Raw genomic sequence first — 70,750 nt, 5'->3', positions numbered from 1 at the left:
CTAGAATCAATGGAAACATGTCCTGGGGTGAGGATTGAAAAACAAGAAGTAAAGATGAGCTTTGTGCTGAGGGTCCCCCATCTTCTCAGACTGCTGGCTCTTGAATAAACCTGCTTTGCTCCATCACACCCTGTCCCTTGAGTACTGGCTCGTGAGCGGCAGGGAGCTGAGCTGGGTTGGTGTTCCAGGACATTGGTCTGTCCCCATGTGCAGCATCTGTGCCTGGAGGTCTGTTCACAAAGGGACGTCTCCTTTGCATTGGGAAGTCTTTCCATGTCATTGGCTCAATGTCCATTGCGGTCAGATAGACGGAAAAAAATCCACTGATTTAATCATCTTTAATGTGCAGCCAGTGGCATGGAGGGCATTCACATTGTTGCAGCCTTCACCACTGTCCATCTCCAGAACTTTCCATCTTCCAAAGAGCAACTCTGTGCTTATTAAACACTCACTCCCCCTCCCCCGGCCCCTGGCCACCACCATTGCAAGTTCTGTCTCTGAATTTGATGACTGCAAGAACGTCTTCTGCGTGGAATCCTACGGCATTTGTGCTTCTGTGCCGGCTTACTGCACTGCGCCTGGTTCCTCCTGGCGGATCCGTGTTGTAGCACGGGTCACAATTTCCCTCTTTTCTGAGGCTGAATCACATTTTAAGGCTGAATAGGGAGGCACCGTCACACGGGACTCATGAGCTCAGTCACGGGTCACTTAGCTGACAAGACAGCAGGTGTTTCACCTGTCAGCACTCCAATGCGCAGCTTCCACGCATGGGGTCCCTTCTCCTCCAGCACCTGCTCCATCGAGTCACCCTGACAGGGTCCCTCCTGGGCCCTGCTGCTGCCCAGGTCACAGTAACCCCTTCCGACTGGCTCAGAAACTGCTGTTTGTGAGGGGCCTTGTCAGCACAGGGTCCCCACGTGGCCCACGGGGTTGCTTGGTCCCTCTCCCTTCCCTGTGACTTGCTCTCTCTGTTCCCTCGTGCTGTGGGACGGCCGCGGGACCAGGTCACCTGTCCCAGAGAACGTCTCCCGTTCTGGGTTGGACCGATTGCGTCCCTGAGCTGTAGTTTTACTGGTTCCTCTATCTTCTGTATTTCCTGTGAAGTGTTAGACCTAGAGACTCGATGAGTTTCAGGTTCAGCCAGACATTGGGCCAGACTCTTTCCTGGGTGGTCCTTGGTGCATCCCAGTACATCCCACAGGGGATGCACCCTGAGTGGGGACAAGCCTGACCTCAGAGCTGAGCTGGGGCCAGCCCCACCCTCTATTATCCAATCCTCCCTTCTCCCTGCCCACTTCCCCACCCCCGCCTTTTCACAGAAGGGAGGTTTGCTTTGTATTTGTTAATCCTCAACAAAGGCTATTTTCTTTAGAGAGAGTGTAAAGGGGTAAAAGAGAGAGAGAAAGAGAGAGAGAGAGAGAGAGAGACAGAAGGAAACAGAGAGAGACAGAGAGAGAGAGGAGAGACAGATTGAGAGAGACACATCAATTGGTTGCCTCCCCAACCCACCCAGACCTGGGCCAGCTAACCCAGAAACGTGTTGTTCTTGGCTGGGAATTGAATCCGTGACCCTTTGGTGTGAGGGCTCATGCTCACGAAGGGTGTTCAAGCAACCACTGAGCACTGTTTGGGGTCTGTGATGTCACTCAGGGGTTTTCTAGTCCCACCTTCCCTGTTTCCTCCATCAGCTGGGATGTTCTAGAAGGAAGGTGTGTCCTTCATCAGCTATTATTTATGGGGTGGGGACATCTAGAGGTTGAGAGGGTGCCTGCCCTTGCCTCACAAGACAGAGTGGTCCCAGGATAGCTTAGCTTTTTAATTTTTCCCAATTAAAATTATGTTATTAAAATTGTTTTCAGTTACAGTTTACATCCCATATTATTCTGTATTTGTGTCAGGTGTACAGCACAGTCGTTAGACCAGCCTACCCTTTACCCTGTGTCCCCGATATTTCCAGCCCCACCTGGCACTGTCCTTAGGACCCGTAGCTTTCCCAGGGCAGAGAAAGGCCATGGAGACCTCATGGGGTAGCTCAGTCACAGAGGCTGCACGAGGGCAGGTGAAGTGCCACCACCTGAACCCGCATTTCCTCTCTGCCTTCTGCCCCAACAGGGGCTGCTGTGTCTAAACTGACGAGGAGGGCGGGGTGAGGGCAAACATTTGTATGACCATGGAAGTTCATTCGTGCTTATGACCTAGCGATGCAGAGGGGGTGCTGGGGGGCTGTGGTGGGCCGCCAGCTGTGGGCGTGGATGGGAAGGAGGCTGCCTGCAGGCTGGTTGGTGCAGGAGGTGGGCCATGAGGGGCGGTGCAGCAGGTGTGCTCTGAGGCATGGGGAACAGGTGGTGTGAGTGTGGGAGGGTCCACAGTCGTCCTGCGGGAGCCCAGACCTTAGGCCTGGAGAGGGAAATGGAAGAGGAGTGGCTTTCTTTATGTGTTTATGTTATTTTATTACTTTTTTAAAATATATTTTTCAGAGATGAAGGTAGAGATAGAAACATCAATGATGAGAGATTCATTGATCTGCTGCCTTCCTCCATGCCCACTCTGGGAATCGAGCCTGCCATCCGGGTGTGCCCTGACAGAATGGAACCAGGACCTCCAGGTTCATAGATGAACGATGGGCGTCAGTGATGCTTCACTGCACTCAGACTCTCGGGATCACTCACGTGTTGGTTTGGAAATGAAATGAGGAGGGCGTGACGTGGCCCCATCCCTGCTCACCACCTTTGTCCTGAGATTGCAGGCTGAGCAGCCTGACCTGTCTGGCTTCTAACCTGGCTTTCCTAAGCTCTTCAGAAAGGAGACACAGGGTTCCTGAACGAGCCATGCTTTAAAAAAGAATTTCTTGTGGGGAAACAACGCTCACAAGAGATCCCTGTGGTTTATCACCTCGGGGTCAAAGGGTGGCAGCACTTGGCCCGCCCTCTGTAGCAGTAGCCATCGTGTGTCAGGAAGGGTGGGCACGGGTTGAAGTAGCAGTGCCCCTTCTTTTTGATGCACATGTGTTCTGGGCTTTGGAGGTCCTCCTCCAAGATGAGGCCAGCACCTGTGAGGAGGCAAAGAAGACACGTCAGGCTCCTGGGTCTGACGTGACTGCAGGACACTTGGTGACACAGGACACACTGCGTTCACAGAGCACTGCAGATGGGCCCTCCCAGGAACTGCACCCCCACTGACCTCTAGGGCTGCTCATGAAAAGGCCTGTGCCCTCCGTCTGAGGTCTATTCCAGCGGCCAGAGGTCTGTGTCCTCTGCCTGAGGTCTGTGCCCTCTAAGGCCAAACCAAAGCTGAGGATGAGCAGCAGGGCTGTAAGTGGGGTTTCCTTCTACCCAGAGAGCTGTGCAGAGCTCCCAGTTCATCCCCAAATAAGGTTCCTCCTCTTCACCCTGTCACCAGAACACACGTGCTCTGTTGCACAAATACCCGGGTCTGTTTAAGAAATAATCCGCACCGAGCAGGTTCCAACCACACACATTAAAACCTCCGCATTAGAAAACTTTCGTACCCACTTTCCAGATGGGCACCCTGAGGGGTAACTGGAGTCAAGTCGTCCTATCTGTCTGCCAAAATGGCCTGGACGGGGCACAATGTCTCCAGCTCTACTCACAGCTCCCTTCACCTGGTCCCGGCCCCGGGCACAGTGCCCACTGGTCCCCAGCTCACCTGGGCCCACCTGGGCGAAGAGCAGGCAGAGAGGCAGCAGCAGGATGTGGAAGAGCCTCATGCTGGCTGCCAGGCTGGGCGAGGGCAGGAGGAGGAGGAGGCTTGTAGGCGGATCCACAGGCTTCCAGAGGCCAATGTGCCTCCCTATTTATAGGGGAGAGGGTTGTGCAACCTCAGGGACAGATCTGTGGGGCGTGACTCAGTCAGGGAAATGCTCACAAGCAGCCCCTCCTGTGGTTCACCTTATCTGTGCATCAGCTGGACACACTCCCCGTCCAGCTGAGGGGTGAGCTCTGGCCTGGAGCCGGAGCTGTATCCTCCACTGCTCTTTCTCCCCCCCACCTCGCCCTGCCCAGCTGGGAGTTCTGACGGGGTTCTGGAGAAGTTCTGGAGAAGGGGCTCATGCCCAAGCCCCTGGGTGGGAATGGCTCAGCGGGTCCTCTGACAGCAGCGACCAGCAAGCCAGCTAGTGCTTAGCCGGCCTCGGAGTGCCCTCCTCCCGGGAAAAGCCAAGTGGCTGTTTCAGGAACTTTCTCCTCGATTGGTCAACACCAGCCTTTCTTTCTTTCTTTTCTTGTTAAAAAATATGTTGTTATGAATTTCAGAGAGGAAAGGAAAGGGAGAGAGAGAGAAACATCAATGATGAGAGAGAATCCTTGATGAGCTGCCTCCTGCACACTCCACACGGGGGATTGAGCCTGCCACCCAGGCCTGTGCACTCACCTGGAATCAAACCTCGACCTCCTGGTTCATAGGTCGACGCTCTACCACGGAGCCACTCTGACTGGGCCCACAGGCTGCTTCTTGCCTGCATGTCACACAGACACCTGTAGAGTTTGCGCAGTTGTTGTCTGTCTGTCCCACGAGGTCAATCTCATCTAATGGCACTTATGTTCTGGGAGGCAAGGAACCTTCGATTTATCCGAGGTGAATCAGAAAGACACAGCCACTAACATACGTGGAATTCACCAGGCAGGGCTGGTGGGAATAGGGAGGGCAGTGAGACGTGTCCCCTGCCTGGCTCAGCCCAGACCACAGCCACGTCCCTGAGGGTGGGGACACCCAGAGGCTCACCTGGAGGCAGAGAGGTCTCCTCCGTCTCCCCAGGGTTATGGCCTCCACGTCACTACCACCTCCCCAACCTCACACGGGCTCCCCACAAGTGAAGGGCACAGGCGTGTGGTGTAGGGGCCACGGACAGCCACCCCCTCCTGCTCACGGGGTCCCCACTGGGAGGCTCCCTACATACTCAATAGGCATCTTGGGACGAAGGGGTCAACGGAGGAGGAGCCGGCGATACTCAGACATTCCCAAGACACTAGCTCCTTAAAGACTACGCTTTCCAGCAACTCAGAGGTGTGTCTGGCTATTTAAGAGCCACGTGGGGCATGTTCGTTAAAACAGAAACGCTCCCCGTGAACCCCGTCTGCCCCGAGTCTGGCAGCTCCTCTGTCTCACTCTGTGTGACCTGGTGGGTTGATTGGTGACACCTGGTTGTTGACCTCACTCAGCAGAGGGAACCCGGTGCACGCACCTCCTGGTCTCATATCCCCCTGGGGCCAGGCTTGTTCCTGCCATGGCACCTGCAGGTTTTGCTCTCAGGGCTGACCACCCGCACAGCGCAGCCCGGCCCCCACTCGGCTCTGGGACGTGTGCTGAGTGAGTCAGAGGAACACCTCCATGTGCATTAGGCTCCCGGGGGTCGCTCTGATGAGGGCAAGCCCCCACCACGCCCATGGCCCCGCGGACTGTGCGGTGACGATTGAGGTTTGCTTTCTGCCTGCACTGCACTGCGCCCTGACTTCCTCTCCTTCCCCCAGTATCTGTCTGTGAGTCTCCAAACCAGTGCTCCAGTCCTTCTCCCTTCCTTAGGTCCGGGTCACTGAGAACTGAACCTGCCCTCTCCCCAAAGTCATGCAAATGGAAGAGGGACAAGTTGATACCACGTCAGAGACTTCACCACAGCCCATCCACGGACCGTCTTCACGCGGCAGAGAAACCAGAGATGCCCCTACAGCCCAGGAGAGCACATTGGGGTCACTGCCTAACTCCACCCCGTCTGGGGGTACCCCCAGCCAGCGTCTGGAAACCTCCTCTACTAGACCCTGGGGTGACAGGCTCCTCCATCTCCACCATCATTCTCTTTGGTTTCCATAGCAACGCCTCTCACTGAATGCCAGCCTGCTTGCTCCCAGGTCTCCCCTGGCAGCACCTGCATCCCCAACTCCCGAACTGAGAGCTGAGGTCTAAGTGGACAGGAGTGAGACTGCTTCTGACACGGATGCAGAGCATTCACACCTCAGCTGGCCCCGTCCGAAGACTTCCGCCCAAAGGCCCCCAAAATACTGAGCTGGTTCCAGGACCCGTGGGTAGCGAGCATGTCTCCAGCCCATGTCTCCCCTCGGAGGGACACCCTGGGCCCAGGGAAGGCGTTGACACTCCGCCAACCGGAGACTTTAAAATGTTTGGTTGAGTCTGTGATGTTTTTGAAAGAAACTTCCTGGTCAAAGGGGAGATGTGGAAGGAGTGAAGATAGAGAATGTACAAACTGGGCACAGGAACCAGTTGCTAAAATTATTGATGCTATGAAGGTCGCGGCAGGAGGCCATGGTTCTGCGCTTCCTGTAACCAGCCTGGGAGCATGGAGGCTTGAACTTTACAGCCCTGCGTCACCGCCTGATTCCCATCAGTTCCCGCACCTGCACCCCATCTGCAGATGGCCCTCTGATTACCCCCGAAGGACTCACCTGTCCAGACTGCCTGGCGCCCATTTTGCAGGTCATCGAGCATGACCGGACCTCCTGGCACCCACCTTCCAGCCCAGCACCCCTCACCTGGACTCCTCTCAGGATCACTCCACAGTCCCAGGTGTGAACAGTGCTGAGGACGGAATCCCTGCCTCAGAGCCAAAGGTGTTAAGTCTCCTCATCAGCCCCAGAACCCGGCTCTGGACACATCAATCACCTCAACTGATGAACCCACACAGATGTGGGCTGGCCGGGAAGGTGGGCTTGGCCTGCCTGCAGGTAGCGAGACCAGTTGTAGGAGGGGGTGACCCAGGAAGGGGTGCATCCAGTCTGACCAGTTTTTTCTTGAAACACGGACTCTGAGAACTAAGAGAAAGCTGGAGGGCTGCCTGGAGGAAGGCCTGGCCACCTCAGCTGCCCTAAATCAGGATAAAACTGCTTAGACTGGCTCCTGGTGGGGGTGGGAGTCCCTCCAGGCCCTGCTGACCAGTGTCCTCATTGAGACTGGAGATTGTCTGCAGGAAGAGATGGACTACAGAACTTATATGCATACTAGGGAGCCAGTGAATGAAATTCATGCACCTTGAAAGCATTGTGGGCTAGGAGGTTGTGGTGGGCACAGAGCCGCGTCTCGGCCCATTCTCCGTGCCCCTGCCTGGCACCTCCTACTGGGGCCTCTGGTCCCCTGTCTACTGGAAGCCCGGCTCCTGCCCCCACCACTCCCACAAGCTGACGACACCGAACTCACTCACACTCGCTAATGGCACACAGCCATAGGGGCCGGCGCCTGCAGTGGGTGGGAGTGTGGCTGGCGCTATCAGTGGGTGGGAGTGGTGGCTGCTGCCCCGATAGCCCTCAGGAGCAGGGGGAGGGGGAGAAGCCATGATGGGCAATAGGGGCTGGCTGCTGCCACTTGCACTTGCTGACGGCACCAAGCAATCAGGGCTCGTGCCAGGAGTTGCAGTGGGTGTGAGCGGCGGCTCCAGGTATCTGCAGGTGTGAGCAGGGCTGGTGCCACAGCAGGTGTGAGCAGGGCCGGTGCCACAGCAGGTGTGAGCAGGTCCCGTACCACAGCAGGTGTGAGCAGGTCCCGTACCACAGCAGGTGTGAGCAGGGCCGGTGCCACAGCAGGTGTGAGCAGGGCCGGTGCCACAGGAGGTGTGAGCAGGTCCCGTACCACAGCAGGTGTGATCAGGTCCGGCACCTGCAGTGGTGTGAGCAGGGCTGGTGCCACAGCAGGTGTGAGCAGGGCCAGTGCCACAGCAGGTGTGAGCAGGTCCGGCACCTGCAGTGGTGTGAGCAGGTCCCGTACCACAGGAGGTGTGACTGCAGAGCAGGATGCGGTGAGCGGGAGCACGGAATTTTCTTTATCCACCAGAAGCTCACCCCGATGACAGCGACCAGCGCCCGCTTTGTTTGGCGCCCCCGCTCACCTGCTCCACTATTCCACCTCAGTCGATGCCCGCCATGTTCTCCTCGCGCCCCCTGGTGATCAGCACATGTCATAGCGACTGGTTGTGCGGTTGTTCTGCCCTTTGGTGTATTTGCATATTAGGGTTTTAAATAGAGAGACTAGAGGCCCGGTGCATGGAAATTCATGCACTGGAGGGTGGTCCCTCAGCCAGGCCTGCCCCTCTCACAGTCTGGGAGCCCTCAGGGGTGGGAGGCTACCCTGTGATCAGGGGAAGGCGTCACCCCCATCACACCTCTGCTGCTGCCACTGCAAGCCTCGGCCGGCCCTGGTTACCTGAGCCTCGGGTGGCCCTCGGCTGCTGAGCAGCTGCCATCTGTGGTTTGCCTGTGCCTTGGGCCAGCCCTGGGCGGCTGTGGGGATGAGAGGACTGTGCACCTCCATCGTGTGGCTGTGGGCACCACCATCTTTGAGGGTGTGGCAATCAATTAGCATATTCTCTCCTTATTGGCTGTGGGCACCACCATCTTTGAGAGTGGGACAGCCAATTAGCATACTCCCTCCTTATTGGCTGTGGGCACCACCATCTTTGAGGGCAGGGCAACCAATTAGCATAATTCCTCATTATTGGCTGTTGGCGCCGCCATCTTTGTGATGGCTTGACGGTCAAGGAGTATGTTCCCACTTTATTAGATAGGATAATTTATACTTTTATAGCATTTTGTAGTATTATTATTAATGATCAATAAGATTCTCTGCCACTTCAAATGAAGCATGCACTGGCAACTCCAAGAACTATGTACCGTGTGTGAGGGCTGGGAGCACGTGGCAGGGGTGCATGGTGGCCACTCAAGGGACGTGTTAGACAGACAGATGGCAGAGCCTCCCCCTTGGCAGCTCCCATCAGGGCTATTCTGAGGAGGTGAGTGCCCAGGGGGTCCTGATGGGCTGCCCACATAGGAAACAGGTCCTTAAGAACAAAGCAAACCAAGAGACTCTTCGAGAACACCAAGGTCATGACAGAGAGGCTTGGGAGAAAGTCCTCTAAGGACTAGAGAGAAATTGGGAACAGTCATGGACCTGTTTGGATTTGGGAGATTTTAAAAAGTTCTGAAGACACTGGGGGATAATTTGTGAATGTGAACTTGAATGCACAATATTATTGGGTCTGTGTTCCATGAGTATTGTCCTTGGGGTGAGGGACTGTTGTGGATCCCGGTGGTGGTGGGTGCCCAGTTCTCCGCAGGTGCTCACCGGAACAGAGCTCTACACCAACAAGTTAATTTTACTGTGTGATAGTGTTTAAATAAAATGTAGAATTAGAAGAAACAAAAATAAAAACCAAGAAATGTCCCCTGTTCTAGTACGAGAGAGGAACGGGGTGGCAGATAGCCCGTGACTTGTCTGCGGTCCCACAGGGCCAGGGGCAGGTGAGTCAGCCTTGGCCTCTGCCCCTTCCCAGGCCTTCCTACCAGACCCCCCTCCCCCGCAGCCCCTCCAGCTCCAGCCCCTGCTTTCCCAGAGCAGGTGACTGCCAGCCTCCAGCCTCCCTTGTGGGGGCAGTGGGAGGAGCGGGGAGGTTCCAGCAGGAACTGGTTGGGGCTTGCTGATGGAATGGCCCTCAGGGACTGGTTTTTCTTCTTTAGGGTCCGCCACCTGTGGCTGCACACCCAGAAGGAGCAGGTACATGACTCATCGCCTTGAGTTTCTGGCAGGCTTCCAGCTGCCTTGTTTCCAACAGGGCTCACACTAAAATTCACCCCCCAGGCAACTACCGGGCAGGTGCGCACTACTCCTTTGCGCGGAAAGCAGGCCCCTGAGTCCAGGGCCTCAGAGAGCCCGTGAGGCTTGGGTCTGAGGTTCTGGGAAACGAAGGCCAAGCTCTGGGCAGCACCGCAGCCCCTGGGCCAACGGGAGCGGTCGGATCCCGGTGCTGGGAGATTGGGGACGCAGTCAGTGAGACCTGTTGTCCCCTTCGCCTTTTGCCTGTGACTCCCAATCAATCCCTTCGCTCTGTGATTTAGTGTCGGCGCCTGATGTTCCTGTCAAACGTGTGACTGTGTGGGGCTGGGCTGTCTGTCTCCTTTCCTCCCTCCCAGGAGCCCTGCGTTACACAGCAGCTTGTGGCCGAGGCCTGACCCTGACCATGGACCCTCTGGGCTGCTGGTGGGGTGGGATCGGGCCAGGGTCCTGCCCACATCCTGTTGGCACTTGGTAGAGGCCCCGAGTTACCTGGAGATGCAGGAACTCTCCGGGGTAATTGCCGAGGCCCCTCCAGCTCAGATATCACGAGGCCCCAATCCTGAGTGGCAGTTCTGGGCACACCTGTGAGACCTCGCTTTTCAGCCAGGTGCCCAGACTCCCCAGCTGGCTCTGCCCTGAGTCCCTCGTGGCAGAGCCCGGCTTGCAGCTGCCTCAGGCGAGGAAGTCGGTCATGACTCTCCATGTTCCCTTTCCTGAGCGGTCACATCCCAGGGAGGAGCCCTGTCCGAACTCCAGGTCTGGGAAAGCAATCAGAGGCTTGTTGCAGGCTGGGGAGGTGGGCAGAATACGTGCACCCGCTCACATCTTCATCTTCGCATCTAGGAGACCTGCCCTAAGAGTAGAAAGAGGGTGAGAATGGATAGCCGCGAGGGCTGTCAGTCAAGAGAAATTGCCCTGAATGTGGAATGACCACCGACCTGGTTTCTGCCAAGTGCACTGCAATGCTATTCAGCCTTCGGAGAGGGAAATTGTGACCGGCAACAGCTCGGATCCGCCAGGAGGAACCATGGGGAGCGAAATAAGCCGGCACAGAAGCACAAATGCCGTAGGATTCCACACAGATGACGTCCTTGCAGTCATCAAATTCAGAGACAGAAAGTGCAGTGATGGTGGCCAGGGGCAGGAGGAGGTGGGGGGAGTGAGTGTTAAACAAGCACGATATTTGTTTTTCAATCCTCACCCCAGGACATGTTTCCATTGATTCTAGAGAGAGAGAGAAACATCCATCAGCCACCTCCCATATGCACCCCAACCAGGAATGGAAACTGCTACTCAGGTGTGTGCCCGGCCTGGGAATCAGACCAGAACCTTAGGAGCACAGGACCAGGCTCCAAGCAGCTGAGCCACCGGCCAGGGCACAAGGACCATCCTCACATGCGAGGGCAGCAGGGGTGTACGGGCGGGAAGAGGAAGGCAGAACTGGGGGAAGCGCAGGGTGCTGTGTGCCAGTCAGCACCGGCTGCTCCGGTAAACACCGGGGACCCGGTCCAGGAGGCTCTGGCTTTCCTGCAAGGTGGCCAACTCCCCTGGAGCCGAAACGCCTGCAGGCTGAGTCGGCTTCCTTTGAGGTTGGCTCCTGCAGTCCTTTAGGCCAGTGATTGTCAACCTTTTCATCTCATGGCACACACATGAACCACTCAGCCTCTGCATGTTTTAAGAATTCATGCAACCACACCAGTTGAAAATCATTGCTTGAAGCCAGCAGGCTGTTTATCTGTATCTACATATGAATTAGCAAGACATTCTTTTTTTCATATATATATTTATTGATTTCAGAGAGGAAGGGAGAGGGGGAGAGAGAGATAGAAACATCAATGTTGAGAGAGAATCATTGATCTGTTGCCTGTTGCACGCCCCCCACTGGGGATTGAGCCTACAACCCAGGCTTTTCCCTGAGCGGGAATGGAACCCTGACCTCCTGTTTCATAGGTCAAAGCTCAACCACTGAGCCATGGCGTTCGGGCTACCAGTGATTCTGTATGGAAACAAAGGTAAGGAATGCAGGGTGGTTACAACGGCCGATAGAAAACCAACAGTCAGCAGTCCCTACGCCTGTGGGGAAGTGGAGTCCAGGGGCTGGATTTCCGTGGGTCAGGGGCTGTGTCGTCCTGGTTGTTTACAGCACATGGTTGTTGTTGTGAATAAAGCCAGCAGCAGGCAAGGCTTAAGAGGTGCTCTGGCTCAGTTGGCTTCTGCCTGTGGGTGTCTCCTGGGCTGAGGTCATGCAGGACTGTGGTCACGGCGCCCCCTGGCGGTCACCATGCCCCGAGGACTCTGGGTTCCAGTAGGGATCTACCCCTCTGGCCCATTTAGTATTTCCTGCCAATGGATGTGTCACCCAGGAAAGCGACCCCAACCATGCCCTCGGGTGTGAAAAGAACGACAATGAGAGCAGTGGGAATGGCCACCACCGGACATTCCTCCCCGCTGTTGATTCCTTTCTAGACATGAACGTATTCAACCCTCCAATCTGCTGGGGTTGTGACCCCTGACCTTTCCCACGTAGCAGGAGGGCAATTAAATGTCATGTCCGGGTCGACCCTTCCACGGGGAGGCACCAAGGTGCAGTCCACTCTGTCTGACTGGGGGGCGCGCACCTCCTGGGGCCTCTCCCCGATCTGGGGACTGGATGCATGCCCAGGGATGAGACCCCTCGGTCCCGGTCTGGGGGGGTGCCATTCCACCTGTGCCCGTCTTTCCCCTCCATCCTGGCACAGAGGGGCCAGACCCAACCTACAGAGCTGTTAATGTAGAGAACATTCAAACCTGGGAAGAATTCTTTGTGAGTTTATTTGAGCCAAACTGTGGACAGTTGCCGGGAAGCAGAGTCTCAACGGATCGGGACAAAGCTCCAGAGAATGGCGGTTTCTCACCTTGTTTCACACATCACAGTCAAAGGAGGGGACGTGGGTGGGTTCCAGGAGCTCCATTGGTGATGGACTAGAGAGGCGGGAGGAAGCAAACTGGGGACCCCCTGGGATTGGGTAAAAAGTAAAAGGATAGACACATACTTAGGTGGGTGCAGGGCAGTTAACAGTTCCCAGTTCCCATGATAACAATTACAATGAAGGAATTTATGGTCTCCATCCTGGCGCCCAGGCACATTGCTTGTGCTCTGACAGGTCTGGGAAAAGGGAAGTTACAAGTTACCCACATCCCACAGGTGCGTTATCTTAGATGCAAAAAGACAGCAGGCTCAGTAAAGATGGAAGTTGATCTTGTCAGGGAACATACTGGCCTAGGACGTGCCTCCCCACCATAAACTGCTTTTTAATTAAAGTTTTTCATTTCAGACCGTCCTGTGGGGTCACTTTAGGTCTCTGAGTTTGCAAGGTCGCCACGCAGGCCTCCCCTGAGCTGCTCAGGGCAGCATGTGGCCCTTTTCCGTCCACAGACCCAAGGCGGGCTCTGGGAACAGTGCTGACCTGGGCCTGGACCTGGCCCGACCCCGGGGAAAGGAACGTGTCACTTGAAGGAGCAGGTGGGGCCCGAGGCAGTGCTGCCCACCAAGCCTCTCCCCCCGGGACTCCGCTCCATAAACACCGACACCAACAGCTCCTGCCTCCGGGCAGCACGGCCACGCGGCCTGTGTGACCTGCAGCCCAGCCTCCGAGGACATGACCTCGACAGGCAGTCACCAAGGTCCAGTGCGAGTGAGAGAAGAGGGAAACGGGTGGGAGTCGCCCTGTCTTTCTGGGGCATGTCGGCCTCCACACGACACAGGAGCGAAGCGTCACGTAGACGAACGATGGGCCGGTGGACAGAGCTACGAGGTGTCGGCTGCCTGCCCCTCGGCCCCTGTGGCCCCCGAGTGAAGGCGGTCACAGGAGGTCCTTTCAGGCGCGGCTTCTCTGCACCACACGTGTGAGCGTGTGCACCTGGAACATGGTAGCAGGGGAGACACGTGCCAGCGGGGCGTGGACATTGCCCAGCACGTGTTCAGGCGCCCCCCTCGGCCACTCCCCACTTCCCACAGGACGTCAGACCCTCTCCACTGTCCTCAAGCCCTCCTGCTGCCTTCTCGGTCACGGTCAGGGAAGGGCCTCCTCTCATAGCTGACGGGACCGGGACAGCAAGTGCGCAGTCCATCCCGGCCAGTGTGGCTCCGTGGTTGAGCGTCGACCTGTGAACCAGGAGGTCACAGTTCAATTCCCGGTCAGGGCACATGCCCGGATTGTGGGCTGGATCTCCAGGGTGGGGTGTGCAAGAGGCCGACGATCAATGATTCTGTCTCATCATTGATGTTTCTATCTCTCTCTCCCTTTCCTTTCCTCTCTGAAATAAATAAAAATATATCTTAAAACAAGAAAAGAAAGAAAGAAAGGCTGGTGTTGGCCCATCGAGGAGAAAGTTCCTGCGGAAGCGAGGGAGGGAGAGCAGCCTTCCCTGATGGAACTGCTTCCACAGCTTCCAGGAAACAGCCGCTCGGCTTTCCTGGGTGGAAGGCACTCTGAGGCCGGCTTGCTGGCAGCTGGCTTGCTGGTCGCTGCTGCCCGAGGCCCCTTGTTACGGGCATCTGCGCCATTCCCACCCAGGGGCCTGGGCATGAGCCCCTTCTCCAGAACTTCTCCAGAACCCCATCAGAACTCCCAGCCTGCTGGGGTGCGTGGGGGGTCGGGGGGGATAAAGCAGCGGAATTGCCAGCTCAGGGCTCCAGGCCAGAGCTCACCCCCCAGCTGGACGTGAGTGTGTCCACCAGACAAACAGACGCAGGTGAACACAGGAGGGGCTGCTTATGAGCATTTCCTGACAGAGTCACGCCCTGCAGATCCGTCCCTGAGGTTGCACAACCCTCTCCCCTATAAATAGGGAGGCCCATTGGCCTCTGGAAGCCTGTGGCTCCACCTGCAAGCCTCCTCCTCCTCCTGCCCTCGCCCAGCCTGGCAGCCAGCATGAGGCTCTTCCACATCCTGCTGCTGCCTCTCTGCCTGCTCTTCGCCCAGGTGGGCCCAGGTGAGCTGGGGACCAGTGGGCACTGTGCCCGGGGCCGGGACCAGGTGAAGGGAGCTGTGAGGAGAGCTGGAGACACTGTGCCAGCATCCTGGAGGCCCAGGGCTGATGGCTGGCTGTGGGCTGCCCTGGGGTCTGCTTACCACTCCTGACCTCCTGCAGGGAGCCTGGGGGGAGCACAACCAGGCGATTGCCCGTGCCTGGGCCTGGCTGCAGAATGAGGGCTCATGCCCAGCTCCCTGCCCGACCACTAGGGCTCCGTGCCCTCTGCCTTGGCAGCTGCCAGTGCCTCCCAGCCCCAACAGGTCTTGGGCATCTAGAAAGGACCCTCTCTGGGGTCACTGACTCCACCTGCAGACGGCCCCTCGCCCAGGGAGGCCGAGGTCCTGTGCTGCTGCCAGAGGCGCAGGCTGCCAACCCAGGTCTCCCTGGTCACCGGGTGGGGCCTCCAGGTGCCCTGGTGTAAGCAGGTGCTGCCTGCCCTGCCCACAGGCAGCTCACGGCCCGTGACTCACCTGTGCTGGCAGTCAGGGCCCATGGCGGCCGAGACCTGCCCTCCATAGGCCTTCCCGCTCTGCCAGCTGGGAAACCTCCCCAGGAGATGCCAGCTCCTCTGGGTTAAAGCAGCCAGACCCTGAGTCTACAAGGCAGGACCTCTGGGAGGCATCCGGGAACACGTTTCACCCCGGCCTGTCCCTCACTCACTCGGGGCCTGGAGCAAGGCGCACTCTCTGAGGCTGGTCTCCTCCTCTGCGAAATGAGGGGGCAGGGGCCCTGAGGTACCCAGCTCTGAAATGCTCAGAAAGATCAATCCTGCTTCTCCAGGCCATCATTTCGTCAGACTCATGTGACCACTCTCCTCCGGTTACGTCTCGGTGTGCCCGTCTGGAAAGTGGGCAGAACGTTTTCTAACGCAGAGGTTTCAATGTTGCTCGCTGGAGACCTCGGAGAGGTGGCACACCCATTTAGGGGCTTGTGTTTTCTCAAAAGAACATTCTCTCCTGTTCTGCCAGGGTGGGCCCTGTATGAGCGTGCGTGCTGTGTTGTGAGACCCTGATTCCGTGAGTGTGTGTGTGTGTGTGTGTGTGAGTGTGTGTGTGTGAGTGTGTGTGTGTGAGAGTGTGTGTATGTGTGTGTGTGAGTGTGTATGAGTGTGTGTTAGTGTGTGTGTGTGTTAGTGTGTTTGTGTGAGTGTGTGTGTGATTGTGTGTGTGTGTGAGTGTATTTGTGTGTGTGTGAGAGTGTGTGAGTGTATGTGTGTGTGTGTGAGTGTGTGTGTGAGTGTATTTGTGTGTGTGTGTGAGTGTGTGTGTGTGTGAGTGTGTGTGTGTGTGAGTGTGTGTGTGTGTGTGTGTGTGTGTGTGTGTGTGGAGTGGCCGTGCCGCATCTCTCAGGGCAGTTCAGTTCAGAGTCGTTCAGTTCAGACTCAGAGAGTCCAGATGCCGCCTTGTCAACGCGCAGATGTACTTGCCGTCTATTACGTCTCGGGGTGATTGGAGCGTCCCGTTGCAAAGCATAGAAAACACCAGTGCTCTCCACGATGCAGGAGCAGTGACCTCACTCAGCACTCTGATGGAAGCACAGCTGAGCCCTGCCGGCTGGAATGTGGATTGGAGCGCCGGCCAGCACACCACAGGGTTGTGGGTTCGATTCCCAGTCAAGGGCCTTACCTGGGATGCAGGTTCGCTCCCTGCCCCTGAAATGGCACACGGGGAGGCAACCAGCTGAGGTGTCTCTCACATCGATGTTTCTCTCTCTCCCTTCCACTCTCTCTGAGAAGCAATGGAAAAAATATGCTTGGGGAAGATTAACAAAAAGAAAGGCAGAAAGGAGGAAAGAAAAGGGCAGTCTGTGGCTGTCCACTCTCTGCTTCGGCCAATCTTTAGCTCGCAGCTGCTATGCGCAGGCCCCCCTGGGGAGGGGCGCAGGAGAACACAGCCCTGACCTGGTGACCCTGCGGTAGAAGCTGGGCCAGGGAGGAGCCCGGGATGTGTAATTAATTACTTAATGACATCGTGTAGGGAAACGCCGGCCAGGGCAGGGTGCTGAGGGCGCACGTGACTGGGGGCGGGAGGCGACCTGGCCTGGGAGTCAGGAAGGCTTCCCGGAGGAAGCTTAGAGGCAAAGGAGAGGTGGGGGTCGTTTTGGTGTTCGTGGTATTTTTAAAAAAGTACACTTGAATTCCCCTCGACATTTAAATTCAGGATTTGTCCCAGACGATGTGGATTTTCTGATGTTCTCTTATAAACACAAAAAATGTGGCAACAGTGAGCTGCAGCTACAGGGTGGCTGCTGGTCCAGCCAGGCTGGCTCCCAGGTCGCCACAGGCCCCGCCACTCCCTGTCGCCTGTCCTCAGCCCACGGCACAGATGTGCACCCTCTGCCAGCTGCTGCGGGCGATGGAATGGACAGCCCTCAGGGAGATCAGTGAGCGGGCGGAGGGAGCAGGGACAATCAGACCCAGAGACATCCGGTGGGGCAGCCACAGATGAGAAATAAAAACAACCACAGCTCTCCCTTTTCTGATTGTTTTTGTTTGTTGTTAATCCTCACCCAAGAAGAGTATTGCACTGACTTTTAGGGAGAGTGGAAGGGAGGGGGAGAGACAGAGAGAGACACATTGATGTGAGAGACATAGCAATTGGTTGCCTCCTACACACACCCAACTCTGGGCCGGGATCCAGCCTGCAACCCAGGTACATGCCCTTGGCCAGAATCCAGCCTGTGACCCTCAGTCCTTGGGCTGATGCTCTATTCACTGAGCCACACCGGCCAGGGCTCACTTTTAATTTCGACCTCACAGCCCTCTAGGGAGAAGGAACCATCTTGATCTCCTTTCTGTGGGTAAATGACAGCCAGAGGCACGTGGTCGGTCACAGGCAGAGTGAGGACGGAGCCCAGGCGTCCCGTCACTGCGGCGTCCCCATGCCTCTCTGGCACAGAGTGAGCCCAGAGCCCGGCGGGGTCGTGGGGTCAGACCTGTGCCAGGTCCAGCGAGGCCTTAGGGGGCATCTGGGTTCAGGAGAGCCTGGAGGGTTTATAAACTGGGAGAGGGACAGACCAGAAATGGCTTCAGAGGCCGGTGGCTGCAGAGTGGAGGCGGAGGAGATGAGTGTGGGGAGGGGGTAGTGCGGACAGCGCTCCCCTAAACAGAGAGTTCCCTCTCCAGCCCCACTTCTCCTGGGCGACCAACTGCTCCCAAGAGGAAGGCCTTGGTCCTTCCCTGCCATTCTTTTTCTTTTTCTATCAGTGTTTTCAAATATATGGTTACTGATGTCAAAGAGGAAGGGGGAGAGAGAGAGAGAAACATCAATGATGAGAGAGGATCATGGACCTGCTGCCTCCTGCATGCCCCCTACGGGGGACCGAGCCTGCAACCCGGACTTGTGACCTGACCTGGAATTGAACTATGACCTCCTGGCTCATGAGAAGAGACGAGACAATGCTCAACCCCTGAGCCTCGCCAGCCAGATGGCAGGCTGTGTTTTAACAGAGTCTCAGCGGGTCTACCCTTCCAATGCCAGTGAACGACGAACCCGCGAATCCAGCTCGAACCCTGAAGCCTACCTTCCTCCCTCTCCCTTCCCGCGGCCTCCGGAGCCGCCCCAGGCCCCACATGCACTCGGGACAATCTAGACAGGACCCGAGAAAGCTGTCCCGAGCTTAACCAGAAGCGCGGCGGACGGTCCGGCCATGGAGGCCTCTGGGAGAGCGGGCTGCGTGGGCTGTGCCTGCAGAGGAGGCTGGGGTCTCGGTTGCATCCCGTGTGCTCTGCAGGGCTGCTGCTTTGCAGGAGAGGCTTGTGTGTGAGTGTGTCCCCAGGTAGCGTGAAGGACTCGCAGGAACCAGAGGCGATCCTCGCCGGCCTCTGCTCCTCTGGGACGGCACCGCCCTAGCTCACAGACAGCCGCTCCCTCAGTGACCACAGGGGAGGCACCCACCCTCGGGCAGCCCCTGCCGGGATGTCTGCCCAGCCACCGCTGTGTCCTGACCAGGAGACAGCCTCAGACTTGCCAGGGCACAGAGGCTGCAATGCAGGGGCCTCACTTCTGAGCAGCCCGGGGGTGACCCCTCGGCCAGGCCCTCGATCCCCACAGGAGGGGACCCGGCAGCAGGGGTGGCCGACACCCCCGTGGCCCCCTTTGGCTCCCAAGGAGTAGCATCTGTGTTTGCTCCTCCCACCCACTGCCAGGTCACGGCAGCCCAGTCCTGTCCCTGCCCCTCCAGCCTGAGCTCTCATGGTGGGTGGTTCCGCCCAAAGTCCTGGGAGGAGGCGGGGGCTCCGGGCCCTGGTCCAGACTGGGCCTCGTTCTTCCCCAAACCCATGGCACCTTGGCAGGTGGCTCCCGCCTCAGCCTGGTGATCTTTCGGAACACGACATTTATATTCTGGTCCCGGCTCCCCAGGGCTCCGTGCTCACACGGTTCTGAGTGGTGGCGGTGCTCGCATTGTGTAGCAGGAGGCCAGCCTTGGGGCCCCACTTCAGGTCCAATGACAGAGACCAAGTTGCATTGTCAGCAGCCTGGCCAGCACCCTCGGCTCCTGTGTCTCTCCCCTCCCCGCCTCAGCTTTGAAAGGCTCCCACGCTCCTCACAGGGTTCTCTCAAGACCAAAGAAGGCTCCCTGTGTGCTGGGTGGTCTCTTATAAAAGATTTTTAATGGATTTCAGAGAGAGGACGGGGGAGGGATAGAGCGAGAGGCATATCAATGAGAGCCTAGCTGGTTTGGCTCAGTGGGTAGAATGTCAGCCTTCGGACTGAAGGGTCCCAGGTTTAATTCCGGTCAAGGCCACATAACCTCAGTTGCAGGCTTGATCCCCAGCCAGACCTGGGGCATGAGCAGAAGCATCCAATCCATGTGTCTTTCTCACAAAGATGTTCCTTTCTCTGTGTCTCTCCCTGCCCCTTCCACTCTCTCTAAAAATCAAGGGGAAAATATCCTCAGGTGAGAATTAACAAAAAATAAAAGAAACAAATGATGAGAGAGAATTATTGATTGGCTACCTCCTGCATGCCCCCACCGGGGATCAAGCCCACAAACCGGGCATGTGCCCTGACTGGGAACCGAACCCTGACCTCCTGGTTCATGGGTCGAAGCTCAGCCACTGAGCCCCGGCGGCTGGGCTATTTCTTGAACATTCCCACTGTGTGATTCTCATGCTGACCATGCAGCTCAGTTTGTGTGTGCACTTCAAGTGGCTGGAGACCAACAGGTGGTGGCCTGGTGGCCTGGTAGGCTATGCGTGGATTTGATTGTAACGGAGAGTGTCCAACTGTGGTAGGAAACTGCGTATGCCAGTTCACACACTCACAGTCAGTGCATGGAGGTTCCCGTTGCTCCACATTCATGCCAACACTTGCGAATGTCAGTCCATTTCTAAGTGAGCCATGTGCTCAATGGGGTGCTCACCGGAGGGTTAGTGTGTGTTTCCCACGTAAATAACACGTTGGGTGCGTTTGTAGGTCGTTCCTGGCCACCGGGACACCTGTTGTGAAGTGCCTCTTTGTCTTCTGCCGACATTACCTATCAGATTATCCATCTTTTCTTCGTGATTTGTAGCAGTTGTTTATACCATCTGCAGACAAGCCCTTTGGCAGTCATATGCACCACAGGGACCTTCTGCTGGTACCTGGGTTTTTCACTGTCTTAATGGAAACTTTCCCGAGAGGGTTTTATCGGTCCTTTAATGAGGCTGGTAAATGTGTCATTACTTTTCCTTTAGAGTTTGGGTTCTTGGGCATCTTAGGAAACCCTTTCTAACCACAGACATGAAGAAAAGCTATGAGAGTGTCTCCTGTGAGCTTTTCCCATTTTACTCCTGGGCGTCTAAGCCATGTCGGGGGAGGGGAGCTAAACGTGACGTTTTTTCAATATGAATATCCACTTGTCCACCCGCACCAACTCCTGAGAGGTCCACCTTCCCACCGCGGTGCTGAGCCCTGCTATTCCCCAGCAACCCCCCTGCGTGCTGGTCCCCGTCGGCCTTCATTGCTTCCGCGTGTCTATTCATCTGTCCTGCGTCTTTACTACGTAGTCTCATCAGTGGCTCTACAGTTAGCCCTGGAGGCCCTCAAGGGCGTCTCCCCCCTCTTCTCCAAGAGGGTCTGGGGTGTTCTTGGCCCTTTAACTTCCATATACAATTAAGATCTGCTGGTCCCGTTGCACTGAAAGGATGTCTTGGGATTAGGGCTAAGTCTGTAGATTAATTTGGGGAAATTCACATTTTCCAAATAATCTTCCAGCACTTAAATCGCATTTTCCCTTATTTGGGTTTTCTTTAACGTCACCAGAAGTATTTTATTTCTGATAGGTAGAGGCAGTGCACGTATTTCGTTGGGTTTACACGTAGAAATGGGCGACGTTATTTATTTGTTTTCAACACTGACACCTCTCACGTATGTTCTCTCACCTTCCTCCTCGGGCTCGAACCTCAAGGACAGCTCTGCTGGTCTTGCCGCCGATCTCAAATGGGAATGCCAGTGTTTGACCACTGAGGCTCCTGTGGTGGCAGCTCCTGTAGGCATTCTGGCTCCTATGAGGCACGTTCCCTCTAGCTCTTTCTTGGTCGAGTTCCTTTGTTGTTGTTGTTTTACCATAGGTCCTTGTTGGATATTTTCCCAGTGTTTTTCTTCATCTACTGGAGATAATCATTATTTTCCTTCTTTATTCTTCATAGGTAGTGACTGACTTTCAAATGTTAAATAAAAACCGAGTTTTAGAAATAAATGAAACTTGGTTTGACTTTTACTGATATTTTATTTAGGATTTTTGCCTCAGCTGATCATTGGCCTGTAGTTTTCCCTTACTTTCCTGGCATTACTGATCTTTTTTAAAATCTTTGTTGTTGACAGTATTACATACGTCCCCTCTTTCCCCATGGACCCCACCCCACCTCACCCCCACCCAGACCTCCCCCACCCCCGGCATTACTAATCGGTAGATATTGGTGTTAAGACCAAGCCGGCATCACACCGGGGCCCGGGTGGTGAGTAGTCTCCCTTTGTTCGCTCTGAGGCACCGTCTGTGCCGTGTCCACTCCAGTCCTTGTTCGTTGCTGGTAGACTTTGCCGATGAAGCCGTCTTGTCCCAGTTTTATCTGTGGACTCAGCTGCTTTGGTGGTTTGGGACTATTTAGATTGTCTAATTCTCATTTGTTTATTTCAGTAAATTGTATTTTTCCAAGAATTTCTCTTTCTCAACTAAATTTTCAAGTGTGTTCAAGTGAATATTCAAATTTTCTATGTAAATGTATAAATAGAAAAATATCACTATTTCCACTAACTACTCAAGTTTTTAAATTCCTAACAATTTTACTTCTTATATTAATAGAATATGCTGCCATGCCCTTCATTCCTGTCTGCTCCCAAATCTTGACCCAGTAATTCTTCTTTTAATACATAACTTTTTATTGTTGACAGTATTACAGGTGTCCCCCATTTCCCCCTGCTCGTCCCCTCCACCCAGCCACTCCCCCCTGGCTTTACCCCACTATTTTGACCCAGTAACCCTTCCGTTCTCTTTCCTGTTCATTCTCTGACTAAAATTTGAACACCAGCTGTCCGGAAGTTCCCAGTTCTTGACTGCACACTCCATGTGCCTGAGCACCTGTTTTAAATCCCAGTCCCTAGGTCCCACCCCGGCACGCTGCCCCGTATTTCTAAGTGCCTCCCGGTGGTGGTAAGGACTGTGCCGTGTGAAGAACCACCGGTCGGGACCACGGTTCTTCAGCCTCTCCTTGTTGCCATGCGGTGCCAAGCAGTTCTGGTGCCAGGGCTGTTCTGTGCCCTGTTGGCGTCCAGCTGCCTCTCTGCCTTGACCCACAGGTGCCTGGAGCACCTCCACACACCCTCACGGTCCTGACAGCAACCGTGACCCCAGACATGGCCAAAGGCCCAGACCCCAGACGCCCACAGTTCCCGGCTGGAGGCGGCAGCGGCACCAGGTCCCTGGATTCAGAGGGAGAACCATCTCGATCGGAATGAAACCCTAGTTCCGATCAGCAGGTCCATGGCCCCGAAGGCTCTGTTTGCCAGGGTGGCGTGGCCCATGGCGCTAGGGAGCGGGGCTGCCAGGCGAAACGCCGCCCGGGTCCCTTAACCACAGACACTGATTTCGTGGAGTTCTGGGGCTGGGAGCTCAGGCCCAGGAGTGAGACCGCCCTCCTGGGCTGGCAGGGCCGCCCTCCTGGGCCCTCCCAGGGCCTGGCCTCCGCGCCCAGGAGCCCCGCAGGTCTCTTTGTGTGTCCCAACTTCCACTTCTATCAGAACACCAGTCACATGGGATTGGGACGACTCTTATGACCTTATTTCCCCGAAATCACCTTGTCACACAGCCTCCACGTACAGCCACCTGCGGGTCCTGGCTGGGCAGGGCCTCAGCGTGTGGGTTGGAGGGGGTGGCACAATTCAATGCGGGCCTCCAATCAGTGCAAAGCCATGGCCTGAGAGCCACTCCCAGGGACATCCTGGGTGGCTTCCTTCTCACCCGCAGACAGGTGGCGGCCAGTCCAGGGCCTTCTGTGTGGAGAGTCTCTGCTTCTGGGAGGAAGGCAGGACACATTCCAACCAGAGAGCAATGAGAGCAACACAATGTGCGGGTGATGTCTTGTCGAAAGGGATCCCTGAAACCCATACAATTTCATTAGCCAATTTCACCCAATAAATTCCATTTAGAAATTAAAAAGGAAGAGAAAATGAATAAATATGTTATCCTTTCGCTTTTATTCAGATTAAGAGAAAGAAAGAGAAACAAAGGAAGAAAACAATGAGGCTCATGGTGCAGTTCAATTCTCAGTCAGGGCACATAAAGGGTTCCAGTTCCATCCCCACTTGGGGTGTGTCCAGGAGGCAAGAGATTAATGTTTCTCTCTCACAGATATGTTTTCTCTCTCTCTGTCTCTCCCTTCCTCTCTAAAATCAGTAAACATATCCTCAGTACAGATAAATTCTTAAACAGACACGAGTATTTGTGCAACAGAGCACGTGTGTGCTGGAGACAGGGTGAACCAGAGGAACCTTATTTGCGGCCGAACTGGGTGCTCAGGACAGCTGTCTGGGCAGAAGGAAACCCTACTCACAGCCCTGCTGCTCATCCTCAGCTTTGGTTTAGCCTCAGTGGTCACCAACCTCAGACGGAAAACACAGACCTCAGACGGATGACATAGACCTCAGACGGAGGACACAGGCCTCAGACAGAGGGCACAGGCTTCAGACAGAGGGCACAGGCCTCAGACAGAGGGTACAGTCTTCAGACAGAGGGCACAGACCTCAGATAGAGGACATAAACCTCAGACGGAGGGTACAGACCTCAGACAGAAGACATAGACCTCAGACGGAGGGCACAGACCTCAGATGGAGGACATAAACCTCAGACAGAGGGTACAGACCTCAGGCAGCTGGCAAAGACCTCAGACGGAGGGCACAGGCCTTTGCATGAGCAGCCCCAGAGATCAGTGGGGGCGCAGTGCCTGGGAGAACCCCGTCTGCAGTGCTCTGTGAAGGGCTGTGTGTCCTGTGTCACCAGGTGTCCTGCAGTCACGTTGGCTATAAGCCAGGAGCCTGACGTGTCTTCTTTGCCTCCTCACAGGTGCTGGCCTCCTCGCGAGTCTGTTACACAGGAGTCCAGAATACATATGCACCAAAAAGGGGGGGACCTGCAACTTCTCCCCATGCCCGCTCTACACCCATGCCTTGGGCTACTGCTACAGAGGGAGGGCCAAGTGCTGCCTCTGAGCTGGAGCCACGGGGGAGACAAAGCCATAGGAACTACTTGTAAGCGTTGTTTTCCTAAAAGAAAACCTTTTTTTTTTAAAAAAAAAACAAAACAAAAAAATACATGCCTCCTGAGGACCCACATGACCCTGTGTCTCCTTTTGGAAGAGGTGAGGAAAGCCACAATCTTGCTAAGTGAATTGAGCCAGTCAGAGCAAGACAAGCATCACATGATGTCACCCATAGGTGGAGTCTGGTGAACAACATGAACGGATGATCGGAGTGGATCCAGGGACACGGAAGCATGGAACAAGTGGGGAGTCTCCGAGGGAAGGCGGGGGAGGCTGCGTGGGTGGGAGGTGACCAACCAGGACCGTGTATGCAGAGATGCATGGCCCATGGACACAGACAATGGGGCGGTGAGGACCTGGGGCTGGGTGTCAATGGGGGAATAGGGGACACATATAATACTTTCCACAATAATGGATTTTAAAAACAAAAAAAGAAGTGACAGGCCAGGCCACAAAAGCTGAAAGCCCAGGAAAGGGGGGTGGGGGTGTGAGGGCCACAGCCATGTCACCTCCTCCTCATTTCATTACCAATCCACCGTGTGAGATGTGCAGAGGGTCCACCCGCAATCAGGAGTGCCTGACGAGGGGACAAATGACACCCCTTCCCGCCCTCTGCGGCCCAGCAGGGTCTCCCCTGAAATCTAGTGCGAGTGGCATGCCAGGCCAGGGGCAGTGTGTTGGCCAAGCTTGGCTTTTGAGGGCGTCTGGTGGGACTATAACTACTCCGCTTCCGCCAGGCCAGCGTGGCACAGTGGTTGAGCGTCGACCTATGAATCAGGAGGTCACTGTTTGATTGCCACTCAGGGCTCATGCGCGGATTGTGGCCTCGATCCTCAGTGTGGGGCGAGCAGGAGACAGCCCATCAATGATTCTCTCTCATCATTGATGTTTCTATATCTCTTTCCCTTCCTCTCTGAAAAATATTTTTAAAAAAATAATAATCGTATATAATAAAGATGTCATATGCAAAATGACTCTGACACCCTTGCAAAACATGGCCACCCCATGTGATCAAAGAAGGCCGCCACAAGATGGCCAGCAGGGGAGGGCAGTTGGAGGCGACCAGGATGGCAGGGGAGGGCAGTTGAGGGCAATCAGGCCAGCAGGGGAGCAGTTCAGCATTGATCAGGCTGGCAGGGGAGTGGTTAGGGGGTGATCAGGCTGGCAGGCAGGCGAGCGGTTGGCAGTCAGCAATTCCGGATTGTGAGAGAGATGTCAGACTGCCAGTTTAGGCCCGATCCCCAACCGGCAGTCGGACATCCCCTGTGGGGTCCCAGATTGGAGAGGGTGCAGGCTGGGCTGAGGGACACCCCCTACTCTCCAGTACACGAATCTCGTGCACCAGACCTCTAGTAAATACATAAAGCCACTCCTCTTCCATTTCCTTCTCCAGGCCTAAGGTCTGGGCTCCCGCAGGACGACTGTGGACCCTCCCACACTCACACCACCTGTTCCCTGTCGCTCGGAGCTCACCTGCTGCACCGCCCCTCATGGCCCACCTCCTGCACCAACCAGCCTGCAGGCAGCCTCCTTCCCATCCACGCCCACAGCTGGCGGCCCACCACAGCCCCCCAAACCCCCTCTGCATCGCTAGGTCGTAAGCACGAATGAACTTCCACTGTCATACAAATGTTTGCCCTCACCCCGCCCACCTCGTCAGTTTAGACACAGCACCCCCTGTGGGGACAGAAGGCCAAGAGGAAATTCGGGTTCAGGTGGTGGCAGTTCACCTGCCCTCGTGCAGCCTCGGTGACTGAGCTACCCCATGAGGTCTCCAGGGCCTCTCCCTGCCCTGGGAAAGCTACGGGTTCCTAGGGACAGTGCCAGGTCTAACCACTGTGCTGTACACCTGACACAAATACAGAATAATATGGGATGTACACTATAACTGAAAACAATTTTAATAACATAATTTTAATTGGGAAAAATTAAAAAGCTAAGCTATCCTGGGACCACTCTGTCTTGTGAGGAAACAGCAGGCACCCTCTCAACCTCTAGATGCCCCCACCCCCATAAATAATAGCTGATGAAGGACACACCTTCCTTCTAGAACATCCCAGCTGATGGAGGAAGCAGGGAAGGTGGGATTAGAAAACCCCTGAGTGACATCACAGACCCCAAACAGTGCTCAGTGGTTGCTTGAACACCCTTCATAAGCATCAGCCCTCACACCAAAGGGCCAAGGGTTCGATTCCCAGTCAGGTACAACATGTTGTTAGGTTAGCTGGCCCAGCTCTGGGTGGGTTGGGGAGGCAACCAATTGATGTGTCTCAACTCTCTCTCTCTTTCTCTCTTTCTGTGTGTGTGTGTGTGTGTCTAAAGAAAATCAATGGAAGAATAGCCTCTGGTAAGGATTAACAAAAACAAAGTAAAACTCCTTTCTGTGAAATGCCCTTGGGGGAGAAGGGGGAGGGAGGGTTGGATAATAGAGGGTGGGACTGGCACCAGACCAGTTCTGAGACCAGGATTTTCCCCACTAGGGGTGCATCCCCGGTGGGATGTAGTGGCATGCACCCAGGAAAGAGTCTGGCCGAACTTGAAACTCATCGAGTCTCTAGGTCTAACACTTTACAGGAAATACAGAAGATAGAGGAACCAGTAAAACTACAGCTCAGGGATGCAATCGGTCAAACCTAGAACGGGAGACTTTCTCTGGCACAGGTGACCTGGTCCTGCGGCCGTCCCACAGCACGAGGGAACAGAGAGAGCAAGTCACAGGGAAGGGAGAGGGACCAGGCAACCCCGCAGGACCCGTGGGGACCCTGTACTGACAAGGCCCCTCACAAACAGCAGTTTCTGAGCCAGTCGGAAGGGGTTACTATGCCCTGGGCAGCAGCAGGGCCAAGGAGGGACCCTGTCAGGGTGACTCGATGGGGCAGGTGCTGGAGGAGAAGGGACCCCATGAGTGGAAGCTGCGCATTGGAGTGCTGACAGGTGAAACACCTGCTGTCTTGTCAGCTAAGGGACCCGTAACTGAGCTCCAGGGTCCCGTTTGACAGGGCCTCCCTATTCAGCCTTGAAATGTGATTCAGCCTCAGAAAAGAGGGAAATTGTGACCCGTGCTACAACACGGATCCGCCAGGAGGAACCAGGCGCAGTGTAATAAGCCGGCACAGAAGCACAAATGCCGTAGGATTCCACACAGAAGACGTTCTTGCAGTCATCAAATTCAGAGACAGAACGTGCAACGGTGGTGGCCAGGGGCCGGGGGAGGGGGAGTGAGTGTTTTATAAGCACAGAGTTGCTCTTTGGAAGATGGAAAGTTCTGGAGATGGACAGTAGTGAAGGCTGCAACAATGTGAATGCCCTCCATGCCACTGGCTGCACATTAAAGACAGTTAAATCAGTGGATTTTGTTCCGTCTATCTGACCGCAATGGACATTGAGCCAATGACATGGAAAGACTTCCCAATGCGAAGGAGACGTCCCTTTGTGAACAGACCTCCAGGCACAGATGCTGCACATGGGGACAGAACAATGTCCTGGAACACCAACCCAGCTCAGCTGCCTGTTGCTAAAGAGGCAGTACTCAAGGTACAGGGTGTGATGGAGCAAAGCAGGTTTATTCAAGAGCCAGCAGTCTGAGAAGATGGGGGACCCTCAGCACAAAGCTCATCTTTACTTCTTGTTTTTCAATCCTCACCCCAGGACATGTTTCCATTGATGAGAGAGAGAGAGAGAGAGAAACATCCATCAGCCACCTCCCATATGCACCCCAACCAGGAATGGAAACCGGTACTCAGGTGTGTGCCGGGCCTGGGAATCAGACCAGAACCTTAGGAGCACAGGACCAGGCTCCAAGCAGCTGAGCCACCGGCCAGGGCACAAGGACCATCCTCACATGCGAGGGCAGCAGGGGTGTACGGGCGGGAAGAGGAAGGCAGAACCGGGGGAAGCGCATGGTGCTGTGTGCCAGACAGCACCGGCTGCTTCGGTAAACAGCGGGGACCCGGTCCAGGAGGCTCTGGCTTTCCTGCAAGGTGGCCAACTCCCCTGGAGCCGAAACGCCTGCAGGCTGAGTCGGCTTCCTTTGAGGTTGGCTCCTGCAGTCCTTTAGGCCAGTGTTGTCAACCTTTTCATCTCACAGCACACACACGAACCACTCAGCCTCTGCAGCACACCTAAACATACATATTTGGCCAATCTGACAAAAAATAGGCATAGTTTTGATTCATGCTCAGCAGACAGCTATTGCTGTGATGTGGCTGTGATTGTTTTACCGGACAATCGAAGGGAAAGGAGGTCAGTGCCCCTGGCTAGAGTCAGCATTGCATGTGTTAGGAATTCGTGCAGCCACACCAGTTGAAAATCATTGCTTGAAGCCAGCAGGCTCTTTATCCATAGCTACATTTGAATTAGCCAGTCATTCTTTCTTTTTAAAATATATTTTTATTGATTTCAGAGAGGGAGAGACAGAAACATCAATGATGAGAGAGAATCATTGATCTGCTGCCTCCTGCAGGGAGCCTACAGGCATCTAGCCACAAACCGGGCCTGTGCCCTGACCGAGAATCCAACAGTGACTTCCTGGGTCATGGGTTGAAGCCACAGGACCCGGCTGTAAGCGTGTTGGTTTGGAAATGAAATGGGGGTTGGGGGGGGTTGTCGTGGCCCCAGCTCAGATGCAACACTTGGACCTCGCTCTGAAGCACCTGCCATCTTCCTGAGTGCCTTCCGGGCAGTGGTAGAGGTAGCAGGTCCCCCCAAGGCCGTCGCACCTGGGACTCCAAGGGGTCAGATTCGCGAGGAGACCAGCACCTGTGAGGAGGCAAAGTAGACACGTCAGGCTCCTGGCTCACAGCCAACGTGACTGCAGGACACTTGGTGACACAGGACACACAGCGTTCGCAGAGCACTGCAGACGGTGCCCTCCCAGGAACTGCGCCCCCACTGACCTCTGGGGCTGCTCATGCAAAGGCCTGTGGCCTCCGTCTTAGGTCTATGCCCTCTGCCTGAGGTCTGTCCCTCTGTCTGAGGTCTGTGCCCTCTGTCTGAGGTTGGGGCCTACTGAGGCCAAACCAAAGCTGAGGATGAGCAGCAGGGCTGTAAGTGGGGTTTCCTCCTGCCCAGAGAGCTGGGCAGAGCACCCAGTTCATCCCCAAATAAGGTTCCTCCACTTCACCCTGTCACCAGAACACACGTACTCTGTTCTGCCAATACTCGGGTCTGTTTAAGAAATAATCCGCACCGAGCAGGTTCCAACCACACACATTAAAACCTCCGCATTAGAAAACTTTCGTACCCACTTTCCACATGGGCACCCTGAGGCGTAACTGGAGTCAGGTCGTCCTATCTGTCTGACAAAATGACAGCCTGGACAGGGCACAGTGTCTCCAGCTCTCCTCACAGCTCCCTTCACCTGGTCCCGGCCCCGGGCACAGTGTCCACTGGTCCCCAGCTCACCTGGGCCCACCTGGGCGAAGAGCAGGCAGAGAGGCAGCAGCAGGATGTGGAAGAGCCTCATGCTGGCTGCCAGGCTGGGCGAGGGCAGGAGGAGGAGGAGGCTTGCAGGTGGAGCCACAGGCTTCCAGAGGCCAATGTGCCTCTTTATTTATAGGGGAGCGGGTTGCACAACCTCAGAGAGGGATCTGTGGGGCGTGACTCAGTCAGGGAAATGCTCACAAGCAGCCCCTCCTGTGTTCACCTGCGTCTGCCAGTCAGGTGGACACACTCCCCGTCCAGCTGGGGGGTGAGCTCTGGCCCGGAGCCCTGAGCTGGCTCCTCCGCTGCTCTATCTCCCCTTTCCCCCTCTCCCCCACACCAGGCTGGGAGTTCTGATGGGGTTCTGGAGAAGTTCTGGAGAAGTTCTGGAGAAGGGGCTCATGCCCAGGCCCCTGGGTGGGAATGGCTCAGAGGGCCCGTGACAAGGGGTTTCGGCCTGCAGAGACTAGAAAGCGGGTCTCGGAGTCCCCTCCTCCGGGAAAAGCAGAGCGGCTGTTTCCTGGAAGCTGTGGAAGCAGTTCCACCAGGGAAGGCTGCTCTCCCTCCCTCGCTGCTGCAGGAACTTTCTCCTCAATTGGCCAATTCCTGCCTTCCTTCCTTCCTTCCTGCCTTCCTTCCTTCTTTCCTTCCTTCCTTCCTTCCTTCCTCCCTCCCTCCCTCCCTCCCTCCCTCCCTCCCTCCCTCCCTCCCTTCCTTCCTTCCTTCCTCCTTCCTTCCTTCCTTCCTTCCTGCCTTCCTTCCTTCTTTCCTTCCTTCCTGCCTTCCTCCCTTCCTTCCTTCCTTCCTTCCTTCCTTCCTTCCTTCCTTCCTTCCTTCCTTCTTTCCTTCCTTCCTTGTTTCCTTCCTTCCTTCCCTCTTTTTTTTATTCTTTATTTCTCTCTCTTTTTCTTCTCTCTGTCTTTCTTCCTTTCTTTTTGAAAAATATGTTATTATTGATTTCAGAGAGGGAGAGATAGAAACATCGATGATGAGAGAGAATCATTGATCATCTACCTCCTGCACGCTCCACACTGGGGATCCAGCACACAACCCAGGCATGGGCCCTGACTGTGAATTGAACCCTGACCTCCTGGTTCATGGTTCCATGCTCAACCGCTGAGCCAGGCCGGTCAGGCAGGAATCATGAATTTAAACGTCACTGAGCAGACGGATGCCTGGGAGAACCCTGAATACTCTTTCCTGCCCTGAGACTACATGGGAAACCTGCAGCTCATACTTGGAGTTGTCCTATTGCCCTGGTTTATCTCCCTTTTCTCCCCCCAGTTCCCATCTATGTTCATGTTCTGGGCTCGCTGCCCCTCTTCCTCTGCTTTTCCTGCCCTTTCTACCTCAGGGCTATGTCCTGGACCAGGGGACCCTCTCCTGTGGCTCAGGGGGAAGGTCTGTGCATTCGTCCAGGCCTGTGAGCCTGTCTTGACCTCCCAGTGACATTCTCCTCCCGTGGCCTGTTGCAGAAAACCGGAATAATCAAACAATGCAGGAGAGTTTGGAGTCACACCTTATTTACCGCGGGCTTAGAGAAAATGAATTCAAATTCTAAGAAAGCTACAAGCAGGACTTCCATTTTTATTAAGGAGCCAGCGCTCTGTGCAATTAGTGGTTATCTCGCTGCTGTCTTTGAAAACAAACACAGTTCTAAAAATTATGGGCACATCTAGTCTCTGGCCTACCAGGTCAGACAGCTAAGTTTATGGTCCTCATTAGTCAAGCAGGCTAAAGCAGGCTAGAAAGCAAAGTTATTTTTTTAGAATAAGAGGCCGTCTAAGAAAAACAGCAGAGAATTCCAAACAGCAGTTTTTACAAAATAGGGGTTTGCCTTCTCAGGCCTTTACTGCAGTTTTTACTTCTCGGTGCTTCTGTGTCTCTGCCTCGAATGAGAGTTACTCATCTTTTTATCTCCTTCGTATCAGAACGGTTAGTCCTTGAGTTCAGAGGATCCCGGGATCCTAGTAGGGCCATAACGGAAGCCCAGTGGCTGCTTGTTTCTTTGAAATGCATCCTCCTCACCTGGTTCCAGTTGCTCATGGAGCTGAAGGGTCGGTCTGTGCCAGGGCTCCTGCCGGGTGTAGGGTTACAACAATGAACAAGTGCTTCCGACTCTGGCTGGAAGGAAAACATCCCGTTATGTCGCCGCCCATTATTCTGGATGCCCCCTAACAGCCCTCGGCCATCCCAAGTCTCATTGACCATCCCATGAGCCTGTGGGGTGAGGCTGGGAGCCCCATTACCCTCACACTTTACAGACGAGGACGCTGAGGTACAACCATGGGAGGCGGCCTGTTTGCGGGCCGGGCTGGATGGGGCTGAGGCCTCTGTGTCCTGGTCCAGGGACCCTCCCCTGAGTGTAGAAGGCAGAGGGAGGACAGGTGGGGGCCAAGCAGGGCAGGTCTGGGCACAGCAGTTGGGGGGGAGGCGCCAGGGAGAACATGGAGGGAAGAAAGAATGGACGGATTAGAGGGGTGACCTTAGTGTGGACAAGTGGGTTCTGGAGGTCCTGCCAGGTTGGCTGTGAAGTAGAAGTTCACCCTCAGGTCACAGGTGGCTTCTGGGCAGCGAGGCCCTCTTTGCTGGGCACCAGGACCAGGTGGGGGCAGGGCGGCCTCTTCTCTGCCCATTGACCCTCCCTATTCCTCCCCTTCCCAGCCTTCCCTGCACTATTGTGTGTCCATGGGCTTTGCACATCCTATCTAGTAAGGAGGGAATATGCTAACTGACCATCACGCCCTCACAAATATGGAGGCGCCTGAAGCAGAGTAACCTCCATCTTGCATAAAAAACTGCTGTTTGAATTCTCTGCTATTGTTAGATAGTCCCTAGTCCTGTAAACTCTGCCATTGTAAACTCTGTCACTATAAGACACTCTCTTATTCTATAAAATGACTTTGTTTTTAGCTCAAATAATGGAAAAAGATAAACTTAACTGTCTGACCTTGCAACCTAGCCATTCAATGTAATAGACTAATATAGACTAACTAGAGGCCCAGCACATGATTGACATTGCACAAGGAGGCGGCCCGTGGGGGCTGGGACCCGTGCCTGCCTCACAGTGTCCCCCGGTCCCCCTGCCTGTGTTTGCTCTGGGGCCACAGTGGGCCACCCGGCACCGAGCCAGAGGCCCCGGCAGGAGGTGCCGGTCAGGGTCACGGAGAATGGGCCGAGACCGCCCCTGTGCCCACCACAACCTCCCGGCCCACAGTGCTTTCAAGGTGCACAAATTTCGTTCACTGGATCCCTAGTATGCATATAAGTTCTGTGGTCCATCTCTTCCTGCAGACAATCTCCTGTCTAAATGAGGAAACTGGTCAGCAGGGCGTGGAGGGACTCCCACCCCCACCAGGAGCCAGTCTAGGCCATTTTCCTGATTTAGGGCAGCTGAGGTGGCCAGGCCTTCCTCCAGGCAGCCCTACAGCTTTCTCTTAGTTCTCAGAGTCCGTGCTTCCAGAAAAAGCTAGACAGACTGGATGCACCCCCTTCCTGGATCACTCCCTCCTATACCTGGTTTCACTACCTCCAGCCAAGCCAAGCCCACCTTCCCGGCCAGCCCACACCCGTGTGTGTTCATCAGTTGAGGGGATTGACATGTCCAGAGGCGGGTTCTGGGGCTGATGAGGAGACTTAACACCATTGGCTCTGAGATAGGGATTCTGTCCTCAGCACTGTTCACACCTGGGACTGTGGAGTGACCCAGAGAAGAGTCCAGGTGAGGGGTGTAGGGCTGGAAGATGGGTGCCAGGAGGTCAGGTCATGCTCGATGACCTGCATAATGGGTGCCAGGTGGTCTGGACAGGTGAGTCCTTCGGGGGTAATCGGAGGGCCATCTGGAGATGGGGTGCAGGTGCGGGAACTGATGGGAATCAGGCGGTGACGCAGGGCTGGAAAGTTCAAGCCTCCACGCTCCCAGGCTGGTTACAGGAAGCGCAGAACCATGGCCTCCTGCCGCGACCTTCATCACGACAATAATTTTAGCAGCTTGCTCCTGTGGCCAGTTTTTACATTCTCTATCTTCACTCCTTCTTCATCTCCCCTTTGACCAGGAAGTTTCTTTCAAAAACATCACAGAATCAACCAAACATTTTAAAGTCTCTGGTTGGCGGAGTGGCAACGCCTTCCCTGGGCCCAGGGTGTCCCTCCGAGGGGAGACACGGGCTGGAGACATGCTCTCTGTTATGCCCAGATTTCGTGATCCCCAAAGACCACCAGGGAGCTGAGTCCGATGCAAAAGCAAAGAGCCTTTATCGAGCTAGCTCGAGCTCAGTCCCACACACACACACTGGTGTAGCAGCGAGGTGGAGAGAGAGAGAGCTTCAACAGGACAAAGGTTTTATAGGGGCCTGGCGCAGGGGGAGGGTCCCCTGAGTTGGCTGACCCCGATTGGTCAGTTCCAGGTCACCTGAAGGGACTAGCAAGGCTGTCCCCACCCACACAGTTTTCCCAGGCTTGTTTGGATGGCGGTTATCAGTAGAATGAGAGCAACCTTTCGTCGCTTACCAAGAAGTCTGTAACTATTTACTGAGATTTGCTGTACTGAGAATGTGTCCTTCTGCTCTGTCTCTCCCTTAGAGATTAAGAGGAACAAAGAATACATTCCTCTTGACAGACCTCCTATTCAGTGTTCTGTGCACAAAAAGCATTATGCAGTTAATAAACTTGCTGCAGTCTCTCGATAATCTGTAGTCCTCCCGATCCCGCTCTCCTGTCTTTCTTTCTTTTCTCAATTCCCACCTCCTACACTCAGCCCAGATTAACCTGTCAGGCTGGCCCTGGCACCTGACGGGTGAAGGAGCATGCTATGGCATAGCCCATTTGGGCCTAGCTGCTTTCTTGTAGTTTTTCTCGGAAGGGAGGTTATTCTGGGGACAGGAGGAAGGGCCTAGCACAAAAATGGAGTCTCTGCCCTTTCACTCGCTACCCACGGGTCCTGGAACCAGCTCAGTATTTTGGGGGTCTTTGGGCGGAAGTCTTCGGACGGGGCCAGCTGAGGCCTGATTGCTCTGCATCCCTGTCAGAAGCAGTCTCACTCCTGTCCAGTTAGACCTCAGCTCTCAGTTCGGGAGTCGGGGATGCAGGTGCTGCCAGGGGAGGCCTAGGAGCAAGCAGGCTGGCATTCAGTGAGAGGCGTTGCTATGGAAACCAAAGAGAATGATGGTGGAGATTGGAGGAGCCTGTAACCCCAGGGTCTAGTGGAGGAGGTTTCTAGACGCTGGCTGGGGGCACCCCCAGACGGGGTGGAGTTAGGCAGTGACCCCAATGCGCTCTCCTGGGCTGCAGGGGCGTCTCTTGTTTCTCTGCTGCGTGAAGACAGTTCATGGTGACATCTCTGACGTGGTATCAACGGTCCGTGGATGGGCTGTGGTGACGTCTCTGATGGGGTATCAACTTGTCCCACTTCCGTTTGCATGGCTTTGGGGCAAGGGCAGGTTCAGTTCTCAGTGACCCGGACCTAAGGAAGGGAGAAGGACTGGAGCACTGGTTTGGAGACTCAGAGACAGATACTGGGGGAAGGAGAGGAAGTCAGGGCGCAGTGCAGTGCAGGCAGAAAGGAAACCTCAATCGTCACTGCACAGTCCGCGGGGCCGTGGGCGTGGTGGGGGCTTGCCCTCATCAGAGCGACCCCCGGGAGCCTAATGCACGCGGAGGTGTTCCTCTGACTCACTCAGCACACGTCCCAGAGCAGAGTGGGGGCCGGTCTGCGCTGTGCGGGTGGTCAGCCCTGAGAGCAAACCTGCAGGTGCCGGGGCGGGAACAAGCCTGGCCCCAGGGGGACATGAGGCCAGGAGGTGCGTGCACCGGGTTCCCTCTGCTGAGTGACGTCAACAACCAGGTGTCACCAATCAACCCACCAGGTCACACAGAGTGAGACAGAGGAGCTGCCGGACTCGGGCAGACGGGGTTCACGGGGAGCGTTTCTCTTTTAACGAACATGCTCCACGTGGCTCTTAAATAGCCAGGCACCCCTCTGAGTTGCTGGAAAGCGTAGTCTTTAAAGAGCTAGTGCCTTGGGAATGTCTGAGTATCGCCGGCTCCTCCTTCGTTGGCCTCTTCATCCCAAGATGCCTATTGAGTGTGTAGAGAGCCTCCCTGTGGGGATCCCATGAGCAGGAGGGGGTGGCTGTCCATGGCCCCTGAACCACACGCCTGTGCCCTTAACGTGTGGGTTTGTGGGGAGCCCGTGTGAGGTTGGGGAGGTGGTAGTGACGTGGAGGCCATACCTCTGGGGCGACAGGGGACCTCTCTGCCTCCAGGTGAGCCTCCGGGTGTCCCCACCATCAGGGACGTGGCTGTGGTCTGGGCTGAGCCAGGCAGGGGACACGTTTCACTGCTCTCCCTATTCCCACCAGCCCTGCCTGGTGAATTCCACGTATGTTAGTGGCTGTGTCTTTCTGATTCACCTCGGATAAATCGAAGGTTCCTTGCCTCCCAGAACGTAAGTGCCATTAGATGAGATTGACCTCGTGGGACAGACAGACAACAACCGCACAAACTCTACAGGTGTCTGTGTGACATGCAGGTAAGAAGCAGCCTGTGGGCCCAGCCAGAGTGGCTCCGTGGTAGAGCGTCGACCTATGAACCAGGAGATCGAGGTTTGATTCCAGGTGAGTGCACAGGCCTGGGTTGCAGGCTCACTACCCCGTGTGGAGTGTGCAGGAGGCAGCTCATCAAGGATTCTCTCTCATCATTGATGTTTCTATCTCTCTCCCTTTCCTTTCCTCTCTGAAATTCATAACAACATATTTTTTAAAAAGAAAAGAAAGAAAGAAAGGCTGGTGTTGACCAATCGAGGAGAAAGTTCCTGAAACAGACGCTTGGCTTTTCCCGGGAGGAGGGCACTCCGAGGCCGGCTAAGCACTAGCTGGCTTGCTGGTCGCTGCTGTCAGAGGACCCGCTGAGCCATTTCCCACCCAGGGGCCTGGGAATGAGCCCCTTCTCCAGAACTTCTCCAGAACCCCGTCAGAACTCCCAGCCTAGTGTGGGGGAGAGGGGGAAAGGGGAGATAGAGCAGCGGAGGTGCCAGTTCAGGGCTCCGGGCCAGAGCTCACCCCCCAGCTGGACGGGGAGTGTGTCCACCTGACTCGCAGACGCAGGTGAACCACAGGAGGGGCTGCTTGTGAGCATTTCCCTGACTGAGTCACGCCCCACAGATCCGTCCCTGAGATTGTGCAACCCTCTCCCCCATAAATAGGGAGGCACATTGGCCTCTGGAAGCCTGTGGCTCCACCTGCAAGCCTCCTCCTCCTCCTGCCCTCGCCCAGCCTGGCTGCCAGCATGAGGCTCTTCCACATCCTGCTGCTGACTCTCTGCCTACTCTTCACCCAGGTGGGCCCAGGTGAGCTGGGGACCAGTGGGCACTGTGCCCGGGGCCGGGACCAGGTGAAGGGAGCTGTGAGGAGAGCTGGAGACACTGTGCCCTGTCCAGGCCGTCATTTTGTCAGACAGATAGGACAACTTGACTCCAGTTACCCCTCAGGGTGCCCATCTGCAAAGTGGGTACGAAAGTTTTCTAATGCGGAGGTTTTAATGTGTGTGGTTGGAACCTGCTCGGTGCAGATTATTTCTTAAACGGACGCGGGTATTTGTGCAACAGAGCACATGTGTTCTGGTGACAGGGTGAAGTGGAGGAACCTTATTTGGGGACGAACTGGGTGCTCTGCACAGCTCTCTGGGCAGAAGGAAACCCACTTACAGCCCTGGGGCTCATCCTCAGCTTTGGTTTGGTCTCAGAGGGCACAGACCTCAGGCAGCTGGCATAGACCTCACACGGAGGGCACCAACTTCAGGCAGAGGGCACAGACCTCAGGCAGCTGGCATAGACCTCAGACGGAGGGCACAGGCCTTTTCATGAGCAGCCCCAGAGGTCAGTGGGGGCGCAGTTCCTGGGAGGGCCCCGTCTGCAGTGCTCTGCGAACGCTGTGTGTCCTGTGTCACCAAGTGTGCTGCAGTCACGTTGGCTGCGAGCCAGGATCCTGATGTGTCTTCTTTGCCTCCTCACAGGTGCTGGCCTCAGCTGGGACGAGGTCCCCAAGAGCCCAGAACACATATACATCAAAAAGAGGGGGCACTGCCTCTTCAACCCGTGCCCAGCCTTCCTGACACACGATGGCCACTGCTACAGAGGGCAGGCCACGTGCTGCTACGGGGAGGACCGGGGGAGATAAACCACAGGGATCTCTTTTGAGCGTTGTTTTCCCACAAGAAATCCTTTTTTAAAGCATGGCTCGCTCAGACCCACAGGAACCCTTTGTCTCCTTTTTGAAGAGCTTAGGAAAGCCAGGTTAGAAGCCAGACAGGTCAGGCTGCTCAGCCTGCAAGTTCAGGACGAGGGGTGGTGAGCAGGGCTGGGGCCAGGTTACCCCCTCCTCATTTCATTTCCAAAACAACATGTGAGTGATCCTGAGAGTCTGAGTGCAGTGAAGCATCACTGACGCCCGTCGTTCACCTATGAACCTGGAGGTCCTGGTTCCATTCTGTCAGGGCACACCCGGATGGCAGGCTCCATTCGCGGCGTGGGGCGTGGAGGAAGGAGCAGATCAATGATTCTCTCATCATTGATGTTTCTATCTCTACCTTCCTCTCCGAAAAATATATTTAAAAAAATAATAAAATAACATAAACACATAAAGCCACTCCTCTTCCATTTCACTCTCCAGGCCTAAGGTCTGGGCTCCCGCAGGACGACTGTGGACCCTCCCACACTCACACCACCTGTTCCCTGTCGCTCGGAGCTCACCTGCTGCACTGCCCCCCATGGCCCGCCTCCTGCACCAACCAGCCTGCAGGCAGCCTCCTTCCCATCCACGCCCACAGCTGGCAGCCCACCACAGCCCCCCAGCACCCCCTCTGCATCGCTAGGTCATAAGCACGAATGAACTTGCCCTGTCATACAAATGTTTGCCCTCACCCCGCCCTCCTCGTCAGTTTAGACACAGCACCCCCTGTGGGGGCAGAAGGCAGAGAGGAAATGTGGGTTCAGGTGGTGGCAGTTCACCTTGGTACTGAGCTACCCCATGAGGTCTCCAGGGCTTCTCCCTGCCCTGGGAAAGCTACAGGGTCCTAGGGACAGTGCCAAGTGGGGGCTGGAAATATCGGGGACACAGGGTAAAGGGTAGGCTGGTCTAACGACTGTGCTGTACACCTGACACAAATACAGAATAATATGGGATGTAAATTGTAACTGAAAACAATTTTGATAACATAATTTTAATTGGGAAAAATTTAAAAAGCAAAGCTATCCTGGGGACCACTCTGTCTTGTGAGGAAACGGCAGGCACCCTCTCAACCTCTAGATGTCCCCACCCCCATAAATAATAGCTGATGAAGGACACACCTTCCTTCTAGAACATCCCAGCTGATGGAGGAAGCAGGGGTGGTGGGACTAGAAAACCCCTGAGTGACATCACGGACCCCAAACAGTGCTCAGTGGAGCTTGGACCTCCTTTGGTAGCATCGGCCCTCACACCAAAGGGTCACGGGTTCGATTCCCAGCCAAGGGCAACATGTTCTTAGGTTAGCTGGCCCAGGTCTGGGTGGGTTGGGGAGTCAACCAATTGATGTGTCTCTCTCACATCTGTCTCTCCTCTCTCTCTCTGTCTCTCTCTCTCTCTTACTCCTTTACACTCACTCTAAAGAAAATCAATGGAAGAATAGCCTCTGGTGAGGATTAAGAAAAACAATGCAAACTGAAAACCTCCCTTCTGTGAAAAGCCGGGGGGGGGGGGGGGGGGGGGGCGGGGGGGGGGAGGCAGGGGGTGGAGGAGGGAGGATTGGTAAAAGAGGGTGGGGCTGGCCCCAGACCAGCTCTGAGACCAGGCTTGTCCCCACTCCGGGTGCATCCACTGTGGGATTTAGTGGAATTCACCCAGGACCACACAGGATAGAGTCTGGCCCAACTATTAGAGAGTCGGAATTTTTGAGCATGCTTACTACTACCATTCCGGGGAGGCTGTGGACTATGCCCCAGATGGAGTTGTCAGTGCTGACACCAGGCCAGGCCTTGAGATACGGTCTCATGGCCCCTTCCCAGCATGTAGGCCTTCTTTCATAGATCACTGTCAGCTTTCTGAAGAACAGGATGACCCTGTAAATAACATGGTCATCAATGGCATGATCCTGACGGTGCTTGGGAAAAACAGTTTTGTCTTGTGTTACTTGTTCTGCAAAAACAAGATGTGGTTAATGTGCTTAAAAGCGGTCCCGAACAAAGGGTCGGGGCTGCTCTCTGGACTCCCTGCGTGGAGAAAGGCAGAGCAGTTGCCAGCCGGCAATAAAGGCTCCCTACATTTTAATTTGGTCTGGACTCTGGTCATTCACTCGCACTCGCTCCACAACAATTGGAGATGCCCCAGTGAGATAAACAGCCTTTGACTGGTCCTGTGACCGGAGTCCACCAGGATCACTAGACTCTCCGACCCAGGGGGAGATCTCTGAGAGACGTTCCTCAGCCCCGGGACTGGTAGAGGTCAGAGACCCCACCTGCTAAATTTCCTGATTGATTTTGATCGGAGCCGCCTGGATCTGGTTTCTACCGGTAAGAAACTTATTTCTGGTTCTGTGGGCGCCCATCTAGGGTTTCTGGAAGGCTGGACGCAGCGCTACTTCTGAGACCAGATCCTGGCGCACGTCGGTGCCCGGTGATACTCAGTCGGTTGTCTATGTCTTTGGTATTCTGTGTTATTGTGTTCTAATTGTCTCTATCATTAGAATGGGTCAGCCTGCTTCATGTTCTATCTGTACTCCCCTGCAATGTTTTTTGCAAAATTTTCAGGAATTCAAGCGGCAAGCCGATGATTACGGAGCCTCTGTTAACGCTTTTGATTTACAGAAATTGTGAGCGGGACAGAACGGGGAAGTGCTGGCACAGCAGCGCCGCTGCGTAAGTCAAAAACTCAGACTCTCTGATGTATAAATGTAAGTGTGAGGGTCTGTGTGAAGTGAAAGCTACTTTGTGCCATCTGGCTGTACACATGAGAGTATTTGTTATCTCTTTCTGTTGTTTAATTTGTTTAAAGACAGTGCACCTCCCTGCTTTAGAGGGAAGACAGTAGAGAACTTTTAATTGCTTTTCCTTGATTTGTAATTTGCTGTGTTAGTTTAAAATTTTGGAATTCTAGGGTTAATTTGTGAAGGTTGACAATCCAGAGAAGTTTAAACAAAGGCTTGTGGGGTTAAGATTAGTCATAATTAACTGCTTTGTAGACTGCCTTTCAGCCCTCCTAGCAAACAGAATCATGTGGTCCTGAGAACTGCGACCTGCCTGCCCTTCCTGAAAGATTTACAGTGGGTCTCTCTCTGGGGTAGGAAGAGAGCCAAAAACTACTCCGGAGCAGGTGTGAGAAAGGGTAGAGGTGGTGGAATTCACTCTCAGCCTGTTGAGATAGAGAAGCTCTAGGCTGGGGGACAGGGAGATGGTTGGAGATATCAGAAGTGGTGAAGGTTGAGATCCTCTGGGGCCTTGGAGTAAAGAAGGAAAATCTGGGAGGGAGAGCAGCTGTTCCTTAAGTGTAAAAAGCCTGGTTATACAGGATCCTAGACCACTTGCCTTATGTCCCCTGCTAAGGACAGAGTAAATGGTTAATGCAGAAAAGGGAGGGCTTCGGCGGGGAGAGCAGGGAGAGATAGGTTTTTGTTGATTTTACTGGCTACAACCCGCTCTGCTGGCATCCTTGGTTTCTTACTTGTTTGAACTATGCTGGCACAATACAGTGGGTCTTCTCTTTAACCCTTCCAATACACATAAAGAAAATCTCATTGTCCAAGCCTGGCAGGGTGGGGTTACTGGGTAGTTCTTGGGTGGTGGTGGAATATTCAGCAAAGGAACTTTAAGATATAATTAATATTTCAACTAGTTTAAGTTATAAAAATCTCTGTCTCTCAAAAAGAAATATTTTTACCTACTCTTGGTTTTATCACTGAAGGTCTAGTGATATTTTCTTGAAAAAGTACATTTAAAGTGTGTTCATAAATGTTAATCTAAGAAATTCTGGCTGTTTAAAGGATTGAGGGTTCAAAGAATGAGAAATTCTGAGTAGAAGGTCTGAGGCATGGTTATACATTTTTTAAAGGACATAGAAAGAAGGTTTGAAGGCTAATTTGGAAGTGTAAAATTGATAAGGGTTGTGTATGTAATAAGAAGGAGAAGAGAAATGTTAAAAAGAAATCAAATAATAGAGGCCAGTAAGCCAGGAAGAGTAAATAATTTGCATTTTGCCTCCCTAAACAGAGGGCAAATAGCTTATGCCAAAGTACTTAGGGAGGGACTGATAAAAGAAATCTAACAGTTACTGTTTGTTCACAAAATATTACTTTGGAAAGTCCATAAAAAGGACTGGCAAGGAAAATCCTATCTTAAAGCAGGTCAGCATATTTTTCTCCTCATACAATTCCTCTGAAATTTGGCCATACTTAATAAATAAATCATACCAATACATTTCTTTGCATAAATTCAATAAGACCGGTTTCCAATAGTGGTTTTATTACCCAGAAACTTTGACTTGAGTATCATGTTTTAAAGAGCCCTGCCTGAACTCTGAAAACTTGAAGCCAAGAAGAGTGCCATGGAGAAAGCCTGGTATCCTGCTTGGTAGCCCTGAAAATACCTGGTGCTGGAGCATCGGGCCCATACCCTGCCATCAAGGGCGGTTGGTCAGAGTAGAAGGGGAGCAATAAGGGCGCCTCTGCGTCCCTGCGGGACCCCCACACACTCTGAGCCGTTATGAGTAGGAGGGCTGAGATGGGCCTTAAAGCCTAGGGCATGGGCCTGGGTAGAGCCACTACAGGCGAGGACTTCAACTAACTCAGCAGATACTTCAGGCAGGCCTGACGGCAGCTGGATGGCTTGGCTTCCTGGCCCTACGGGGCACATTAAGATTCAATCATGAAATTCCGGCAAAGGTAGTCAGTTACCATTCTTGTTATGTTTATACAAACAATCAGGCCAAATTAAATACAATAGATAAAGTAGTCTTGATTTGGCTCTTTTGATAAACATGGGGGTAATTTTGAGGAGAAAAATTCTATTTCAATAGAAGTTATTAAAACTGAAAGGTTTTCTTTCCAGACCATTTGTTACAGTTTGTCTCCGCCAGGTCACAAGCCCACCTCCTTCTGTGCCCAGGCATCATTGTCCCTCTGACAGACAGCAAGGATCTCTTGGCTCTGAGAGAAACCTCTGACCCGCCTCAGCAGAAAGTAGCTAGAAGAGCCCACTGACATCCATTTTCCCTAAAAGAATTCAGAGCCAGGATCCTTGAGGTAATATATTAGGCAGTTAGACAGATATGAGCAAAGCAAGGACGATGGGCCAAGTAGCACTGCCAGATGTAATTAAGTCTTTCCATCTCTAACTGTGTGAGACAAGGGGACTCCCCAGAAGCAAGAGGGAACGAGGCTGCAGATAAAGCAGCCCAGGAGGCTGCCGTAAAACCAGTGGGGCCTCTACAGATTCTAGTGACTCTTCCAAACCCTGACCTACCCACCTCACCAGCTTACATGGAAACCCAATCTAGAAAAGCTGAAATCCATAACCAATCGTTACTCAAGTTCTTACAGGCTTTACAGTCCACCCAGAAAGCAGTCCAGAAGCATGTCTGATCCGGTCCAGCCTTCCACCCTGGTGACTGTTTGGATAAAGACATTTGACACTCAAGGCCTGACTCCTACCTGGAAAGGACCACCTCCACAGCAGCCAGGGTCAACGGGATCCCGACCTGGCTTCATCACACCTGGCTTAAGACAGCCCAGGCAAAATGGAGAGCCCTGGTCTCTTCAAACCCTCTAAAGATTAGTCCTGGCCCTCATTCCAGGCCCTTTTCTTATAAACAGGCCCACTGACTTTATTCAGCGGAGAGTTAATTCTATCAAGCCTATAGTCCTCAGGGGTCGATATAACTCCCTTGCCAACAATGGCCCAAAAGAGTCAATGATTTGACTCATGTACATAAAACCAGTGGGGAATGTTAGAGAGTGGGAATTTTTGAGCATGCTTACTACTACCATTCCGGGGAGGCCGTGGACCCTGCCCCAGATGGAGTGGTCAGTGCTGACACCAGGTCAGGCCTTGAGATACGGTCTCATGGCCCCTCCCCAGCACGTAGGCCTTCTTTCATAGATCACTGTCAGCTTTCTGAAGAACAGGATGACCCTGTAAATAACATGGTCGTCAATGGCATGATCCTGACGTTGTTTGGGAAAAACTGTTTTGTCTTGGGTTACTTACTCTGCAAAAACAGGATGTGGTTAATGTGCTTAAAAGTGGTCCCGCACAAAGTGTCGGGGCTGCTCTCTGGACTCCCTGCGTGGAGAAAGGCAGAGCAGTCGCTAGCCGGCTAATAAAGGCTCCCTACATTTTAATTTTGTCTGCACTCACTCCACAACACCAATGTCTGGCTGAACCTGAAACTCATCAAGTCTCTAGGTCTAACACTTTACAGAAAATACAGAAGTTAGAGGAACCAATAAAACTATAGCTCAGGGACGCAATCGGTCAAACCCAGAATGGGAGACGTTCTCTGGGACAGGTGACCTGCTCCCGAGGCCATCCCACAGCACCAGGGAACAGAGAGAGCAAGTCACAGGGAAGGAGAGAGGGACCAAGCAACCCCGCAGGACCCGTGGGGACCCTGTGCTCACAAGGCCCCTCACAAACAGCAGTTTCTGAACCAGTCGGAAGGGGTTACTGTGCCCTGGGCAGCAGCAGGGCCCAGGAGGGACCCTGTCAGGGTGACTCGATGGGGCAGGTGCTGGAGGAGAAGGGACCCCATGCGTGGAAGCTGCGCATTGGAGTGCTGACAGGTGAAACACCTGCTGTCTTGTCAGCTAAGGGACCCGTGACTGAGCTCCAGGGTCCCGTGTGACAGGGCCTCCCTATTCAGCCTTGAAATGTGATTCAGCCTCGGAAAAGAGGGAAATTGTGACCCGTGCTACAACACGGATCCGCCAGGAGGAACCAGGCGCAGTGTAATAAGCCCGGCGCAGAAGCACAAATGCCGTAGGATTCCACACAGAAGACGTTCTTGCAGTCATCAAATTCAGAGACAGAACGTGCAATGGTGGTGGCCAGGGACCGGGGGAGGGGGAGTGAGTGTTTAATAAGCACAGAGTTGCTCTTTGGAAGATGGAAAGTTCTGGAGATGGACAGTGGTGAAGGCTGCAACAATGTGAATGCCCTCCATGCCACTGGCTGCACATTAAAGATGGTTAAATCAGTGGATTTTGTTCCGTCTATCTGACCGCAACTGACATTGAGCCAAGGACATGGAAAGACTTCCCAATGCGAAGGAGACGTCCCTTTGTGAACAGACCTCCAGGCACAGATGCTGCACATGCGGACAGAACAATATCCTGGAACACCAACCCAGCTTAGCTCCCTGCCGCTCACGAGCCAGTACTCAAGGGACAGGGTGTGATGGAGCAAAGCAGGTTTATTCAAGAGCCAGCAGTCTGAGAAGATAGGGGACCCTCAGCAAAAAGATCATCTTTACTTCTTGTTTTTCAATCCTCACCCCAGGACATGTTTCCATTGATAAGAGAGAGAGAAACATCCATCAGCCACCTCCCATATGCACCCCAACCAGGAATGGAAACTGCCACCCAGGTGTGTGCCCGGCCTGGGAATCAGACCAGAACCTTAGGTGCACAGGACCAGGCTCCAAGCAGCTGAGCCACCGGCCAGGGCACAAGGACCATCCTCACATGCGAGGGCAGCAGGGGTGTACGGGCGGGAAGAGGAAGGCAGAACCGGGGGAAGCGCAGGGTGCTGTGTGCCAGTCAGCACCGGCTGCTCCGGTAAACACCGGGGACCGGTCCAGGAGGCTCTGGCTTTCCTGCAAGGTGGCCAACTCCCCTGGAGCCGAAACGCCTGCAGGCTGAGTCGGCTTCCTTTGAGGTTGGCTCCTGCTGTCCTTTAGGCCAGTGATTGTCAACCTTTTCATCTCACGGCACACACACGAACCACTCAGCCTCTGCAGCACACCTAAACATACATATTTGGCCAATCTGACAAAAAATAGGCATAGTTTTGATTCATGCGCAGCAGACAGCTATTGCTGTGATGTGGCTGTGATTGTTTTACCGGACAATCGAAGGGAAAGGAGGTCAGTGCCCCTGGCTAAAGAGTCAGCATTGCATGTTTTAGGAATTCGTGCAGCCACACCAGTTGAAAATCATTGCTTGAAGCCAGCAGGCTCTTTATCCATAGCTGCATTTCAATTAGCCAGTCATTCTTTCTTTTTAAAATATATTTTTATTGATTTCAGAGAGGGAGAGACAGAAACATCAATGATGAGAGAGAATCATTGATCTGCTGCCTCCTGCAGGGAGCCTACAGGGGATCTAGCCACAAACCGGGCCTGTGCCCTGACCGAGAATCCAACAGTGACTTTCTGGGTCATGGGTTGAAGCCACAGGACCTGGTTGTAAGCGTGTTTCTTTGGAAATGAAATGAGGGTTGGGGGGTTGCCGTGGCCCCAGCCCAGCTCCCCACCCCTGGTCCTGAGCTTGCAGGCTGAGCAGCCTGGCCTGTTGGGCTTCTAACCTGGCTTTCCTAAGCTCCTCAGAAAGGAGACACAGGGTTCATGTGGGTCGAAGGAACCATGCTTTGAAAAAAGCTTTTATTTTGGGAAATCTATGCTTACAAGTAGTTCCTGTGGCTTTTTCTCCGCTTGGCTCCAGCTCAGACGCAGCACACCTCACTCGGTTCGTAGCAGGTGCCTTTTTTCCGATAGCCTCCCGGGCAGTGGTCTGGGAAGCAGCTACCCTTGCAGTTGAGTCTCCTAGGGTACAGAGTCGCGAGGAGGCCAGCACCTGTGAGGAGGCAAAGAAGACACATCAGGCTCCTGGCTCACAGCCCACGTGACTGCAGGACACTTGGTGACACAGGACACACAGCGTTCGCAGAGCACTGCAGACGGTGCCCTCCCAGGAACTGCGCCCCCACTGACCTCTGGGGCTGCTCATGCAAAGGTCTGTGCCCTCTGTCTTAGGTCTATGCCCTCTGCCTGAGGTCTGTGCCCTCTGCCTGAGGTCTGTGGCCTCTGAGGCCAAACCAAAGCTGAGGATGAGCAGCATGGCTGTAGGTGGGTTTCCTTCTGCCCAGAGAGCTATGCAGAGCACCCAGTTCGTCCCCAAATAAGGTTCCTCCGCTTCACCCTGTCACCAGAACACACCTACTCTGTTCTGCCAATACTCGCATCTCTTTAAGAAATAATCCGCACCGAGCAGGTTCCAACCACACACAATAAAACCTCCGCATTAGAAAACTTTCGTACCCACTTTGCAGATGGGCACCCTGAGGGGTAACTGGAGTCAAGTTGTCCTATCTGTCTGACAAAATGACGGCCTGGACAGGGCACAGTGTCTCCAGCTCTCCTCACAGCTCCCTTCACCTGGTCCCGGCCCCGGGCACAGTGCCCACTGGTCCCCAGCTCACCTGGGCCCACCTGGGCGAAGAGCAGGCAGAGAGGCAGCAGCAGGATGTGGAAGAGCCTCATGCTGGCTGCCAGGCTGGGCGAGGGCAGGAGGAGGAGGAGGCTTGCAGGTGGAGCCACAGGCTTCCAGAGGCCAATGTGCCTCCCTATTTATAGGGGAGAGGGTTGCACAACCTCAGGGATGGATCTGCGGGGCGTGACTCAGTCAGGAAATGCTCACAAGCAGCCCCTCCTGTGGTTCACCTATATCTGTGTGTCAGCTGGACACACTCCCCGTCCAGCTGGGAGGTGAGCTCTGGTCTGGAGCCCTGAACTGGCACCTCCACTGCTCTTTCTCCCCCCCACCTCTCCCTGCCCAGCTGGGAGTTCTGATGGGGTTCTGGAGAAGTTCTGGAGAAGGGGCTCATGCCCAGCCCCCTGGGTGGGAATGGCTCAGCGGGTCCTCTGACAGCAGCGACCAGCAAGCCAGCTCGAGCTTAGCCGGCCTCGGAGTGCCCTCCTCCCGGGAAAAGCCAAGCGGCTGTTTCAGGAACTTTCTCCTCGATTGGTCAACACCAGCCTTTCTTTCTTTCTTTTCTTTTTTAAAAATATGTTGTTATGAATTTCAGAGAGGAAAGGAAAGGGAGAGAGATAGAAACATCAATGATGAGAGAGAATCCTTGATGAGCTGCCTCCTGCACACTCCACACGGGGTAGTGAGCCTGCCACCCAGGCATGTGCACTCACCTGGAATCAAACCTCGACCTCCTGCTTCATAGGTCGACGCTCTACCTCGGAGCCACCCTGGCTGGGCCCACGGGCTGCTTCTTGCCTGCATGTCACACAGACACCTGTAGAGTTTGTACGGTTGTTGTCTGTCTGTCCCATGAGGTCAATCTCATCTAATGGCACTTATGTTCTGGGAGACAAGGAACCTTCGATTTATCCGAGGTGAATCAGAAAGACACAGCCACTAACATACGTGGAATTCTCCAGGCAGGGCTGGTGGGAATAGGGAGGGCACTGAGACGTGTCCCCCGCCTGGCTCAGCCCAGACCACAGCCATGTCCCTGAGGGTGGGGACACCCAGAGGCTCACCTGGAGGCAGAGAGGTCCCCTGACGCCCCAGAGGTACGGCCTCCACATCAGTACCACCTTCCCAACCTCACACTGGCTCCCCACAAACCCACACGTGAAGGGCACAGGCGTGTGGTGCGGGGGCCACGGACAGCCATCCCCTCCTGCTCACGGGGTTTCCCCTGAGAGGCTCCCTACACACTCAATAAGCATCTCGGGATGAAGAGGCCAACGAAGGAGGAGCCGGCGATACTCAGACATTCCCAAGGCACTAGCTCCTTAAAGACTACGCTTTCCAGCAACTCAGAGGTGTGTCTGGCTATTTAAGAGCCACGTGGGGCATGTTCGTTAAAACAGAAACGCTCCCCGTGAACCCCGTCTGCCCCAAGTCCGGCAGCTCCTCTGTCTCACTCTGTGTGACCTGGTGGGTTGATGGGTGACACCTGGTTGTTGACCTCACTCAGCAGAGGGTACCCGGTGCACGCACCTCCTGGCCTCATGTTCCCCTGGGGCCAGGCTTGTTCCCGCCATGGCACCTGCAGGTTTGCTCTCAGGGCTGACCACCCGCACAGCGCAGACCGGCCCCCACTCTGCTCTGGGACGTGTGCTGAGTGAGTCAGAGGAACACCTCCGCGTGCATTAGGCTCCCGGGGGTCGCTCTGATGAGGGCAAGCCCCCACCACGCCCACGGCCCCGCGGACTGTGCAGTGACGATTGAGGTTTCCTTTCTGCCTGCACTGCACTGCGCCCTGACTTCCTCTCCTTCCCCCAGTATCTGTCTCTGAGTCTCCAAACCAGTGCTCCAGTCCTTCTCCCTTCCTTAGGTCCGGGTCACTGAGAACTGAACCTGCCCTTGCCCCAAAGCCATGCAAACGGAAGTGGGACAAGTTGATACCCCATCAGAGACGTCACCACAGCCCATCCACGGACCGTCTTCACGCGGCAGAGAAACCAGAGACGCCCTTGCAGCCCAGGAGAGCGCATTGGGGTCACTGCCTAACTCCACTCCGTCTGGGGGTGCCCCCAGCCAGCGTCTGGAAACCTCCTCCACTAGACCCTGGGGTGACAGGCTCCTCCATCTCCACCATCATTCTCTTTTGTTTCCCTAGCAACGCCTCTCACTGAATGCCAGCCTGCTTGCTCCCAGGCCTCCCCTGGCAGCACCTGCATCCCCAACTCCCGAACTGAGAGCTGAGGTCTAAGTGGACAGGAGTGAGACTGCTTCTGACACGGATACAGAGCAATCACGCCTCAGCTGGCCCTGTCCAAAGACTTCCGACCAAAGGCCCCCAAAATACTGAGCTGGTTCCAGGACCCGTGGGTAGCGAGCATGTCTCCAGTCCGTGTCTCACCTCAGAGGGAAACCCTGGGCCCAGGGAAGGCGTTGCCGCTCCGCCAACCAGAGACTTTAAAATGTTTGGTTGAGTCTGTGATGTTTTTGAAAGAAACTTCCTGGTCAAAGGGGACATGAGGAAGGAGAATGTACAAACTGGGCACAGGAGCAAAGTGCTAAAATTATTGACGCGAATAAGGTCGCGGCAGGAGGCCATCAGTTCCCGCACCTGCACCCCATCTCCAGATGGCCCTCTGATTACCCCCAAAGGACTAACCTGCCTAGACCGCCTGGCGCCCATTATGCAGGTCATTGAGCATGACCAGACCTACTGGCACCCACCTTCCAGCCCTGCACCCCTCACCTGGACTCCTCTCAGGGTCACTCCACAGTCCCAGATGTGAATAGTGCTGAGGACGGAATCCCTGCCTCAGAGCCAACGGTGTTAAGTCTCCCCATTAGCTCCAGAACCCACCTCTGGATACGTCAACTCTCTCAACTGATGAACCCACACAGGTGTGGGCTGGCCGGGAAGGTGGACTTGGCTTGTCTGGAGGTGGCGAGACCAGGTGTAGGAGGGGGTGACCCAGGAAGGGGTGCATCCAGTCTGTCCAGCTTTTTCTGAAAGCACGGACTCTGAGAACTAAAAGAAAGCTGGAGGGCTGCCTGGAGGAAGGCCCGGCCACCTCAGCTGCCCTAAATCAGGAAAATGGCCTGGACTGGCTCCTGGTGGGGGTGGGAGACCCTCCGCAACCTGCTGACCAGTGTCCTCATTGAGACTGGAGATTGTCTGCCGGAAGAGATGGACCACAGAACTTATATGTATACTAGAGAGCCAGTGAACAAAATTCGTGCACCTTGACAGCACTGTGGGCTGGGAGGTTGTGCTGCGCACAGGGGCGGGTCTCAGCCCATTCTCCGTGCCCCTGACTGGCACCTCCTACTGGGGCCTCTAGTCCCCTGTCTGCTGGAAGCCCGGCTCCTGCCCCACCATTCCCACGACCTGATGACACCGAACTCACTCACACCCGCTGATGGCACGTAGTAATAGGGGCCGGCGCCTGCAGTGGGTGGGAGCAGGGCTGGCGCTATCAGTGGGTGGGAGTGGTGGCTGCTGCCCCGATAGCCCCTCAGGAGCAGGGGGAGGTGGAGAAGCCCTGATGGGCAATTGGGGCCGGCTGCTGCTGCTTGCACCCCCTGCTGACGGTGCCAAGCAATCAGGGCTCGTGCCTGGTGCTGCAGTGGTGTGAGCGACGGCTCCAGCTATCAGCAGGTGCGAGCAGGGCCGGTGCCACAGCAGGTGTGAGCAGGGCCCGTGCCACAGGAGGTGGGACTGCAGAGCAGGATCACGGTAAGTGGGAGCACAGAATTTTCTTTATCCACCAGAGGCTCACCCCGATGACAGCGACCAACGCCCGCTTTGGTTGGCGCCCCCGCTCACCTGCTCCACTATTCCACCTCAGCCAATGCCTGCCTTGTCCTCCTCGCCCCCCCTGTTGATCAGCATATGTCATAGCGACTGGTTGTGCAATTGTTCTGCCCTTTGGTGTATTTGCATATTAGGGTTTTATATAGAGAGACTAGAGGTCCGTTGCATGGATATTCATGCACTGGAGGGTTGTCCCTCCACCAGGCCTGCCCCTCTCACAGTCTGGGAGCCCTCAGGGGTGGGAGGCAACCCTGTGATCAGGGGAAGGCGTCACCCTCATCACACCTCTGCTGCTGCCACTGCAAGCCTCGGCCGGCCCTGGTTACCTGAGCCTCGGGTGGCCCTCAGCTGCTGGGCAGCTGCCATCTGTGGCTTGCCTGTGCCTTGGGCCAGCCCTGGGTGGCTGGGGGGATGAGAGGACTGTGCGCTGCCATTGTGTGGTTGTGGGCACCACCATCTTTTAGGGTGGGACAGCCAATTAGCATACTCCATCCTTATTGGCGGTGGGTGTCGCCATCTTTGTGATGGCTTGACGGTCAAGGAGCATGTTCCCACTTTATTAGATAGGATAATTTATACTTTTATAGCATTTTGTAGTATTATTATTAATGTTCAATAAGATTCTCCGCCATTTCAAATGAAGCATGCACTGGCAACTCCAAGAACTATGTACCGTGTGTGAGGGCTGGGAGCACGTGGCAGGGGTGGGTGGTGGCCACTCAAGGGACGTGTTAGACGGACAGATTGCAGAGCCTCCCCCTTGGCAGCTCCCATCGGGGCTATTCTGAGGAGGTGAGTGCCCAGGGGGTCCTGATGGGTTGCCCACATAGGAAACGGGTCCTTAAGAACAAAGCAAACCAAGAGTCTCTTCGAGAACACCAAGGTCACGACAGACAGAGATGCTTGGGAGAAAGTCCTCTAAGGACTAGAGAGAGATTGGGAACAGGCATGGACCTGTTTGGATTGGGGAGATTTTAAAAAGTTCTGAAGACACTGGGGGATAATTTGTGAATGTGAACTTGAATGCACAATATTATTGGGTCCGTGTTCCATGAGTATTGTCCTTGGGGTGAGGGACTGTTGTGGATCCTGGTGGTGGTGGGTGCCCAGATCTCCACAGGTGCGCACCGGAACAGAGCTCTACACCAACCAGTTAATTTTACTGTGTGATAGTGTTTAAATAAAATGTAGAATTAGAAGAACAAAAATAAAAATCCTGAAATGTCCCCTGTTCTAGTATGAGAGAGGAACCGGGGTGGCAGGTAGCCCGTGACTTGTCTGAGGTCGCACAGGGCCAGGGGCAGGTGAGTCAGCCTTGGCCTCCGCCCCTTCCCTGGCCTTCCCACCAGAGCCCCCTCCCCCGCAGCCCCTCCAGCTCCAGGCCCTGCTTTCCCAGAGCAGGTGACTGCCAGCCTCCAGCCTCCCTTGCGGGGGCCGTGGGGGGAGCGGGGAGGTTCCAGCAGGAACTGGTTGGGGCTTGCTGATGGGATGGCCCTCAGGGACTGGTTTTTCTTCTTTAGGGTCTGGCACCTGCGACTGCACACCCTGAAGGAGCAGGTACGTGACTCATCGCCTTGAGTTTCTGGCAGGCTTCCAGCTGCCTTGTTTCCAACACGGCTCACACTAAAATTCACCCCCAGGCAACTACCGGGCAGGTGGGCTCTACTCCTGTGGGTGGAAAGCAGGCCCCTGAGTCCAGGGCCTCAGAGAGCCCGTGAGGCTTGGGTCTGAGGTTCTGGGAAACGAAGGACAAGCTCTGGGCAGCACCGCACCCCCTGGGCCAACGGGAGCGGCCAGAACCCCGTGCTGGGAGAGGTGGGGACACGGTCAGTGAGACCCGTCGTCCCCTTCGCCTTTTGCCTGTGACTCCCAATCAACCCCTTCGCTCTCTGATTTAGTGTGGGCATCTGATGTTCCTGTCAAACGTGTGACTGTGTGGGGCTGGGCTGTCTGTCTCCTTTCCTCCCTCCCAGGAGCCCTGTGTTACACCGCAGCTTGTGGCTGAGGCCTGACCCTGACCATGGACCCTCTGGGCTGCTGGTGGGGTGGGATCGGGCCAGGGTCCTGCCCACATCCTCTTGGCACTTGGTAGAGGCCCCGACTCACCTGGAGATGCAGGAACTCTCCGGGGTAATTGCCCAGGCCCCTCAGCTCAGATATCACCAGGCCCCAATGCTGAGTGGCAGTTCTGGGCACACCTGTGAGACCTCGCTTTTCAGCCAGGCACCCAGACTCCCCAGCTGGCTCTGCCCTGAGTCCCTCGTGGCAGAGCCCGGCTTGCAGCTGCCTCAGGCGAGGAAGTCGGTCATGACTCTCCATGTTCCCTTTCCTGAGCGGTCACATCCCAGGGAGGAGCCCTGTCTGACCTCCAGGTCTGGGAAAGCAATCAGAGGCTTGTCTCACGCTCGGAGGTGGGGTGGAAATACGCGCACCCGCTCACATCTTCATCTTCGCATCTAGGAGACCTGCCCTAAGAGGAGAAAGAGGGTGCGAATGGACAGAGGTGAGGGCCGTCAGTCAAGAGAGATCGCCCTGAATGTGGAATGACCACCGACCTGGTTTCTGCCAAGTGCACTGCAATGCTATTCAGCCTTCGGAGAGGGAAATTGTGACCCTCCAACAGCTCAGATCTGTCAGGAGGAACCATGCGGAGCGAAATAAGCCGGCACAGAAGCACAAATGCCGTAGGATTCCACACAGATGACGTTCTTGCAGTCATCAAATTCAGAGACAGAAAGTGCAGTGGTGGTGGCCAGGGGCAGGAGGAGGCGGGGGGAGTGAGTGTTTAAGAAGCACGATATTTGTTTTTCAATCCTCACCCCAGGACATGTTTCCATTGATTCTAGAGAGAGAAAGGGAGAAACATCCATCAGCCACCTCCCATATGCACCCCAACCAGGAATGGAAACTGCCACCCAGGTGTGTGCCCGGCCTGGGAATCAGAGCAGAACCTTAGGAGCACAGGACCAGGCTCCAAGCAGCTGAGCCACCGGCCAGGGCACAAGGACCATCCTCACATGCGAGGGCAGCAGGGGTGTACGGGCGGGAAGAGGAAGGCAGAACCGGGGGAAGCGCAGGGTGCTGTGTGCCAGTCAGCACCGGCTGCTCCGGTAAACACCGGGGACCCGGTCCAGGAGGCTCTGGCTTTCCTGCAAGGTGGCCAACTCCCCTGGAGCCGAAACGCCTGCAGGCTGAGTCGGCTTCCTTTGAGGTTGGCTCCTGCAGTCCTTTAGGCCAGTGATTGTCAACCTTTTCATCTCATGGCACACACACGAACCACTCAGCCTCTGCATGTTTTAAGAATTCATGCAACCACACCAGTTGAAAATCATTGCTTGAAGCCAGCAGGCTGTTTATCTGTAGCTACATGTGAATTAGCAAGACATTCTTCTTTTCATATATATATTTATTGATTTCAGAGAGGAAGGGAGAGGGGGAGAGAGAGATAGAAACATCAATGTTGAGAGAGAATCATTGATCTGCTGCCTGCGGCACACCCCCCACTGGGGATTGAGCCTACAACCCAGGCTTTTCCCTGAGCGGGAATGGAACCCTGACCTCCTGGTTTGAAAGGTAAAGAATTTTGTTTACTTTATCTTATCTGGGCAAATCCTGAACTTCTTAACTCCAGAGATTAAAAAGCAACAATAGAAAATGGAGCTTCAGGAAAAAAAGCAAACCCTAACTGAAAGAGTAAAGTTTTTTTTTTTACAGCTGTCCGTTTTATCTTAAATCTCCAAGGTCTTCCCCCTTCGCCAGTGATGGGAACAAGACCCTTAAACCTGTCCCAGGAAACAGCCCCGAGCTAAGAGCAGACAGAGCAAATAGTGCTCTGACAGAGAAGAAAAGCAGGACATGAGATTACCGGATGGGACTGTTGACTGAAAACTTAGGCCCTGTCATTAAACATGTTATTAACGAGCCCTGTTGGAATTTCCTGGTGACTTTGTCCTCTCTTCCCCCTCACATGTGTAACCCCCCGATGTATGGTTTTTGCCTATATATACTTGTAAGACTTTCTGCTCGGGGTTCGACTCCTCGATCGTGTGAGTTACGAGTTGAGCCCCAGCGCGCTGGAATAAAGCCTCTTGTTGTTTGCATCAAGTGACGCCTCCTGCGGATGGTTGGGGTTGCCGTCAATCCGTGAGATAGAGTAAGGGTCTCCCTCTGGGGGTCTTACAGGTTCATAGGTCGAAACTCAACCACTGAGCCATTGAGGTCAGGCTACCAGTGATTCTATATGGAAACAAAGGTAGGGAATGCAGGGTGGTTACAACGGCCGACAGAAAACCAACCGTAAGCAGTCCCTACGCCTGTGGGGAAGTGGAGTCCAGGGGCTGGATTTCCATGGGTCGGGGACCGTGTTGTCCCGGTTGTTTACAGCACATGGTTGTTGTTGTGAATAAAGCCAGCAGCAGGCAAGGCCTAAGAGGTGCTCTGGCTCAGTTGGCTTCTGCCTGTGGGTGTCTCCTGGGCTGAGGTCACGCAGGACTGTGGTCACGGCGCCCCCTGGCGGTCACCATGCACCGAGGACTCTGGGTTCCAGTAGGGATCTACCCCTCTGGCCAATTTGGTATTTCCTGCCAATGGATGTGTCACCCAGGAAAGCGACCACAACCATGCCCTCGGGTGTGAAAAGAACGACAATGAGAGCAGTGGGAATGGCCACCACCGGACATTCCTCCCCGCTGTTGATTCCTTTCTAGACATGAACGTATTCAACCCTCCAATCTGCTGGGGTTGTGACCCCTGACCTTTCCCACATAGCAGGAGGGCAATTAAATGTCATGTCCAGGTCGACCCTTCCACGGGGAGGCACCAAGGTGCAGTCCATTCTGTCTGACTGGGGGGCGCGCACCTCCTGGGGCCTCTCCCCGATCTGGGGACTGGATGCATGCCCAGGGATGAGACCCCTAGGTCCCGGCCTGGGAGGTGCCATTCCACCTGTGCCCGTCTTTTCCCTCCATCCTGGCACAGAGGGGCCAGACTCAACCTACAGAGCTGTTAATGTAGAGAACATTCAAACCTGGGAAGAATTCTTTGTGAGTTTATTTGAGCCAAACTGTGGACAGTTGCCGGGAAGCAGAGTCTCAACGGATCGGGACAAAGCTCCAGAGAATGGCGGTTTCTCACCTTGTTTCACACATCACAGTCAAAGGAGGGGACGTGGGTGGGTTCCAGGAGCTCCATTGGTGATGGACTAGAGAGGCTGGAGGAAGCAAACTGGGGACCCCCTGGGATTGGGTAAAAAGTAAAAGGATAGACACATACTTAGGTGGGTGCAGGGCAGTTAACAGTTCCCAGTTCCCATGATAACAATTACAATGAAGGAATTTATGGTCTCCATCCTGGCGCCCAGGCACATTGCTTGTGCTCTGATGGGTCTGGGAAAAGGGAAGTTACAAGTTACCCACATCCCACAGGTGCGTTATCTTAGATGCAAAAAGACAGCAGACTCAGTAAAGATGGAAGTTGATCTTGTCAGGGAACATACTGGCCTAGGACGTGCCTCCCCACCATAAACTGCTTTTTAGTTAAAGTTTTTCATTTCAGACCGTCCTGTGGGGTCACTTTAGGTCTCTGAGTTTGCAAGGTCGCCACGCAGGCCTCCCCTGAGCTGCTCAGGGCAGCATGTGGCCCTTTTCCGTCCACAGACCCAAGGCGGGCTCTGGGAACAGTGCTGACCTGGGCCTGGACCTGGCCCGACCCCGGGGAAAGGAACGTGTCACTTGAAGGAGCAGGTGGGGCCCGAGGTAGTGCTGCCCACCGAGCCTCTCCACGCGGGACTCCGCTCCATAAACACCGACACCAACAGCTCCTGCCTCCGGGCAGCACGGCCACGCGGCCTGTGTGACCTGCAGCCCAGCCTCCGAGGACATGACCTCGACAGGTGGTCACCAAGGTCCAGTGCGAGTGAGAGAACAGGGAAACGGGTGGGAGTCGCCCTGTCTTTCTGGGGTATGTCGGCCTCCACACTACACAGGAGCGAAGCATCACGTAGATGAACGATGGGCCGGTGGACGGAGCTACGAGGTGTCGGCTGCCTGCCTCTCGGTCACGGTCAGGGAAGGGCCTCCTCTCATAGCTGACGGGACCGGGACAGCAAGTGCGCAGTCCAGTCCGGCCAGTGTGGGTAAGTGGTTGAGCGTCGACCTGTGAACCAGGAGGTCACAGTTCAATTCCCGGTCAGGACACAATCCCGGTTGTGGGCTGAATCTCCAGGGTGGGGTGTGCAGGAGGCAGACGATCAATGATTCTGTCTCATCATTGATGTTTCTCTCTCTCTCTTTCCTTTCCTCTCTGAAATAAATAAAAATATATCTTAAAACAAGAAAAGAAAGAAAGAAAGGCTGGTGTTGGCCCATCGAGGAGAAAGTTCCTGCTGAAGCAAGGGAAGGAGAGCAGCCTTCCCTGGTGGGACTGCTTCCACAGCTTCCAGGAAACAGCCGCTTGGCTTTCCAGGGAGGAGGGCACTCCGAGGCTGGCTTGCTGGCAGCTGGCTTGCTGGTCGCTGCTGCCCGAGGCCCCTTGTTACGGGCATCTGAGCCATTCCCACCCAGGGGCCTGGGCATGAGCCCCTTCTCCAGAACTTCTCCAGAAACCCATCAGAACTCCCAGGCTGGTTGGGGTCCGCGGGGGGAGGGAGGGGCGGAAGGGGGATAGAGCAGCGGAATCGCCAGCTCAGGGCTGCAGGCCAGAGCTCACCTCCCAGCTGGACGGGGAGTGTGTCCACCAGACGCACAGACGCAGGTGAACCACAGGAGGGGCTGCTTGTGAGCATTTCCTGACTGAGTCACACCCTGCAGTTCCATCCCTGAGGTTGCAAAACCCTCTCCCCTATAAATAGGGAGGCACATTGGCCTCTGGAAGCCTGTGGCTCCACCTGCAAGCCTCCTCCTCCTCCTGCCCTCGCCCAGCCTGGCAGCCAGCATGAGGCTCTTCCACATCCTGCTGCTGCCTCTCTGCCTGCTCTTCGCCCAGGTGGGCCCAGGTGAGCTGGGGACCAGTGGGCACCGTGCCCGGGGTCGGGACCAGGTGAAGGGAGCTGTGAGGAGAGCTGGAGACACTGTGCCAGCATCCTGGAGGCCCAGGGCTGATGGCTGGCTGTGGGCTGCCCCTGGGGTCTGCTTACCACTCCTGACCTACTGCAGGGAGCCTGCGGGGAGCACAAGCAGGCGATTGCCCGGGGCCTGGGCCTGGCTGCAGAATGAGGGCTCATGCCCAGCTCCCTGCCCGACCACTAGGGCTCCGTGCCCTCTGCCTTGGCAGCTGCCAGTGCCTCCCAGCCCCAACAGGTCTTGGGCATCTAGAAAGGACCCTCACTGGGATCACTGACTCCACCTGCAGACGGCCCCTCGCCCAGGGAGGCCGAGGTCCTGTGCTGCTGCCAGAGGCGCAGGCTGCCAACCCAGGTCTCCCTGGTCACTGGGTGGAGCCTCCAGCTGCCCTGGTGTAAGCAGGTGCTGCCTGCCCTGCCCACAGGCAGCTCAAGGCCCGTGACTCACCTGTGCTGGCAGTCAGGACCCATGGCGGCCGAGACCTGCCCTCCATAGGCCTTCCCGCTCTGCCAGCTGGGAAACCTCCCCAGAAGATGCCAGCTCCTCTGGGTCAAAGCAGCCAGACCCTGAGTCTACAAGGCAGGACCTCTGGGAGGCATCCGGGAACACGTTTCACCCCGGCCTGTCCCTCACTCACTCGGGGCCTGGAGCAAGGCGCACTCTCTGAGGTCGGTCTCCTCCTCTGCGAAATGAGGGGGCGGGGGCCCTGAGGTACCCAGCTCTGAAATGCTCGGGAAGATCCAATCCTGCTTCTCCAGGCCATCATTTCTTCAGACTCATGTGACCACTCTCCTCCGGTTAAGCCTCGGTGTGCCCATCGGGAAAGAGGGTAGAACGTTTTCTAACGCAGAGGTTTCAATGTTGCTGGCTGGAGACCTCGGAGAGGTGGCACACCCATTTAGGGGCTTGTGTTTTCTCAAAAGAACATTCTCTCCTGTTCTGCCAGGGTGGGCCCTGTATGAGCGTGCGTGCTGTGTTGTGAGACCCTGATTCCGTGAGTGTGTGTGTGTGTGAGTGTGTGAGTGTGTGTCTGTGAGTGTGAGTGTGTGTGAGTGTGTGTGTGAGTGTGTGTTAGTGTGTGTGCGTGTGTGTGAGTGTGTGTGTGAGTGTGTGTGTGTCTGTGAGTGTGTGTGAGTGTGTGAGTGTGTGTGTGAGTGTGTGTTAGTGTGTGTGTATGTGTGTGTGTGTGAGTGTGTGAGTGTGTGTGAGTGTGTGTGTGTATGTGTGTGTGTGTGAGTGTGTGTGTGAGTGTGTGTGTGTGTGTGTGTGTGTGTGTGTGTGTGTGGAGTGGCCGTGCCGCATCTCTCAGGGCAGTTCAGTTCAGAGTCGTTCAGTTCAGACTCAGAGAGTCCGGATGCCGCCTTGTCAACGCGCAGATGTACTTGCCGTCTATTACGTCTCGGGGTGATTGGGAGCGTCCCATGCAAAGCACAGAAAACACCAGTGCTCCCCACGATGCAGGAGCAGTGACCTCACTCAGCACTCTGATGGAAGCACAGCTGAGCCCTGCCGGCTGGCCCGTGGATTGGAGCGCCGTCCTGTGCACCAAAAGGTTGTGAGGTTGTGGGTTCCATTCCCGGGCAGGACACATACCTAGGTTGCAGCTTTGATTCCTGCTCCGGGCGCATTCCGGAGGCAAGAGATGCATGTTTCTCTCTCTGCCTCTCTCCCTCTCCCCCTCTCGCTCTATATCTCTCAAAAAATCAACAGAAACATATTCTCGGTTGAGGATTAGAAAATCAATGAAGCAGGAGCTAACCCTGTGGAGCAGGTAGTAAGTTCAGGATTAGCTCAGATACTCCCAGGCGGACTATTCTGCTCTCTCCTCCAACAACACATCCATCCTTCTGCATGAACTGGCCCGTCTGTGGCCCTCAGAATGGGGAGGGGACACCTCGGGAAGGCCCCTGCCTGCGGCTGGCGGCTGCTCTGCAAGGGGAAGAGCTGTGCCCACCGGGCTGAGGCTGGGGCTCTGGTCACCTTGGGGCCCTGCAGGCACCACGACTCCTGCGCTGCGACCTCTGTGTGACATGTTCCCGTTGGGGACGGGGCCCCAGGAAAGGCCGTACCTTCACTAAGATCTTCCACGGGAATGTGTGTGCTGTCCGCACGAGGTTGGGAGGGGTGTGGGGGACAATGATCCCCCCCAGTGCCTTTGCCTGTGATCTTGTCGAGCCCCACAGTCTCTGCTTGACTCCCCGGGCCGTGGGCGGGTGTTCCTGTGGGTGTTGGTGCCGTGGTCCTGGCTGTGTGGGTGTTAGGGTGGCTGCTGCCCATATTCAGCCGCTGCCCACGGGGGCATGGACGGCTGGGGGATCCGCGTGATCCCCAGGTCCGAGCTCAGTGCACAGAGGGAGCCTGCTGTTTCCGGGTCTGGGGGTCCCTGCCTCACCCCTGGCTGACTTGGCCCCCTCCAGCCCCCGTGGCTTAGCCCATCCCCCTCCTGGACGGGCCGTCAGAGCTCATTTAGTCCAGCCTGGTGGGTTCACCCAGGGAAACCGAAGCTTCTAGGAGTGGGGCGAAGAGAAGCTGCGGTCACGGCCCAACACCACCACACGCCTGTTCATAGCTCTCCTCTCTCTCAGAAAAAAAAAAAAAAAAAAAATGCATTGCCCACATTTATTTCACCCAGAGGGCCTTTCTGTGAGGATAGAATGATGTCAGAGGACACGGTGACCCAGGTCCCTGAATCGGCTGGTCAGGAGCCCAGCCCAGGGGTCTAGACATTACGGCCATGGGAGGCTGCCCGGGCTGGTGTCTCAGTGGTTAGAGCGCCGGCCAGCACACCACAGGGTTGTGGTTCGATTCCCAGTCAAGGGCCTTACCTGGGATGCAGGTTCGCTCCCTGCCCCTGAAATGGCACACGGGGAGGCAACCAGCTTATGTGTCTCTCACATCGATGTTTCTCTCTCTCCCTTCCACTCTCTCTGAGAAGCAATGGAAAAAATATGCTTGGGGAAGATTAACAAAAAGAAGGGCAGAAAGGAGGAAAGAAAAGGGCAGTCTGTGGCTGTCCACTCTCTGCTTCGGCCAATCTTTAGCTCGCAGCTGCTATGCGCAGGCCCCCATGGGGTGGGGCGCAGGAGAACACAGCCCTGACCTGGTGACCCTGTGGTAGAAGCTGGGCCGGGGAGGAGCCCGGGATGTGTAATTAATTACTTAATGACATCGTGTTGGGAAATGCCGGCCAGGGCAGGGTGCTGAGGGCGCAAGTGACTGGGGGCGGGAGGCGACCTGGCCTGGGAGTCAGGAAGGCTTCCCGGAGGAAGGTTAGAGGCAAAGGAGAGGTGGGGGTCGTTTTGGTGTTCGTGGTATTTTTAAAAAAGTACACTTGAATTCCTCTCGACATTTAAATTCAGGATTTGTCCCAGACGATGTGGGTTTTCTGATGTTCTCTTACAAACACAAAAAATGTGGCAACAGTGAGCTGCAGCTACAGGGTGGCTGCTGGTCCAGCCAGGCTGGCTCCCAGGTCGCCACAGGCCCCGCCACTCCCTGTCGCCTGTCCTCAGCCCACGGCACAGATGTGCACCCTCTGCCAGCTGCTGCGGGCGATGGAATGGACAGCCCTCAGGGAGATCAGTGAGCGGGCGGAGGGAGCAGGGACAATCAGACCCAGAGACATCCGGTGGGGCAGCCCCAGATGAGAAATAAAAACAACCACAGCTCTCCCTTTTCTGATTGTTTTTGTTGGTTGTTAATCCTCACCCAAGAATAGTATTTCATTGACTTTTAGGGAGACTGGAAGGGAGGGGGGAAACAGAGAGAGACACATTGATGTGAGAGACATAGCAATTGGTTGCCTCCTACACACACCCCACCCTGGGCCGGGATCCAGCCTGCAACCCAGGTACATGCCCTTGGCCAGAATCCAGCCTGAGACCCTCAGTCCTTGGGCTGATGCTCTATTCACTGAGCCACACCAGCCAGGGCTCACTTTTAATTTCGACCTCACAGCCTTCTAGGGAGAAGGAACCATCTTGATCTCCTTTCTGTGGGTAAATGAGAGCCAGAGGCACGTGGTCGGTCACAGGCAGAGTGAGGACGGAGCCCAGGCGTCCCGTCAGTGCGGCGTCCCCATGCCTCTCGGGCACAGAGTGAGCCCAGAGCCGGGCAGGGTCGTGGGGTCAGACCTGTGCCAGGTCCAGCGAGGCCTTAGGGGGCATCTGGGTTCGGGAGAGCCCGGAGGGTTATAGGGAGAGGGACAGACCAGAAATGGCTTCAGAGGCTGGTGGCTGCAGAGTGGAGGCGGAGGAGATGAGTGTGGGGAGGGGGCAGCGCGGACAGTGCTCCCCTAAACAGAGAGTTCCCTCTCCAGCCCCACTTCTCCTGGGCGACCAACTGCTCCCAAGAGGAAGGCATTGGTCCTTCCCTGCCGTTCTTTTTCTTTTTCTATCAGTGTTTTCAAATATATGGTTACTGATGTCAAAGAGGAAGGGGGAGAGAGAGAGAAACATCAATGATGAGAGAGGATCATGGACCTGCTGCCTCCTGCATGCCCCCTACTGGGGACCGAGCCTGCAACCCGGACTTGTGACCTGACCTGGAATTGAACCATGACCTCCTGGCTCATGAGACGAGATGAGATGATGCTCAACCCCTGAGCCTCGCCAGCCAGATGGCAGGCTGTGTTTTAACAGAGTCTCAGCGGGTCTACCCTTCCAATGCCAGTGAACGACGAACCCACGAATCCAGCTCAAACCCTGAACCCTACCTTCCTCCCCCTCCCTTCCGCAGCCTCCGGAGCCACCCCAGGCCCCACATGCACTCGAGACAATCTAGACAGGACCCGAGAGAAAGCTGTCCCGAGCTTAACCAGAAGCACCGCGGACGGTCCGGCCATGGAGGCCTCTGGGAGAGCGGGCTGCGTGGGCTGCGCCTGCAGAGGAGGCTGGGGTCTTGGTTGCATCCCGTGTGCTCTGCAGGGCTGCTGCTTTGCAGGAGAGGCTTGTGTGTGAGTGTGTCCCCAGGTAGCGTGAAGGACTCGCAGGAACCAGAGGCGACCCTCGCTGGCCTCTGGTCCTCTGGGACGGCACCGCCCTAGCTCACAGACAGCCGCTCCCTCAGTGACCACAGGGGAGGCACCCACCCTCGGGCAGCCCCTGCCGGGATGTCTGCCCAGCCACCCCTTTGTCCTGACCAGGAGAGAGCCTCAGACTTGCCAGGGCGCAGAGGCTTCTGAGCAGCCCGGGGGTGACCCCACGGCCAGGCCCTCGATCCCCACAGGAGGGGACCCGGCAGCAGGGGTGGCCGACACTCACATGGCCCTCTTTGGCTCCCATGGAGCAGCATCTGTGTTTGCTCCTCCCACCCACTGCCGGGTCCCGGCAGCCCTGTCCTGGCCCTGCCCCTCCAGCCTGAGCTCTCATGGTGGGTGGTTCCGCCCAAAGTCCTGGGAGGAGGCGGGGGCTCCTGGCCCTGGTCCAGACTGGGCCTCGTTCTTCCCCAAACCCATGGCACCTTGGCAGGTGGCTCCCGCCTCAGCCTGGTGATCTTTCGGATCATGACATTTATATTCTGGTCCCGGCTCCCCAGGGCTCGCTGCTCACACGGTTCCCAGTGGTGGCGTTGCTCTCATTGTGCAGCAGGAGGCCAGCCTTGGGGCCCCACTTCAGTCCAATGAAAGAGACCAAGTTGCATTGTCAGCAGCCTGGCCAGCACCCTTGGCTCCTGCGTCGCTCCCCTCCCCGTCTCAGCTTTGAAAGGCTCCCACCTCCTCAAGTGTTCTCTCAAGACCAAAGAAGGCTCCCTGTGTGCTGGGTGGTCTCTTATAAAAGATTTTTAATGGATTTCAGAGAGAGGACGGGGGAGGGATAGAGCGAAAGGCATATCAATGAGAGCCTAGCTGGTTTGGCTCAGTGGGTAGAATGTCAGCCTTCGGACTGAAGGGTCCCAGGTTTAATTCCGGTCAAGGCCACATAACCTCAGTTGCAGACTTGATCCCCAGCCAGACCTGGGGCATGAGCAGAAGCATCCAATCCATGTGTTTCTCTCACAAAGATGTTTCTCTCTCTGTGTCTCTCCCTGTCCCTTCCACTCTCTCTAAAAATCAAGGGGAAAATATCCTCAGGTGAGAATTAACAAAAAATAAAAGAAACAATGATGAGAGAAAATTATTGATTGGCTGCCTCTTGCACACCCCCCACCGGGGATCAAGCCCACAAACCAGGCATGTGCCCTGACCAGGAACCGAACCCTGACCTCCTGCTTCATGGGTCGACGCTCAGCCACTGAGCCACGGCGGCTGGGCTATTTGTTGGACATTCCCACTGTGTGATTCTCATGCTGATCATGCAGCTCGGTTTGTGTGTGCACTTCAAGTGGCTGGAGACCAAGAGGTGGTGGCCTGGCGGCCTGGTAGGCTATGCGTGGATTTGATTGTAACGGAGAATGTCCAACTGTGGTAGGAAACTGCGTATGCCAGTTCACACACTCACAGTCAGTGCATGGAGGTTCCCGTTGCTCCACATTCATGCCAACACTTGCGAATGTCAGTCCATTTCTAAGTGAGCCATGTGCTCAATGGGGTGCTCACCGGAGGGTTAGTGTGTGTTTCCCACGTAAATAACACGTTGGGTGCGTTTGTAGGTCGTTCATGGCCACGGGGACACCTGTTGTGAAGTGCCTCTTTGTCTTCTGCCGACATTTCCTATCAGATTATCCATCTTTTCTTCGTGATTTGTAGCAGTTCTTTATACCATCTGCAGACAAGCCCTTTGGCACTCATATGCACCGCAGCGACCTTCCCCTGGTACCTAGGTTTTTCACTGTCTTAATGGAAACTTTCCCGAGAGGGTTTTATCAGTCCTTTAATGAGGCTGGTAAATGTGTCATTGCTTTTCCTTTAGGGTTTAGGTTCTTGGGCATCTTAGGAAACCCTTTCTAACCACAGACATGAAGAAAAGTTTTGAGAGTGTCTCCTGTGAGCTTTCTCCCTTTTACATGTGGGTGTCTAAGCCGTGTGTGGGGAGGAAAGCTAAGGGTGACATTTTTTCAATATGAATATCCACTTGTCCACCCGCACCAACTCCTGAGAGGTCCACCTTCCCACCGCGGTGCTGAGCCCTGCTATTCCCCAGCAACCCCCCTGCGTGCTGGTCCCTGTCGGCCTTCATTGCTTCCGCGTGTCTATTCATCTGTCCTGCGTCTTTACTACGTAGTCTCATCAGTGGCTCTACAGTTAGCCCTGGAGGCCCTCAAGGGCGTCTCCCCCCTCTTCTCCAAGAGGGTCTGGGGTGTTCTTGGCCCTTTAACTTCCATATACAATTAAGATCTGCTGGTCCCGTTGCACTGAAAGGATGTCTTGGGATTAGGGCTAAGTCTGTAGATTAATTTGGGGAAATTCACATTTTCCACATAATCTTCCAGCACTTAAATCGCATTTTCCCTTATTTGGGTCTTCTTTAACGTCACCAGAAGTATTTTATTTCTGATAGGTAGAGGCAGTGCACGTATTTCATTGGGTCTACACGTAGAAATGGGCGACGTTATTTATTTGTTTTCAACACTGACACCTCTCACGTATGTTCTCTCACCTTCCTCCTCCGGCTCGAACCTCAAGGACAGCCGTGGGTGGAATTAATGACGGCAGCTCTGCTGGTCTTGCCGCCGATCTCAAATGGGAATGCCAGTGTTTGACCACTGAGGATCCTGTTGTGGCAGCTCCTGTAGGCATTCTGGCTCCTATGAGGCACGTTCCCTCTAGCTCTTTCTTGGTCGAGTTCCTTTGTTGTTGTTGTTTTACCATAGGTCCTTGTTGGATATTTTCCCAGTGTTTTTCTTCATCTATTGGAGATAATCATTATTTCCCTCCTTTATTCTTCATAGGTAGTGACTGACTTTCAAATAAATAAAACCCGAGTTTGTGAAATAAATGAAACTTGGTTTGACTTTTACTGATATTTTATTTAGGATTTTTGCCTCTGCTGACCATTGGCCTGTGGTTTTCCCTTACTTTCCTGGCATTACTGATCTTTTTTTAAATCTTTGTTGTTGACAGTATTACATATGTCCCCTCTTTCCCCATGGACCCCACCCCACCCTACCCCGCCTCACCCAGACCTCCCCCACCCCCGGCATTACTAATCGGTAGATATTGGTGTTAAGACCAAGCCGGCATCACACCGGGACCCGGGTGGTGAGTAGTCTCCCTTTGTTCGCTCTGAGGCACCGTCTGTGCCGTGTCGACTCCAGTCCTTGTTCGTTGCTGGTAGACTTTGCCGATGAAGCCGTCTTGTCCCAGTTTTATCTGTGGACTCAGCTGCTTTGGTGGTTTGGGACTATTTAGATTGTCTAATTCTCATTTGTTTATTTCAGTAAATTGTATTTTTTCCAAGAATTTCTCTATCTCAGCTAAATTTTCAAGTGTGTTCAAGTGAATATTCAAATTTTCTATGTAAATGTATAAATAGAAAAATATCACTATTTCCACTAACTACTCAAGTTTTTAAATTCATAACAATTTTATTTTTTATATTAATAGAATATGCTGCCCTGCCATTCATTCCTGTCTGCTCCCAAATCTTGACCCAGTAATTCTTCTTTTAATATATAACTTTTTTATTGTTGACAGTATTACAGATGTCTCCCATTTCCCCTGCTTGCCCCCTGCACCCAGCCACTCCCCCCCTGGCTTTACCCCACTATTTTGACCCAGTAACCCTTCCGTTCTCTTTCCTGTTCACTCTCTGACTAAAATTTGAACACAGGCTGTCCGGAAGTTCCCAGTTCTTGACTGAACACTCCATGTGGCTGAGGACCTGTTTTAAATCCCAGTCCCTAGGTCCCACCCTGGCACGCTGCCCCGTATTTCTAAGTGCCTCCCGGTGGTGGTAAGGACTGTGCCGTGTGAAGAACCACCGGTCGGGACCACGGTTCCTCCGCCTCTCCCTGTTGCCATGCGGGGCCGGGCAGTTCTGGTGCCAGGGCTCTTCTGTGCCCTGTCGGCATCCAGCTGCCTCTCTGCCTTGACCCACAGGTGCCTGGAGCACCTCCACACACCCTCACGGTCCTCACACCAACCGTGACCCCAGACATGGCCAAAGGCCCAGACCCCAGACGCCCACAGTTCCCGGCTGGAGGCGGCAGCGGCACCAGGGCCCTGGATTCAGAGGGAGAACCATCTCGATCGGAATGAAACCCTGGTTACGACCAGCAGGTCCATGGCCTCGAAGGCTCTGTTTGCCAGGGTGGCGTGGTCTATGATGCTAGTGAGCGGGGCTGCCAGGCGAAACGCCGTCGCCCGGGTCCCTTAACCACAGACACTGATTTCGTGGAGTTCTGGGGCTGGGAGCTCAGGCCCAGGAGTGAGACCGCCCTCCTGGGCTGGCAGGGCTGCCCTCCTGGGCCCTCCCAGGGCCTGGCCTCCGCGCCCAGGAGCCCCGCAGGTCTCTTTGTGTGTCCCAACCTCCACTTCTATCAGAACACCAGTCACATGGGATTGGGACGACTCCTATGACCTTATTTCCCCGAAATCACCTTGTCACACAGCCTCCACGTACAGCCACTTGCGGGGCCTGGCTGGGCAGGGCCTCAGTGTGTGGGTTGGAGGGGGTGGCACAATTCAATGCGGGCCTCCAATCAGTGCAAAGCCATGGCCTGAGAGCCACTCCCAGGGACATCCTGGGTGGCTTCCTCTCACCCGCAGACAGGTGGCGGCCAGTCCAGGGCCTTCTGTGTGGAGAGTCTCTGCTTCTGGGAGGAAGGCAGGACACATTCCAACTGGAGAGCAATGAGAGCAACACAATGTGCGGGTGATGTCTTGTCGAAAGGGATCCCTGAAACCCATACAATTTCATTAGCCAATTTCACCCAATAAATTCCATTTAGAAATTAAAAAGAAAGAGAAAATGAATAAATATTTTATCCTTTTGCTTTTATTTTGAAAGAAGAGAAAGAAAGGAAAACAAAGAAAGAAAACAATGGAAGCTCATGGGGCAGGTCCTGGCAGAAGTGGGGCCGGGGGGGGGGGGGGGGGGCGGGGAGGGGTGCTGCTGGGATCACGTGATATCGTAGCACAAAGCCTGGAGCATTTAAGCTGTGCTCACTGTTTAGAGAGACACTTAAGCATGGACACAAAACATGTGCGTGGACAGAAAAGCCCCAGTAGAAAATTACCATGTTGGTTTAAAAACAAGTGTGGATGAATACGTCCTAAACTATGTAGGATGCAAATGGTGAATAAAGTAATACATTGACCAAAGGTGGCGGAATTTGGAACATGAATATGCAAAATAGGAATTGAAATTTGTGATGGTTTTTTTAAGGCACACGTAGCCCTGGCCAGGTGTCCTAATTGGTTGGAGCATCCTCCCATTCTTGGAAAGGCTGTGGGTTCAATTCCCGGTCAGGGCACATATAGGTTTCCAGTTCCATCCCCACTTGGGGTGTGTCCAGGAGCCAACAGATTGATGTTTCTCTCTCACAGATACGTTTTCTCTCTGTGTGTTTCTCTGTCTCTCCCTTCCCTTCTAAAATCAGTAAACATATCCTCAGTACAGATTATTTCTTAAACAGACATGAGTATTTGTGCAACAGAGCACGTGTGTTTTGGAGACAGGGTGAAGCTGAGGAACCTTATTATGGGATGAACTGGGTGCTCAGGACAGCTGTCTGGGCAGAAGGAAACCCCACTCACAGCCCTGCTGCTCATCCTCAGCTTTGGTTTAGCCTCAGTGGTCACCAACCTCAGACAAGAGCTCAGACCTCAGACGGAGGACACAGATCTCAGATGGAGGCTACAGGTCTCAGATAGAGGACACAGACCTCAGATAGAGGACACAGACCTCAGACGGAGGACAAAGACCTCAGATGGAGGGCAGAGGCCTCAGACGGAGGACACAGGACTCAGATAGAGGACACAGACTTAAGATGGAGGACATAGACCTCAGACGGAGGACACAGACCTCACACGGAGAGCACAGATTTCAGATAGAGGACATAGACCTCAGATGGATGATATAGACCTTAGACGTAGGGCACAGACCTCACACGGAGGACATAGACCTCAGATGTAGGGCACAGACCATAGACGGAGGACATAGACCTCAGACGGAGGACACAGGCCTCAGACAGAGGGCACAGGCCTCAGACGGAAGGCACAGACCTCAGACGGAGGACATAGACCTGAGATGGAGGGCACAGACATCAGACAGAAGACATAGACCTCAGACGGAAGGCACAGACCTCAGACGGAGGACATAGACCTGAGACGGAGGATACAGACCTCAGGCAGCTGGCATAGACCTCAGACGGAGGGCACAGGCCTTTGCATGAGCAGCCCCAGAGGTCAGTGGGGGCGCAGTTCCTGGGAGGGCCCTGTCTGCAGTGCTCTGCTAACGCTGTGTGTCCTGTGTCACCAAGTGTCCTGCAGTCACGTTGGCTGTGAGCCAGGAGCCTGACGTGTCTTCTTTGCCTCCTCACAGGTGCTGGCCTCCTCGCGAGTCTGTTACACAGGAGTCCAGAATACATATGTGCCAAAAAGGGGGGGACCTGCAACTTCTCCCCATGCCCGCTCTACACCCATGCCTTGGGCTACTGCTACAGAGGGAGGGCCAAGTGCTGCCTCTGAGCTGGAGCCACGGGGGAGACAAAGCAACAGGAATTACTTGTAAGCGTTGTTTTCCTAAAAGAAAACCTTTTTTAAAACAAACAAACAAACAAAAAAAAACATGCCTCCTGAGGACCCACATGAACCCTGTGTCTCCTTTTGGAAGAGGTGAGGAAAGCCAGGTTACAAACGACACAATGCTGCTAAGTGAATTGAGCCAGTCAGAGCAAGACAAGCATCACATGATGTCACCCATAGGTGGAGTCTGGTGAACAACATGAACGGATGATCGGAGTGGATCCAGGGACACGGAAGCATGGAACAAGTGGGGAGTCTCCGAGGGAAGGCGGGGGAGGCTGCGTGGGTGGGAGGTGACCAACCAGGACCGTGTATGCAGAGATGCATGGCCCATGGACACAGACAATGGGGCGGTGAGGGCCTGGGGCCGGGTGTCAATGGGGGAATAGGGGACACATGTAATACTTTCCACAATAATGGATTTTAAAAACAAAAAAAGAAGTGACAGGCTAGGCCACAAAAGCTGAAAGCCCAGGAAAGGGGGGTGGGGGGTGTGAGGGCCACAGCCATGTCACTTCCTCCTCATTTCATAACCAATCCACCGTGTGAGATGTGTAGAAGGTCCACCCGCAATCAGGAGTGCCTGACAAGAGAGCAAATGACATCACTTCCTGTCCTCCGGGCCCCAGCAGGGTCTCCCCCCAAATTCAGTGCGAGTAGCATGCCAGGCCGGGGGCAGTGGGTTGGCTAAGCTTGGCTTTTGAGGGCATCTGGTGGGAATATGAAACCACTCCGCTTCCGCCAGGCCAGCGTGGCACAGTGGTTGAGTGTCTACCTATGAAGCAGGAGGTCACTGTCCGATTGCCACTCAGGGCTCATGCCCGGGTTGTGGCCTCGATCCTCAGTGTGGGGAAAGCAGGAGGCAGCCCATCAATGATTCTCTCTCATCATTGATGTTTCTATATCTCTTTCCCTTCCTCTCTGAAAAATATTTTTTAAAAAATAATAATCGTATATAATAAAGATGTCATATGCAAAATGACTCTGACACCCTTGCAAAACATGGCCACCCCATGTGATCAAAGAAGGCCACCACAAGATGCCCAGCAGGGGAGGGCAGTTGGGGGTGA

General features: G+C 54.7%; 1 long non-coding RNA gene across 1 annotated transcript; it reads right to left on the bottom strand.

Moving 5' to 3' along the window:
• Window positions 1–45,984: 45,984 nt before the first annotated feature.
• Window positions 45,985–49,644, bottom strand: LOC308245357. Its single transcript, XR_013960275.1, has 4 exons — window positions 49,587–49,644; window positions 47,905–48,076; window positions 47,181–47,324; window positions 45,985–46,555 (listed from the first exon to the last, which is right to left on the bottom strand). It is a non-coding gene; the product is annotated as an uncharacterized lncRNA (long non-coding RNA).
• Between the last annotated feature and the right edge of the window lie 21,106 nt (window positions 49,645–70,750).

Source organism: Plecotus auritus (assembly GCF_963455305.1).
Source record: "Plecotus auritus genome assembly, chromosome: 3".
In the NCBI taxonomy this organism is placed as follows: Eukaryota; Metazoa; Chordata; class Mammalia; order Chiroptera; family Vespertilionidae; genus Plecotus; species Plecotus auritus.
Note: the sequence above shows the minus strand (reverse complement) of the source record. Positions and strands in the feature narration are given on the sequence as shown.